This window comes from Gigantopelta aegis, chromosome 3, assembly GCF_016097555.1.
Source record: "Gigantopelta aegis isolate Gae_Host chromosome 3, Gae_host_genome, whole genome shotgun sequence".
NCBI lineage: Eukaryota > Metazoa > Mollusca > Gastropoda > Neomphalida > Peltospiridae > Gigantopelta > Gigantopelta aegis.
In genome coordinates, this window is record NC_054701.1 from 32,869,746 (window position 1) to 32,941,474 (window position 71,729).

Consider the following 71,729-nt stretch of genomic DNA (forward strand, 5'->3'; position numbering starts at 1 on the left):
TATATATATATATATATATATATATATATATATATATATATATATATATATATATATATATATATATATATATATATATATTATATATATAATTGTTGCGGCCCAAGGCCTCTAAATAGTGTTTTTGGTGGGGGGTTTTATACTTAACGGAGTGTGTGTGAGTTGTTTATTATGGTTAAAAGCTGCTGTGTTCTGATGATGGACTATAATGGTGGTTTGAATTGAATTCGGGGCACGATGGAATTTTCTAAAAGTGAGTACTGTTCTCTTTAATAAAATAATAATAAGTGATTGATAATGTTTTATACATAAATAATCATAATTGTTATTTATCTTAATATTTTATTAGTATTATTAAGTCATTTTTGATGTTCTTCGCATTTTTACAAACAGTTTAAAGATTATAAACAAAATAGGCTAATTTATTTGTCGTAGACTATACATTTTTGTTTACACGTTGTTGGCATTATAGTGATGCGAGGATTAAATATTTTTGTATGTATAAATTCAAAGAGAACAGTATCTCTACGTTAAAATGTAGGATTTAAATTAAGAAATATTTATTTTTAATCAGAGGTTATTCTAGAATTATAGTTAAGGTTGGATTTTAATTGTGAATTTAAACCGTTTGTGGGTTTGGTATTTTAACGTCGCCTGCCGACGTGTCTTCGGAGAAACTCGGAAAGAAATGACGTAATGTTCGTTCACGTCATGTTATATGACGTAATCCTCCCGGCTCTTATGGTATAAAAGATGGGACACGAAATTGCTTGGGGTTTTGCGCTTCCAGCAGACCGCGAAGACAGCAACAACAGATTGGAAACCAGGATTACTTCGTGGGAAGCATAGGACGAAGATTGTACTTTGCGTTAGGAAACGCAGTGACCTACATTGCGTCCAGTGCATGTAGAGAACGCAGTAACCCCCCAGGTTGCTGACCATCTATGTAGATTATTTAAATCACTCTGGAGATCTTACCTACTCTCCAGAATGCTGTGTCGTCAGCAAATAAGCCAATACTTAAAGATGTTTTAGTGCTTTTATTGGTTGTGATAAGCGCAGTGTCTAAATCATTGATAAAGATGCCAAACAATGTGGGCGCTATCACTGAGCCTTGTGGGATACCATTTTCCAAATCCAAAATGGGGGAGAAATAACCATTTACATTTACGGGAAATGTTCTGTTTTCAAAAAATTGTGCAATAAAGGTGAATATTGCCCCTTTAATCCCCATTTGGTAAACTTTGAATAACAAACCGCGTCTCCACACCATCACTCCCAGTCTGGAGCTCCACGCGGTAAGACGTGTTTGTTTCGCTTGTGCACACTGCACGTGCTTTCGTGTGCTCGACTTGGGGGTCCTTCATTTCATTGTTTTTGTCAGCGAAATGAAGTTTTCTACTGGCATGTACGCGGCCATTGGAACTGATTGAACGTTGGAACGCTTCTCGTTTCGACAGTCTGCACCACCAGGTTGGATTCTTTTTCAGCGAGATTCCTCGCCTCCACGTCATTTCTCCGTCTGACTATGTTGACTTGTTTTTTCGTGACTCGTATGACGGCCATTCTGCAGAACGCCACGGTTGTTCGCGTTTAGTCTCTACATGTCCGAGCCTGTCCTACCAGCACTAGAAGATTGACCGCCCCACTCTAAGAAGAAATAGGAAGCGGGGTCGGCCCCTACTACTCTTTTTCTAGACTTTACATTCCTTTATAGTGATACCATCTCGTATCCTCCGGAGTCGGGCCCGTCCGCACCACTATACCAACCCATGACGACTGGACTATACCCTAGTCTGATACTCTACTCGTTCAGACGGATCCGGTTTCTCAAGATCTGTATTTCAGCACAGCACTACACCTTCAACGTCTATCGACTGTCAATCTAGGGGTTTTCTTGACGGGATGCAACCCATCTCGTCCCTTTAAGCTGTGCACCCAAACGGACTTAACGAGGCCACTCGCGTGGACATATCGATCGGACTTTAAACGTTTAGATCTGCGTTCAAACTTTTATGTCGAAATTACTTCTTTTTTTTAAATATTATTAAATAGTCCGATCCTCTCTTCTTTCTCTTATTTAATTTTGGACTGTCCTTCTAAAATGCTCCAAATTATATAAATATTCGGCCGAGCAGTCAATTCTTTTTTATTTTTGACTTGTAACCTTTTTCTTTTTTTATTTATTCTATTCACGTTTTTACTAATTGCTATTTTCAAAATTCTGCCCATTTTCACCCCCCCCCCCCCTCCATCCCGAGTCAGGCCACCGATCTTATCGGAGGTCGGACTCGGGATGGGCGTGTTCGAAACCCTAGTGGTATATGGGCACGTTAAACTAGTTATCATCATCATCATCTCCACACCATGTCATAGGCCTTTTCAATGTCCACGAACACACCAACCACTTTGAGGCCATTCCGAAAAGCATCTTTGATTTCGGTTTGAAGCCTAACTAAGTGGTCGGTGGTTGAGTGGTGTCTCCTAAAACCACTCTGGAAAGCCGACAATATATTGTTGGTTTCCAGAAAGTGGATAAGGCGTTGGTTTACCATACTTTCCATGGTCTTGCAGACGATGGATGTTAAAGATATTGGTCGATAGTTGGTTGGGTTGAGGAGATCCTTACCCTGCTTTGGAAGCCCAAAGACTTTCGCATGTTTCCTGTCCAGGGGAAGGACTCCCCCGACCAAACCAAATTAAAGAGCTCCATGGAACAGCTCAAGGGTCCCGGTAGGCATATGTTTAAAAAATAAATAACTAAATCTATCTGGCTCTGGATAACCGGCGCCGCAAATCGTCTTGACGATCCTGTGGATTGTTGAACTGTCCATCTCGTAGAGGAGGATCGCTTGTCGGTAGGTCTGCTGGCGTCGGTGCGTCACAATGAGTCCCGTCGCTGAGCTTTGGAGCCGAATGTTGTGGAGCTCGAAGTGGCTCCCGTCTTGCAGCGGTCTCCAGTCCTGGTTGCAAAACCGGCCCCTCAGCTTCGCCGTATCGGTCGTGTCGCCCTGGACGTAGTCCCGGTACTGAGCCTTTAGTTTCCACAAGGCCAGTTGCCAGGTATCTACGTCCTCCTCCGGGGGTGTCGTCTGTCGGACAGGCTGGCTTGCAGGAGATGTTGCTTTCCTCTTGACGGCCGCCGTCCCCTCAACAACAGCAGGGCGCTTCTCAACGGGAGCGGTCTGTATAGTCGACCGCTTCACCGGAGGCGCTGGAGTAGAAGTGTATCGAGGCGGCGGCGGCTGATTTGTTATTGTTTATTACTACATGTATTGATTCAGCCAAGGCCAAGGACTGGCTAGGGCCGGATCCAAAAGTCTCTATATAACTGTCCATAGAGAGATCATTGCATATGTTTTGGTTGTCCCCCCCCCCCCCACCCCGGTATCAGGGAAGGGCCTGATTTTCATAACTGGTCCAAGGGCAGCGAAAAGGGCGTCACTCTTGGTGCGAATGAAACACGGACCGCCGGGCGAGCAGGAATTAAAAATATACTATTTTTAAATGCCCTGGACGTGGAAACTGCCTGTAATTCATTTATTGTCTGTTGTAAAAAATTGTAGCCCGTAGGGGGTGGGGTCTAAATCTCCAAAATATACCCTCCTCAACCCTGGAATTTCCGGAATTTCTTGTTTGGGTTTTTTTGTTTGTTAATTTAGTACGGGTGAGGATATGGGTGGGGGCCGACAATTCACTGAGGACTGCAAGTGAGTTGGTGGTTGGAATGGGACAACCAATATTAACATTTAACTCATCACTAAGTGACTCACCTTTGTTCTTTTCCGGTATTGTACTCTCATTCTCAGGCCGAGCTGGGGGCGCCTTCCTCTTTCTAGTCTCTCCCACTGGTAGGCCCGAGGGTGGTGACGGTGACCTTGAGGATGCCAGCTCGGCCGAGAGGGTGCGGGAATCAGACAGAGGGGCGCTCACCTCGCCCGTAACAATGACAGAAGACATTGAAAGGTTGCTATCTTTTATTATTGACTTACTACTCTCTTCTGCCTCACCCCCCGAGCAGTTAACAACTACAACTTCTTCTGGTTGGGTGGGGGTGGTTTTGTCATTTCCATCAGAGGCAGCGTTGGAGATATTACTCAGGTCAAAGGTGAGTTCTCTTATTATGTTTTCTTCGTCCGCCGCTAACAACTGCGCCTCCCCCCGGGACGATCGCTCTGTTACATACTTATTGTCACGGGGATCCTATAATACCCGTAACTGAATAAAACACGATTATCCAAATATCTCTCCTAACTGTATATCTCTTAGATCTCTCTGTATCGGGCAGTTCAAAAACCCGAGTGGCTCGTCTAGGTATGATCAGAGATAAGATCTTATATAAATATGTAATATAGCACGTTTAGTTCACTAGAAAACACAACAAAAACACAATACACCTTGGAATCTGTATTAACCTACGCTGACAAATGTACTGCCGCAGTAGTTAATTAACAACAACAAATAATAACAACCCAGAACTGATCACTTAATTAGTTAATCTCTAGGTGTCTAGCTTACACAATATTCTAATCACTTCACCGTGACACAACACCCACACGTGTGATAATTGAGAAACGCTTCCAGGGGAACTTAATTAATAAAGGAATTACAACTCTATTCCTAACTGGTTAATTTTTAATTAACCCTTAACTACTCATTCAGTAACCTTGTAATACAGACTTAATACTGGTACCTATCACAATAAAGACAATAATCTACAGTTTACCTAGGTCCTCTAGGATGACTGGCTAAGCTTTAATAATTAGAACAGTGAAGCCTACAATTTACTTCGTCAGTTTACCGGAAACACTGTCTAAATAATATTGGTATAATACAGTATTAAAATATCAATCACATCAAGGTTATACAACAGAGCAGAAATAATATTTACCAAGTCCAAACGGACGCGTTCCCTGGAAGCCTTCCAATATGTTTCTCCCTGATAATTCTAAATCCTATCTATTTATTACAAACCCGAATATCGCCTGGGGGTACAAGGCGGCACCGAATACCTACAAGTGATATTTCCACAGAGACCAAGTCGGCATATTTTTCTTAGAAGCCTAGACTGGTCGTCGCCTAGTTCGCCAGCACTACCCCGATCGTACCGAACTAGCGGATGTATTACGTAACTACTGGCCACATGGCCTGCGCTTCTGGTCCGGGTGTGTATTAGAGGGTACAGCTCGACCACCGTCGCGCAGAGGTATTACGTAACAAAGTGCCCACCTGGGCTTAAGTGCATATTGAGACTGCACACGGCCCTCTAAAACAATTAATATCGCCACAGGCGAAAAGAAATAAGAGCATGTTCCGTCACACTTATCAATGTAAAGAGACAGACCGCCCCCAGGGAGTGGAGCTTTGCGCCTGGCACGTTTTGATGATGTTGAGGCTCTGGGGGCCACGCGGATATCTGCAGAGGAGTCCCAAGCGAGTTGTTCCGGCCCTAAACTTGGTAAAGACATGTCGCTAGAAATTGACATGGACCGGCTAGAAATGTCGTTAACAATCTCGCTGGCTATACTCTCTAAATTACGTGACATCACGGCAAAGGCCATGTCAACGGAATTACATACGACTCTGAACACACGTGTGAGACAAGGACCCAAGTATCTGGCAATACTGGGACCAAGTTTGAACACGCGGTTGGAACAGTTATAGATAGCCCCGGTAGCTATTAACGTGCGCAAAAAGGCACAACAGACTTACAACTTTCGTTCTTCGTCAGCTTCAGGTTTAGAATGAATTAATTTAATTAAATTAATTAAGAAAGGTGTTTAAACGAGGTTATATAACTATATTATTATATAAAGCCGGAGACTATATCAACACAACCTCGCCCACTGGCTACACGTGGCGAAAAAAGGGTCCAATAACACTCAACAGAATAGCTCATTGTTTAGACGCGTCCGTAACTTCATTAGCTTTGAAGTAAGCCAATAGGCTTTCGGTGTACACGGTCCATGATTCGACATCCTGGTTATAGATGGTGGGCCCACTATACACCCCCCCCCCCCCCCCCCCCCCCCGGGATTTTTCAAGATGAGTATATCTTTGAAGTCTATCCATAGACATATTCAAATCAGCTTGTCTGCAGGCAATCTGGTGGGTGTGCCTGTAGGGCACGTTTGAGTGTAGGCACCCTATTTATTTTTAACAGGGCAAATGTCTTATCACGGTGAATGTTCCACATAATTTTCAAAAATATTTCAAAATAATTCTGGACTATATCACTGCTTTTACTTTAAAGCTGGGTTACTGGTGAATGCATTGCACCAAATACTAATACATTTTTGGCATCTGACTAAGTATAGTGACTCAATTTATTTGAAAAGTCCTGAGTATTACAAACATAGTATATGAAAAAACTGCATGGCAATGTTAAAGTTAACATGCATACATATTTTGAACAGGTTTAAGACCAAATTATGAATGCTATTCATGCTAAATTACATGTTCATAACAAACCACAAAGCAATGCAATATATGTGGTATGGATATAGTACCAGGGGTATACTCACCAGCAAAAGTTACACAGTTCCCGATATACGTTATTCTCTATGTACATGTGTATATATACATACCGTACCTAAAACATTGTGATCCTTTTATTATTGTATTGTATTTAATATCTGAGGGCAGCATTACTTAAATATGGTGCAGTACATGTTGTGTAAACCATTTACATGGATATTTTGAATATTTGTATATTACACACAAGTCTTACAAACATAAAAAGTGAATTTGCATACCATTCTAGGCAAGTCTGCATTACATATACAATTTATTTATCTCACAACAGTTCATCTTACAATAGCTAGTTTTTTTGTTTGTTACTTTTTGTAATATTTTAGAATGCAGTTCTATTTATATTATCCTTAACTTATGTTTGGTGTATATAATTGATATCTACATAGAATATTGTCATCAGGCAAATATCTAGCACTATAAAAATTTAACTTTCATTCCCAATTCTCAATCATTTTATGTGACCCAAATATGATATATGTGAAGTTTACAATTTTCTATTTCTACATTCTTTCTTTTATTCTATAAAGTAGATGTTAATAACAATTACAAAACAATATAATATGAGGTATGAATAATTATATAATTCTCAAAATAAGTTACTAGTAAGCAATGTATTAATTTCTATACACATACTTAGAATTGCCTGAAGCTTTTATTATTAAAAAACCCAAATACACCTGGCTTTTTTTTAACATATTGAGGCTTCATTATTCAAATGTGGTTCAGTATATGGAGTTTATATACAATGTTCACAAATTTATGAAGATGTCTCTGTTCTTATTACCAGCCAATTATAAGTACCTTTCCTCGGCATGTGTGTTAAAACATTTACAATTCATCTATCTCACAGAAGCTTGTACTATTTTTAAAAACATATTTGTATTTAAATTGTGCTTAATTTATGCTTAGGTTTATATAATTGACATCAGATATAGTCATTAGGCATATCTAGCACTTGACTTTCTTTCCTATTTCAGTCTTATCATCTGACTCAAATATAATGTCTATTATGTTCACAATATCTGTAATTTTTTATTTTTCCTCTGGGCCTTTGCTCTTGTTCCTCCCTAAATATGTCAACAGCTCTTGCATTATCAGATCACAAACCATCCAATTCAGCTTCAGTATTTCTTTGGACATTTCTCAGCCATTTCTATGTGGTTGAGGAATACCCTGGACTTTGTGATATGACTAATATGAGACCATGGCAATTTGCTCTCTTCCAATTTGCTCTATTGGTACAGCATATTTTCAGGATGGAAGGTTTGCAATTAATCCACAGTAGGATAATAACAGCATTTGTGGTTTGGCACTAAATTTCTCATGTGAAAGGGGTTCTTCCAAGCCACACTTGATCAAGAAATCCCTACAAAGGTCTTAAGAGACTGGAAGACATTTTAAATGAGAAAAAAGAAAACTCTGCCCTCAGCTTCTTGGGAAGAGGGTTCTATTTGTGAGACAAAGTACATGTTTCAAATGCAAACCATGTCTGGGGGTGTTGTAAAGTACACAAGAAGATGCAGAAACAAAGATTATACTTCAATGTCTGTACATTGCTTCCAGTTCACCATCCCAGATACGACATTTTTTATACATTCAACTTGGCAACAAGAGGCATCTTATAGATGTGCACAGCATCATTAAGGATGCAGGGAAGACACCAACTAGCAATGCCAGCTGTGCTTGCCATTACTGGCTATGATACCAACTGTGCTTTTATGCAGAATGGAAAACTGGAGGTTTTGAATATTCTCAAGCAACACCAAGACTTCCTTAAAATGTTGTTAGCTCATGAAGTTGAGCAAAAATTGATGTTCATATATTTAAGAAGCAGATCATTTCATATACCTTCTCTATAGGAGTGCAGGTGCGAATAACATACAAAAACATCATGACTTGAGAAATATCTGGAAATATTTGTTGCCAAACCAAGGATGATAATATTGAACTACAGTAGAGTGTAAATCAGCCTTCTCCACTCTACTCTACATGTATGTATTCACTGAGAATGCTCTGACAATGCACATAAAGAGAACAAATTGCCAAGTTGTCATTTGCTATCAGTCATGCCAGGCAGTCCAGGCTATTCCTCAACCAAATTGTCATATGGTTGAGACATTTTAGATGGAACACTAGAAATGAAATAGTGATATTATACTATGAGCGCTGATGGACATACTGACGGAGGAACCAGAGTCTGGAGAAGGAGAATACCAGAAATTGTGAGCATGACAGACATATTTTAATTGCATGAAAATGCAAAGGAATATGAAAGGAAGTCAAAACTTTCCTAGACAATATTTGATGTAGAAACTAATTATATACACCTGAGCATAAGTTAAGCACAATGTAAATATAAAGGCAAATCTAAAAATATTACAAACACAGACTAGTATAAGATGAACTTTTGTGAGATAGATGACTACACAAAACTGATGCTTTAAATGTTTAACACTGGTGTTTAGTAAAGAGGGACATATTCATAATACTGATGCACATACATGTATACTCAACAAAATTAATTAAGGGCTAGTAAACTTTCTTATATTATAATATAAATTCTTTGTTACTGTCATATTATTTTAGCATGTTTTGGTCATATATATGGCTTCTATACATTGTTTCAGTAAACTTTTACTGGTTATACACGCAAAAAATACTGGGTATTTCACATACTTATGAAAAATATTGAAATGAGCATTAGGCAAGTATTTGTTACACATTTGTTCAGAATATTTTTTGTTATTGTGTTCCCTCAAAATTGTTATTTAAGACATTAAGTTCAAGAACATGCCACAATGATGACAACTTTCAATGGAAGAAGTTGTATTTTCCCCCATATTTAAAGAAAAATGCTAAAATATCTATTGGACCTTAATTTATTTTGTTGAGTATAGTATAGGCAGATATACTGAACCATATTTGAATAATGCTGCCTCAATATATTAAATACAGTGCAATTTTTAATAGTAAAAGGTTCAAGCAGCCCAAAATATGTGTAAATATAGAAAATAATGCATTTCAGGCATTGCTTAACTTTTGCCGATGAGTATATCATTATTCATACCACATATTGCATTGTTATTTGGTTTGTTACTATTAACATCTAGTATAGGATGAATATAATTCATTTTGGCCTTATATCTGTTAAATATTTATATGGATGACAACTTTATCACTATTTAATTTTTCAATATAGTGTTTTGAAGACACAAAATGTGCAACGGTACCCCCATTCAAATGGCGATATTTTTTTAATCCACCAACATTTTTGCTGCAGACAAGCAGATATTAAATTCATATATAATGAGGTATCTAAAAATACTTGTCACCAAAAATCCCTGGGGGGTGGGGTAGCGTGGGGGTGGGTGGTGGGGTGGGTGGGTGGGTGATTGGGGGTGGGGGGGGGAGGGTTTCGGTATCTGGCCCATGGACTATTAGTACTGAGAACATAGATTTGTCGTCTGCTTGGCCATGCCATATCCCCAGGATACACATCCGGGCTCTGTTATATTAACAACCGGCCTCGGTGGCGTCGTGGCAGGCCATCGGTCTACAGGCTGGTAGGTACTGGGTTCGGATCCCAGTCGAGGCATGGGATTTTTAATCCAGATACCGACTCCAAACCCTGAGTGAGTGCTCCGCAAGGCTCAATGGGTAGGTGTAAACCACTTGCACTGACCAGTGATCCATAACTGGTTCAACAAAGGCCATGGTTTGTGCTATCTTGCCTGTGGGTAGCGCAAATAAAAGATCCCTTGCTGCCAATCGGAAGAGTAGCCCATGTAGTGGCGACTGCGGGTTTCCTCTCAAAATCTATGTGGTCCTTAACCATATGTCTGACGCCATATAACCGTAAATAAAATGTGTTAAGTGCGTCGTTAAATAAAACATTTCTTTCTTTCTTTGTTATATTAACACTTCCGATAATAGTAACGAAACGATAATAGTTTTTATATCGCTATTGGTATTAATACTATATACATTACAAGGGGATTAAATAATTAGGTACTAGAATGTGACCTATAGCTGAAGAAGGATCTCCTGTATGAAATTCGTAAGTATGAGACGGACCTTTACAAAAAAGTTGAATATTGATTGAAACCAAGTTATGTCAACTAACAAATGTATGGAAAATAACGCTTCTTCTGTCTTTAACAAATCGGGTTTTTGGACCCGCTATTTTTACATTAAGATCACCAATAATAACAGTTCCTTTTGTACTATAAGCAATGTACAATTCCTCCAACAGATTTAAATATTCAAGATATAAATCATTAGATAAATTAGATGCAGGAAGATAAGCACAAAATACATAGATGACTGTGAAATCGTTCAGCACAACTTCAATTTCTATAATACATCACTCTCAATGTCTGTTATATTAGTACATCGACTCAAATGGTTCTTAACGAGTAAAGCTACACGTCCTTCGTTAATAATTTGGTATAGCGTGGGGTCTTTTTTTTGTTGCACATTTAGTAACTGCAGTGTAATTAGGGTTAATAGTATTTATGAAATTACTGTTATATTTTCTTAAATGGTGCTCACTAATTCCACAAACATCTATATCCGTTTACCCGTATGTATATATCATTATTCTGTACTGATAAGCTTTTAGCTCAAAGTCAATAAAGAAACTGAATCATGTTCGTTTACATGTAAGTAAATAGGGTGTTCCAGACATAACATCCTGACAGTTCCAACACATAATGTTAATCATCAACTCATCCATTTTCATTGTAATTGTTAAACTGATTTAAAAGCAAAACCTTCACTCTCAATTATGTCCCGGTGTTCGTATAGCACATTAAGACGAGAAAAAACGAAAGCATGTCATTATGAGACTGCAGTGTGTGACAGTATATTTCTCAAACGCTTTGATGTTCTTTCGCCACGAAAATGATGAATAATTGGTGTGTGAAGGGGATGGATATAATTATACAGTCGTGCTAAAAAGCCGGCCTCGGTGGCGTCGTGGTTAGGCCATCGGTCTACAGGCTGGTAGGTACTGGGTTCGGATCCCAGTCGAGGCATGGGATTTTTAATCCAGATACCGACTCCAAATCCTGAGTGAGTGCTCTGCAAGGCTCAATGGGTAGGTGTAAACCACTTGCACCGACCAGTGATCCATAACTGGTTCAACAAAGGCCATGGATTGTGCTATCCTGCCTGTGGGAAGAGCAAATAAAAGATCCCTTGCTGCTAATCGGAAAGAGTAGCCCATGTAGTGGCGACAGCGGGTTTCCTCTCAAAATCTATGTGGTCCTTAACCATATGTTTCACGCCATATAACCGTAAATAAAATGCGTTGAGTGCGTCGTTAAAGAAAACATTTCTTTCTTTCTTTCGTACTAAAAATTAATTGTCGGGGAGGGGGTTCGAACCTCCCCCCCACCCCCACCCCCTCCCCCGTATCCCCTACTGATTAATTCACAATTTGAACGCAAAAATAAATATTTTATGTTATTTCCAAAATGACTTCTTTCTGCGTCAAGTCAAACTGGATATTTAGCAAAAACACTTTAAAATATCGCTGGGACGAGACATATTTCGAGGGATCATTGTGTGATATTGATATGTGTTTTTATATCTTTAAGTTACTGCGACGTTATTCATTTAACTAACTGTATTTCAGTCAATATTGGAGGGGATATTGTATTTATTGCAACCTTTGTTCTCATAGCGCAATGCAATAAGACTTGCAAAGACGATGCGATTTTGCATTTAGAGAGCTTTGTGAATTAGGCTCCTGTGACCCGTTCCATAAAGCGACCTTAGCCCTAAGACCACCTAAGTGCATAACCACCGTATGCACTTAAGATGATCTTAGTGCTAAAGTTGCTTCCTGGAACGATGGCCTGGTACGCTTGTATCTCTCCGAGTAAACACATTGTTCCGTTTGTCAACTGTATGTTTATATTTGTTTCCAGGAATCCAGTGAGGGTATATCTTACACTGTTATTGGAATAATATTTGCCAGTTTTGAAATCCGAATCTTCAATAACATCTCCCGTGTTCGGGTCGCTGATATGTTTAGTTAAAGTGACAGATCCTAGTTTTTGTTGTCACAGTCGGCTATCCTCGTTTCTATTATCGTGTGAAGCAGTCGTTTCGTGTGGCGTCGCCTTTACAGCAGACGCCGTTCAATGTGTACATTAAGCATGGCATTTTGTGATAGATTAAGCCGGTTGTATTCCTTCCCTCCCCTAATCACCGTCAAAGGCCGCCTATCTACGACGGGTGGTGGTCGATGTGCTAAGATCCAACACTTCAATTATGTAATCTTGTGGATTAGACTCACGTCTCTTTACTCGTACGAGCTATTCATGGGTATTGTCGGATTATTACTTTAGAACTGGTGGCGGGACGTAGCCCTGTGGTAAAGCGCTGGCTTGAAGCGCAGTCGGTCTAGGATCGATCTCCGGTGGGTCCATTGGGCGATTTGCCGTTGCAGCCAGTGCACCACGACTGGTATATTAAAGGCCTTGGTACGTGCTATCCTGTCAGTGGGATGGTGTATATAAAATATTCTTTACTACTAATGAAAAAAATGTAGCTTGTTTCATTGCAGTATCATACATTACTTGTGTGAATTTGCATTGACAGCAAGTTCTTATAGATTATAGTGGTGGCAAGGTTCAAACGTTACACCCGTCATTGCAGGATTATACGTTATTTGTGTAAGTTTGTATGAACAACATATTCATACATTGGCCTAGTCATGCTTTTTTGTATTGAGGGGCAACGCCTTTGTGGAGTAGTACTCACACTGTCGATGCACTTGTTAATTCCCGTTTTACACGTGTTATTGTGTGGTAGGCAATTATGAAAATGTGATTGTGGGAGGGGTATGGTGGTGGTGTCACCATTGCCCCCACATATATGATACTGGTGGCAGGGTGCAGAAAAATACACCCTACTGCCGGCCTACCCCAACTATAGCTGGGACGCTTACAACCTCTCAGAGGCGGGACGTAATCCATTGGTAAAGCTCTCGCTCGATGCGCACTCGATTTGGGATAGATCTCCGTCAGTGGGCCCATTGGGCTATTTCTAGCTCCAGCCAGTGCACCACGACTGGTACATAAAAAGCCGTGGTATGTGCTATCCTGTCTGTGGGATGGTGCATATAAAAGATCCCTTGCTGCTAATCGAAAAGAGTAGCTCATGAAGTGGCGACAGCGAGTTTCCTCTCTCAATATCTGTGTGGTCCTTAACCATATGTCCGACGCCATATAACCGTACATAAAATGTGTTAAGTGCGTCGTTGAATAAACCATTACCTTCCTTCCTTACAGCCTCTCAGTAGAGAAGTTTAAGAACGACACCATAAATGTTAAGGATGTCATATCGGTAACAGTTAGTACTAATCGTTTAGATAATTTTGCAGATTGATGCGGTTAGTGAAATAAAGATGGCGGCATTCTTACAAATGTTATTATTTTTTTATTTTTAAAGTTAGATATTAGCCACGAACATTATTATAGAAAAGAATCCGATAAAGAAATTCAAACAAAAACCCCCAGCAAAGATATTCATGAATATCCGCCCACACATTTTGATTGGTTCTTTTAATATAACTGGTGCAATTCTACCCTGTTGCGGTTGCGGTTAATTTACTAGAATTAATGTATTTAATGTCTGCATGTTATGAATCTAGACTGATTCAATGCACATATGCTATATCTGCATGAACAACGGTGCACACATTTTTAGAAATAATATAGAACTTGGTTCACTATTTGTTAGACAACCAACAACCGATGTTTTCTTTGTGCTGGCGTGTGGAAACACAAAAGTGAAAAATTAAAGAAGGATTTTTTACTTGGCAGCTAAAGGTGGAATAGAAAATACATCCAACTGATGCTATTTGAGATTACTTAAATTTAAATAGTAAATCACCTATTTGTTATGTCATGATAATAGGTAGGTCTAGATTAACTAATTAAAATGGATGATAATTAATCTATCAGTAATGCTCTATATAAAATCATAAATGTGTAAATAAAATAGCATAGCATTAAAAACAAAATTAACAAACAGTTAATGATTTATAGTACAACACTACATATGAAATGTATTTATCACAGTGTCCAGTTAATCACGCAATGTCTAGTTTTAAGATATTACTATGGTGCAGGTAGCCTGGCAACGCATGCCAAATGTCTAGAAAGCTGTATGGAGAACAGTCGAATTTCTAGAGAGCCTTATAAAAGATAGTGTTACCATTCTAGTTTTAAGAAATTAAGATAACGCAGGTAGCTTGACAACGCGAGGTAAAAAAATTAGAGTCGTATGGAGAAGAGCTCCGCTATGCACATTCGAATATTTAGAGAGCAGTATGGAGAAGAGGTCAGCTACACACAGTCGAATTTCTAGAGAGCCGTATGGAGAAAAGGTCAGCCGAGCGCAGGTGGAAATTTCGTGTCTGCACTCATGCCTGGTCCTGGAGGGTAAGCCTGATGCGGATACTGCATCCCGTAGCCACTTTGTTGTGGTTGTTGTTGTTGACCTGAAATACACAGTGCGTGTTAATTAAACATGCATTCACTTGACGTGTAGAAATCTTGTCAGATCAGGATGTTAAACTTCAGGCACTGTTAAATAGATAGTTAGATACAATATGTTATGGTCGATGGTCGATTATTAAAGCGTTAACTATGTGAAATGTGAGCTTAACGCATACTATTGGTTGTGTGGACTGTATGCTTGCTCAGTATTGCAGAAAGAAAAGGTAAAGGAGTAACACTTCACTGGGAAAGGGGGAGGGTCAAGAGATTCTCTCTCTCTCTCTCTCTCTCTCTCTCTCTCTCTCTCTCTCTCTCTCTCTCTCTCTCTCTCTCTCTGTGTGTATGTGTATGCATTTGTGTGTATCTATCTCTCTCTCTCTCTCTCTCTCTCTCTCTCTCTCTCTCTCTCTCTCTCTCTCTCTCTCTCTCTCTCTCTCTCTCTCTCTCTCTCTCTCTCTCTCTCTCTCTCTCTCTCTCTCTCTCTCTCTCTCTCTCTCTCTCTCTCTCTCTCTGTGTGTGTGTTTGACTGTGATAGTTTGTGTGTATGTCTATGTGTGTATATGTGTGTGTGACTTGGACAGTGTGTATGGGTGGGTGTGGGTAATGTGGGTGTGGGTGTGGGTGTGGGTGTGGAAGTGCAGCACTACTCCTAACCCATTCGTCTGATACTCCTATGTCTAAGAATCACCAATGACAGTCCAAGAAGTAAACAATAATTGTTTACTTCTTGTAATTATTACTTGACGTAATGACGCTGACGTCAGGTTGAGCCTGCACTTGAATAACACGGTTAGCTCGGTTGCTATGGACGCAGCACGTCCGGATGATCCCAGCAACAACACTTAACGCAGCAAGAACGCCAAAGACGATGCCAGCAATTGCCCATTCACTGAAACAACCAGTAAAAACACGTTATAACGTTATGATATAAATGCATAGCTGTCGAGGTTCATTACATTTATACGTAACTTTTAAAACCTTAGGCACTGATAGCGAAGTCGGGATCCTATGGACAGGGGGTGTACCACCCATGTCTGAATATTATGCATCGCGCTGTCGAACGGCAAAGTAATTTAATTATAGTCTCCTTACGCCTCCTCAATTGTTGGCATCTTGCAACGCTCATGTATACGCACATCCCTCACAACCACCCCCGACCCACCACCATACATACAGAAGCACAAACGCAAACACACACACACACACACACACACACACGCATATATGTATTTTAAAACAAAAATTAAGAAATAATATCCTTTTACATGTTTCAGTTATTTATTTTCAGAAAGATAATCAAAAACATGATATTTTTCAGATCACATACTTTCAGAATTTGATAACTTTACAAATTAGATGTAAATATTAATGGAGGTCACGGCAATACGTTTATTGACATTTAAACAAACGTACTACAGTGGCACTTCGTAACTGATGTATGCATTCAGTCATCAAACAAAAACATTTCAATTGCAACTCTACAATGAAAGCTGTCCAGCGTTCAGAAACCCCCCCCCCCCCCAAAAAAAAAAAAAAAAAAAAAAAACAACCCCCGTTAATCACTAGTTTAGTTTTATGTAAGGGTGTCCAAGATGACGTCATTAGAGTTTGAATTCATTTCCATTCAAAAACACGCGTCACATATTCTTACGTCATTTGAATATCGCTGACTTGAATTAAAGTTGCGTATACAGTTTACAAAAACACGTTGTGTTATGTTTGAGATCATATGATAAAGATATTATTACCCTCGTGTGTTTCGGTATCGTCAATATCATAAATTAGGAATAAAAATATAGTTATATAGTGGCTCTCATAATACAATTTTTATTCCTAATGTATTATATTAACGATACCGAAATACACTCTGATAATAACCTTTTTCGGTATTTAGGTATCACCAATATCATATATTAGGAATAAAAACATACTAATATAGATATAGATATATTATTACACAGACAGACAGACACGCACACACATGCGTGCATACGTACCTCAGATGTACATAACTCAAACGGAAAGTTTTGCTACAACAATAGTTTCCACAACAACCGTATAGACAATAACGACTCGAAGAGAGAAAGTTGCTGTACTGTCTATTGTTAAAACAGGAAGTAGCCCGAGCAGCTAAAATGAAATAAAATAAATAAATAAAAACAAAACAAATCAATTAAAATTACAAATAGTTAATAATTCAATCAATATATAAATCAATAAAACAATTTAACCTTTTCGTTTAGTATTTAATAAGTTAATCATTATTTTGAAATAAATAAACAAAAATGAATGAATCAATGATTAAATAAATAAATACATTAATAACTATTACTTTTAACTATTAATTAATTAATTAGTTAATTAATTAATTAATTAATTAATTAATTAATTAAATTAATTAATTAAACAAAGCGAACTGCAAATTTTAACTATTAATTAATTAATAGTTAAAATTTGCAGTTTGGTTTGTTTAACGATACCACTAGAGTACATTGATTTATTAATCATCGGCATCTGGATATCAAACATTTAGTAATTTTGACGTGTAGTCTTCTGAAAACCCCCGAGACATATTTCCATTAGCAGCAAGATATCTTTCGTATGCACTTTCCCAAAGACAGGATAGCACATACCAGACGTGGTATACTGGTCTACCGACGGGGATCCATCCTAAACCAACCGCACATTAGCAGAGCTTTAACACTGGCTACGTCCCGCCCTCGCTGAATAGTATATAAATAGATATAGAGGTTACAACCACTGTGTTTTTCGGTATCGCCAATATTATATATTAGGAATAATATAATATATTATTTTTATTCCTAATATATGACACTGACGATACCGAAACACACGAGGGTAATAATATAGTTACCATATAATCCCAAGCTTAATACAACGTGTTTTTGTAAACTGTACACGCAACTTTAATTCCAGTGCGCCATTACTAGATATTCAAATGTGATGCGATGTATTTTTGACTGAAATAACATCAAACTTGTACAACGTCATTTTTGAATAAACTAGTGATTAACGTTTTTTTCTAGTTTTCTGAACGCTGGACACCCTTCAGTATAGGATTCCCATTGAAATGTTTTTGGATGATGACTATGAATGCATAAATCAATAATAGTGTCACCGCATAAGTCAATAATAGTGTACATTTGCTTAAATAGAGAATAACTAGTTAATGACGTCGGATTTCTGCTTTATCCCGTGAAGGTAAAAATGGGAAATTCCGCGAGGCTCTGCTAAGCAAAATTTCTCATTCGGCCTGAATAGGATAACGCAGATATCCGACGTCATTAACTAGTTATTATCTTTATCCTGCAGACCATAAAATTTAAGAGGGAAAGCTGTTATTTCTGTTATTTCAGCCACATTGTACGATGACCTAGAGGTCAAATGAGCGATTTTGTAATGTAGGCTATGCGTATGACATCAAAAGTCATATCCTGCTAGCAGCAGGATATGACTTTGCTTTATCCGTCATCATATTCTGTCAATACAAACGGTGGTTGCCGGATAAATGCCAATAAACGTAGTGTCGTAACCTCGATTAACTTACATCTAATTTGCAAAGTTTACAAATTCTGAAAGTGTGTGATCTGAAAAAATATCACTTACTTTGATTACACTGGATATGCTAGCTAATATATGATAAAAATAATTATTCATGTTCTATAGAGGTTACTAAATAATAAATAAATAGATAAATAGTTATTAATCAATGGCTATTGGATGTAAATTTTAAAATAATTTTGACTTGTAGTCTTCAGAAGAAACCCGCTGCAATTTCCCATTAGCACCAAGTAATTGTTTATATTCACTTTCCCACAGACAGGACAGCATACACCAGACGAGGTGCACTGGCTGGATTAAGAAATAACCCAATGGGTCCACCAACGGGGATCTATCCTAGACCGACCTCGCATCAGGCAAACGCTTTACCAACTGAACAATTTCCCGACAGTGCTGAATAATAAATAAATAGATAAATAATTATTACTAATGTTCTTTAGAGGTTACAGTATTTTGTAAAAGTTGCCTGTTTTCAGCACTGGATAAATTGTCAGGCGAATAAGAACAAAGATTGTGTACTTTGTGATAGAATTGTACCACTTTGCATTCATGTGTAACGTTTCTGAGTTTCATCTGATCTATCTTTTCATATTTCTTTGGTTTTTATATTTTCCTTGGTTTTCTCTCTAATTATTTTTTATTATTAATTTTACTAGTTATAAATTAATGTCACTAATATAAGTAATTAAGGAACGTTATTGAGTTAGAGATTTATAATTTATTAAGTGTGGTCTGAGACCGTTATAAGTTTTGTGAGTATGGAAAATTATTCGGGTTATGTCGGGAATAACGGAGATTGCCGAGTGTTCTACCAATCAGGATTTTTAATTAGTTATAATTGACCAATGACAGATGCATGAGCTAAGGGGCGGGCTAGTCATATGTGATCTTGGCTTTTTTTATTTATTTACTTCTGGGTTGGCTACGAATAACAGGTGAGAATGTGTATTTTCGGGGTTTTGTGTAATTTGTGTTTCATTTCTGTGCTTGCTTCTAACAGAATATAGCTACATCTGTACTAGACATTATCTAAATCTAGAGTATTAGGATAAATATGGAAATATAAGTAGTATCAATTGGTAAAATGTAATGACGTGTCAGGGAGTTAATTAACTGAAAGTAAATAGAGATAGTCGCCTTCCGAACGAACTTAAGGTATCGATTAAAAAGGGTACTGATATGTTTTAATAGGGAGTGTATGATAGGTGAGGTTACCGGAAGGAAAGTGACTAGAACTGACACATGTTGTTAAACTAGTTAGATTTATAAGCTATTAAATAATTGTATTTATATGTTATACATTTTACTGTAATTGGAGGATAAATAAAGAGATTGTTAAGGCTTATTCTCGTGTTCTTGTTTTGTTTAGTGCCATTGCGAGTCTTTAAATTAAGCCATAAAGTATGGTCATAATGGAGTCTACGGCCGAAAGGAGTAGCTGAACCTGGATCAATCTAAACTTAACGTTTGTAGTGGAGTATGCTTGCCCGCAAAAATAACTTCTAACTTGATAGTCACAGGGTACTGTACATTTGATTTAGTCCGTACTGTCAAATTCACTACACATTTAGTACTTGGGTCTCTGAATATTTTCAGATATAGTGTCAATTGAAAAGCACACCATGGATGTCTGTAGCACCATCTGGTGATAAAAGGTTTTGGCATAATGGCAACATTAACGTTTTTGACGAAGTGTCCCCACAATTGCTTACATTGATCCATGATTATACATAATTATACTATATTCATGATTAACTAGATTTAAGAATTTAAGATTTAAAACATTGCGCAAAATGGGCACAAATGTTTACAATTTGACTTTCGATCACATTTAACACATGCAGTTTGATTTAAATGGTCTTTTTAGAATTTAAACGACCAAAAAACAGCACACTCAGTGTTACATATTTACTTCAGGTTTTGTTTTTATGTGTACAAAAGTTTATAAATAGACTTAAAAAAACCCATATTTATTTTATTACATACTTAATACGGCATACAATTAATACACAATGCAACAAGGTGCAAACGGTGGTCTGTATACTATATATGTATATATTTCACACTCCATAATGATGAACAAATGTGTAAAACGTCTGAATTGTCTTGTGGTACATTTAAGGTAGCTTTTCAATCATAGGCCTACTTAGGTAGACAAAGGTGGAGAGTCCAGGGCCACCTTCTATAACCAGACGGCCCTGCTATTTATATACATGTATAGACTGATAGTGAGATATATGCACACTTATATCCTGCATACATGCTGCAATTTAATCAATCTCCAGTTTTTAGTGTCGGTATGTTTCACAAAATCTGCACCCTAACACCATAACAGATGTACTAGGACCTATATATTCAACCATTTGCTAGGTTGTTTACTATCCAGTATGTTTAACAAATTGAAAATCTACAACTTAACATTCTAAGAAGCGTCAGTTTTTAATCTTCAGTATGTTTAACAAAATCCACAACCTAACATCATAACAAATGTAGTATTTAACCAATCGTCAGTTTTTAATATTCATTATGTTTTTCGAAACCTACAACATAAAATCGTAAATGATATACTGTGTGATTTATAATATTATAAGCTACATACGAAATATATACATGAAGTATAGTAGAAAATACAGATTTGCTTTGTTTGTGGGCGTCCATTTCTACGTTTATGTCATATGTATGTGTGTATAAGTTCAAATGATTGAGGAAACAAAGTCTGCTTGAAAGCCTGCAAATGAACCCAATCTCAACTGATGTATAAACAAGCAAGATACTATTTTATTAAACTGATAGCAGGTATATATATATAGATAGGTAGGTAGGTAGGTAGGTAGAACTACTTTTAGATGCTTGCATCCAATTAAGTTTAACAAAGCCAGAGTTCGTACCCAAAACGAGAAGCATTAATGGCGAACTATTTCGAATAATATTTAGTGAAAAAGAATGTAAAAGTAAAAAAGACAAAAAGAAGGGAGTATCAGACTATTTAACAATGCCGGAGGGGGCGGGGGGGGGGGGGGGGGGGGTAGAAGTTTGACATAAACTGTTGCACGAAGGTATAAAGTTTGATCTATATGTCCACGTGTATTGCCTCGTTAAAGTCATTATGATGCACAACCAGTAGAGACCAGATGAGATCCATCCTGTCCAAAAGAAAACCCCAAACAACAACAAACAAAAAAACCCTCCTAGCGTGACCTCCTGGAGAGAATCAGACTAGGCTATAACCAAGTCGCTATGGTGGATATAATGTGGATTGGCCCAGCCCCACAGGTTACGAGATGGTAACAATATTTCATTGTAAAGAAACAACAAAATGGAGGACTCCCAAGTTGAGCACGAGAAACGTACAAAATGTGTGTGCAGGAAATTGTGCAGAGTGGTCTTTACTGTGTTGAGCGAAGTTTTTTGGAAATCGGGTTGTGCTACCCTAGAAACTACATTGAAAGAAACATCACTTGCAGCAGGAGGTGGTTTCGACCCCTGACCCCCCTCCCGCACACCCCTGAGCACGTGCAGTGGCAGAGGTGAAGCAGAATATCTCACTGAGGCAAGCTCCAGACTGGGACTTAATTTAGGACAAATACTATTGAATATATGGTCAAAACCTCTTAAATATGTATGGTAATATATCTGATCAACCTTGGGGGGGAGGGGGGGAGGAGGCTGTAGGCTACTTAGGGATGCTCTTCAACTGGCACTATATCAAACAATCTCCAGTTACCCACGTAGTATGTACATGCAAAGTATCACAATTCTATCACAAAATGCACAATCCTGTCTCTTTTTTATATCTGTATATAACGCCCGTAGTTTTTCTAGTGTTAAGTTTTCTTTAAACATTAAGTACGTTTTCCCTTTAGACGAAGTTGAAATATTATTGTTTCACGTTTGAAGATACTGGTTAAATGCTGTCTTAATTTGATTTGATCAAGACGGTATAAGACGGAAGTGTAATTATCCGCACTTGCGCAAGTCCTGTTTGCTTAACAACTTTAATGAGCCCCCCCCCCCCCCCCCCCCCCCCTCAAACACTCATGCACACATTCCCCGTAAGCAATACACAAACACACTTCATCAGAAATATTCATCTCACGCCAAGGCTTAACCTACGTTTTGACATTGCGGATATATTATATCAACCACTGCAGGACGATTGGCTTATTTATCACGAGGCCCTGATATTTTGATATCATGGGAACATACAAATATGAAAGACTCCCACGTTAAATTGACAGACCCAAGTTTTTAAACACTATGGCATATTTTTCACAATTAAAGCTTTTTTTATAAAAGAAGTCAAACATTACTTTAATGTTATTGTTTAGATTACCCATCTCTGTATATCCGAAGTGTTTTTGGTCATCCTGGTGTTTCTAATACCAGGAAATGCATTTTCATATTTAAACGGACAGACCCTAGTTTCAACCCGTGAACATTAACACTAGGTTTAGTTAATCTACAGACCTGTAACACATTTGGATAACGTTACAACTGAGTGAAACATTAATCTGTGACTTTGAAATGGAGAAATACCCTCTATAAATAGACTAAAACTCGACTCCATAACTGTTACTTCTCAGATGCACGTGTGTTTTTAAAAATATGAGAACTGCATTTTGTGATATTAAAAACACCAGAATGACCAAAAACACTTCAAATGTACGGAAATTGATAATCTAAACAATAAAATCTAAGTAAAGTATGATTTAAGTTATCAAAAACGGCAGTAATAGTCCAAAATATACTCCAGTGTTTAAAAACTAGGCTATGTCCCTTTAAAAAACGCACGTAACAGTTATGGAGACTAGCTCTAATCTATTTTTATAGTGTATTTCCCCGTTTCAATGTCACATACTTTTGTTTCACTCTGTTATATATATTTGGGGCGGGACGTAGCTCAGTGGTACAGCGCTCGCTTGCTGCGCGGTCAGTCTGGGATCGATCCCCGTCGGTGGGCCCATTGGGCTATTTCTCAGTGCACCACGACTGATATATCAAAAGCCGTGGTATGTACTATCCTGTCTGTGGGATGGTGAATATAAAAGATCCCTTGCTGCTAATCAGAAAGAGTAGCCCATGAAGTGGCGACAGCGGGTTTCCTCTCAATATCTGTGTGGTCCTTAACCATATGTCCGACGCCATATAACCGTAAAGAAAATGTGTTGAGTGCGTCGTTAAATAAAACATTTCCTTTCCTATTATATATTTAATCAAATATTCACTGGATGAAACTAGGGTCTGCGACTTTAAAGAGTAACACAAATGGTAACAGAGGGTTTATTTGTTATTCTCGAAACCAAGTGTCGTTTTGCATGTATATTTTACTTTTTCTTTTCACAAATTGCATGTATAAAAATAACAACTTATTTTATTTACAAAACAGTTTTCCTTTCTTCGAATATAAACTCCAAGTCAAACTGAAATAATTAACAATAACAACAGCAAAAGAAAACGGAAGACAACAAAAAAAACCCTCGCCAATTAGAATCTGGTGTATACTTGGTATAGGTAACCGGCTACAAAGAGAGAGAAAAAACCCCGAAAGAAATGTTTTATTTAACGACGCACTCAACACATTTTATTTACGGTTATATGGCGTCAGACATATGGTTACGGACCACACAGATTTTGAGAGGAAACCCGCTGTCGCCACTACATGGGCTACTCTTCCGATTAGCAGCAAGGAATCTTTTATTTGCACTTCCCACAGGCAGGATAGCACAAACCATGGCCTTTGTTGAACCAGTTATGGATCACTGGTCGGTGCAAGTGGTTTACACCTACCCATTGAGCCTTGCGGAGCACTCACTCAGGGTTTGGAGTCGGTATCTGGATTAAAAATCCCATGCCTCGACTGGGATCCGAACCCAGTACCTACCGGCCTGTAGACCGATGACCTACTACGACGCCACCGAGGCCGGTTCACAAAGAGAGAGAGAGAGAGAGAGAGAGAGAGAGAGAGAGAGAGAGAGAGAGAGAGAGAGAGAGAGAGAGAGAGAGAAGAAACTCTATATCGCGACATTGGCTATTTGTAACAGCAAATTATCTATTTTACTGACACTTCGACAGACAATATAGCACATACGATGACCATAATACGAATACGACAAAAACTGTCTATCATGGCGTATTGATCTTACGACCTATAGTATTTCAGGCGAGCGCTATATCACCGGGTTTGATCTCACCCCTTGAAGGGTATCGTCCCATTTGTTCGAAAAAATAAGAGTGGTCATTTAAGATGATAACCTGGCATTACCTAGCTAATTAGTAAATATCAGAGGTCGTGGTATTGCTGTGCTGTCAGCTAGAAACTGTATATAAAAGTTCTAGATTGCCGAACGTAGGGGTTTTGACAAAAATCTAGGTGTAGAATTTACCCAATGTCAGACATCCAATAGCCGATGATTAATGAATCAATGCGCTCTAGAGGTGTTGCTAAAGAAAACAATTTAACATTCTGAATAGAAAACCTAACGTCGATGGTGAAACGATGATTTTTTGTTGTTGTTGTTGTAAAACACTTTTTACATTTAAGGAATAATAACTAACCTTTAAAGTTATTGGATTTGAAAGAAAGATAGGAAAAAAGAAACATACAAATAAGACAGAAAAACCTACAAAAGTAAAATAAGGATTTTAGAATTTAGATCTTATTCACGAAAAATATGTGTATTTTTTGTTTTCATTAGAAATTTAAAACGATTTATAGAATTACTTTTTAAATATAATATGCGTTTCAAGTCAACGAAACACTTACCAGTCAAACAAATCGAAATTAATACGAAATGGGCAACAAGAGAATACGCCTTCTTGTTCATCGTGTTGGTAACAACTAGACTAACAAACAGTAAACAGTTTCTTTTTGACAGATATGTTGGTACATGTATATTGGTTGCTAGGGTCGCTAAATGTTTGATACGATTAGCGACAACTATGGTACACCAAGCAAGCCAACAACTGGCCGATAGCCTGCCCAAGACGTCACAATTAGCATTTTACAATGTTTAAATACTTTTAAAGTGTGTTTTGCGAAGTAATATATCTTGCGAAGTTTTAGTATATCTTAATATTGGATAAATGCAAATTCTAGAATTCTACTGAAACGATATATAGGATTCCAAGTTTAAACAGGATACTGACTTACCTGGTGTGCCACAGAAACTGTCTTAATATCGTTATCAGAATGTCGTGTTTAAGACTAACTGTCATACCAAACAACTACTCAAGATGTAGACAGTACACATTACAGGTATTAGTGTCATACCGTATCTATTGTAAATAAAATGATCGTTACGTTGTGTATGCACTGGAAATAATATTCTGTAAACATGTGAAAAGAAATAAAGATGGTTATACAACAACATACAAACAAAACAAAACAACACTTAAAATGGAAGCTGATGCAGGACATAAGATCGCTTCCTGGAACGACCTCCCCCCCCCCCCAAAAAAAAAAGAAGCCCATAAAAAAAACAAAAAACAAACAAAAACGTTCACATGCGCAGTGAATGATCAAACGAATGATGGTTTGTGACAACTGTAAGGATAAAGATTAAATAGTCTATAGAGAATGGCGATTAAACCAATGCATTCGAAACTTTCAGACTGTAAATCAAGAAAAATAACTATGCGACAAGATCATCCTAAAAGTACCATCCAAAGCAGATTGAAAAAAAACAGTTATACGTAGCCCAAGACCGCACTTGCTGATTTAAAAAAAAATCTTTCTTTCCTTCTTTCTTTTTTTTGTTTTGTTTTGCTTTGTTTTGTTTTGTTTTGTTTTGTTTACATAGTTAAGTACAATGCTTTAAAAATAAGAAGAAAAAAAAGAAGGCAAAAAATTCTTATTTCCATTACAAGACATATATTAATTCGAATTTTGTTTGCATTATAATAACATCATTCATAAGCTATCTAGCAACCATTCTTAAGCTGACGAGTGGTTCAAATCCCGTCAAAGCTGGTTCACACGTTCACCCTCTGCCTATCAGTATCATTATTTAGCTTATACTAGTGATTGTAATATATTCTGGCGGAACACAGCGAAGATTGTCGGAAACTAAATCAGAATTCAGATATTACACGTTTAGCACGTGCATCACACTTAATGCCAACCACCCACTGCTAAGGATTTCCTGACTGAATCATTCAGGTTAGGTACGAAAGGATCCTATCGTTTTGAGTTATTAGTTTTGTGAATATTCTTTGCCATTTTAACAAATATTTCCATTAAAAAAGATAAAATAGAGATAAGTTAGCAATCACGTAATTTATTTTAATGAATAATGAATTAAGTTGGAGAATCTGACCATAATGCTATTAATATAATGTGTTTTCCTTCGGACCAAGTATGCGGTAGAGGATATTGGAAATTTACCAACTCCCTATTAAAGGACCCATCTTATTGTACTCAAATTAAAGATATAATAAAAGAAACTAAAAATGAATATGGTCTACCAATTCAAAATGAAGATATCCAAATGATAAGTATTGCTGACATAAATTTTAAGATACCAGTAGCATTATTTTTAGAAACATTGTTAATGAAAATTAGAGGTAAAACGATATTTTATGCTACTTGGAAAAAACGCCAGGAGTTAAAGGAAGAAACCGATTTAGAAGCAAAAATATGTAATATTCAAAAAGAAAGAAATACTAATTTTCAGAACATAAATGAAAATATTTTAGATGAAGTGCCAGACACAACGGATATTAGAATCTATTCGAGATAAGAAATCAGAAGGCGCCTATATACGGTCAAGACCATTGTCATATCAATTAGGCGACAAGCCAAGTGCATATATTTATAGTTTAGAAACTAGAAATTATGTTTCAAAGACAATTTTACAGAAACTATTACTTCAACAGGCGAAATATTCAACGAGCCGAGGTGTGTTTACCAATCATTATATAGCTTTAAAAGTGTTTGACTGAAACTATTAACGACTTGATTAACATGGATATTCCAAAACTTAACAAAGAAACTTCAAATAAGTTAGAAGGTAAAATATTTATGCAAGAATTAGTATCGACTTTATAAGAAGAAGAACAATAAAAGTCCTGGACTAGATGGGTTTACGATTGAGTTTTTAAAGGGTTTTTTTCTGGATAAACTTAGCTGATTTTGTTTTAAGAAATAATTGTCTGTATCACTTAGAATTGCATGATATTTTATTCCAAAGTAAGACAAATAACTTACCAGAACTAATACTTTTAATTGATTACGAAAAAGCGTTTGATTCTATATCAATGCAATCCATACACAAAACCTTTAAATATTTTGGTTTCGGTCCATCAGTTTCAAGATGGGTATCTACTTTGTTTTTACAATAATGCAACGGCACACATTTTTACAAAACACGGACATCTCTTGGAACCTTTCAACATCGAAAGAGGCTGTCGGCAAAGAAATCCCCTTTCGCCATATTTATTTATATTAGGTGTAAAAATTATTGGAATTCTTGTCTGCACAAATCCTCTTATTAAAGGAATTGATATGTGGTGGTGGTGGTGGTGGTGGGGGGGGGGGGGGTTGAAATTAAAAAACTGGACAATTTACCAATGACAACACTGTTGTATGTAGCTGGATCTCCGTACTCTCTTAGAAATGCAATTCATATTTTAAATATTTTAGAGACATATTGGGCCTCAAAATAAATAAACAAAAAACAACAACGACCTTGTAGAAGTCCGACGCACTTTATTTTGGCAGCCCGTCTAAATAGCTAAAATCAACTTAAAACCTTTTCGGCCGAGCTTTTTAAATTTTATGTTTGGACTTAAGGTTTTTTTCAGACATGAGTAGAGTGAGTGAGTCGGCTGCATTTGGTCTTAGGTCTCTGACCTAACTTCTAAATGTTTATTCCAAACTCTGCCCATTTCAAACTTACCCCCCCCCCCCCCCCCCCCTCCTGGCCCGGACATAGTCACTGGCAATGTCAGATGTTAAGCCCGTGCCAGGCGTGCTCGAAACGTTAAAAGAGTTTGTAATACAACAACAGAGCAGAATGCAGACGTGCTCATGGATATATCGTTCGCTCGATGTGCGACGAATCGTAAGGTCAACTCACATTAATGGACGTTTGATATATCTCTAGTTCTAAGCAATACTTGACGACTGCTATATAAAATGTCTTGGTATGTAGTACCATGTGTGTGAGAAAGTATACAAACATTCTTGTTTATACCTATTTGTAATGGTTAACATGGGGAGTGCCATGATAATACGTAGCTTTAGGTTAACTAATTAAAAATGATGTTAATAAACTATATTAATAACGCTATACAATCATAAATGTGTAAACAAAATAGCATATCATTAAAATTGTGTTAACAAACAGTTGATATGTTATACTACAACACAGTACATATGGAATGTATTTACCACAGTATCAAGTTAATCACGCATCGCACTTTTAGAGAGCTGTACAGAGTTCAGCTACTCGCAGCAAAATGTCTGGAGAGCCTTATAAAGGATAGTATTACCAGTCTATATAATGTTAAGAAATTAATAATATGGTGCAGGTAACTTGTTAACGTGCGGTAAAATTTCTAGAGAGTCGTGTGGAGAAGATCTTAGCTACACACAGTCGAATTTCTAGAGATCCGTATGGATTAAGAGTTCAGCTAAGCGCAGTCGAATTTCTAAAGATTAGTACGGTGGAGGTGGACCTTTCGAGTCCTGATACCCTCGGTACCCAACACTAATGTCTGGATTTCAGGAAGATAAGCCCGAGGCGGTTATAGCATCTCAATCATTTTGTTGTCGTGGTTGTTGCTGCTTACCTGAAACATAAAATGCATGTTGTTTAAACATTTATCTACTTTGTGTGTTAACATATTGTCAAATCAGGATGTTTAACTTCAAATCTGTGTGGTGTGTGTGTATGCTCATTTATTTCACTGTGGGTGTGTTTGTAATTGTGCGTGCATGTACATGTATGTGTGTTTTGTTTGGGTTTTTTTATTTGTGTGTGTGTGTGTGTGTGTGTGTGTGTGTCTGTGTGTGTGTATTTGTGCCTGTGGTGTGTGTATGCATGAGTGTATTTCAATGTATGTGTGTAATTGTGCATGTGTGTGCGTATATAATTGAATCAGACAAGTGATTCGGAAGCCCCCCCCCCCCCTCCCACCCCGACACACTCGTGTGATACACCTATGTCTGTGAATCCTAATGCTAGTCGAAGAAGTAAACTATTACTTGTGGTAACAACGTTGACATTAGGTTGTACCTGGGGCTCAAAGACACGGCCAGATCGGTTGCTATGGACGCTCCGTCCATAACAGGAAAGGTGGGGGGGGGGGGGGAGAGGAGGGACCGCCTGCACTGGCAGGTGCAAGGGAGCACCAGCAGCCCGATCAAAGTTTGATTGAGGGGAGGGAATTTGGCGCAATTTTGAACGGTCGGTCGAAAGGTAAATGGCCGAGCTAATATAGGTTTTGATATTAGTGAATCGAAAGTAGCTCGTTAATTTTAGACCTTTACGATGCTGTGGTGTCTCCCTAGGTTGCCCATAGGGCCCTTATAAAGGGCCTGACCGCTTCTGGTCAAGGCATCACCAAGTACCAAGCTTAGCTATCGAATGTACTTAAATTTATACCTTAAAACGCAGGTGTGTGAAATTTGCTTACATCTCTTGGACGTCAAATGGAAAGTGGAGGGGTGGGGTGAGGTGTGTGTGTGTGTGTGTGGGGGGGGTTATGGTAAAGGGACACTGCCCCACCCAACTCTGAATATTGTGCAACCCCCTGTTGAAAAGCGAATTAATTTATACCGAACGCAGTGAGACCCGGCAAGTATTCAATGCAGGCTTCTCTTTGGTATTACAGACAAAAGTTTCTAATACAGCATTGCTGTAAAGTCACCTTCTTGTAAGGTTCAAAACTGTGGAAACCTCTTACTTCACTGAAACATGGAAATTCCGTTTCCTTTTTTGTTGTTCATGCCACGGAATTGACGAGTATAACCGCAATTGCAGAAACAGGCGTTTATATAAAGGGAGAGGAAGAGGGTTTGTTTGTTTGTTATCCCTCTCCCTAAGAATGTTCAAAAAATAAAAACCTAAATACATTGTATTCGGCTGAAAAGCAGTTATATTTTGAATATCTCAACGGTCAATTTAAAATCAAATCAAATACGAATCCCTAGGGCAAAATTAGAAAATAATAATGTTTTAGTTTTAAAATATTCCATTCTTCAATGCATACATACATACGTACATACATATATACACCTTGCTAATACATACATACATATCGTAATAGTCAACCTCGACATGCATACAATATATACTAGTAAATATTCATACATCAATACATACTAGCCAGTGTCAGATCTGCACGTAATGCACGTAAGCGGGATCGACCGCGTAGATTGTAGGTTACATGCAAGTGGTTGAGTTAAATAGCATCCTTTTTTTTTTTAGGGATGTCTGGATAGCTCAGAACGTATCGTGATTAGTCTGCAATTTGCGGGCGATTTGGTGCCACAGATTCGAGTCCCAGCAACGGCATGGGACACTTTGTGAGGCCAGAAAGGATTTAATTATCCCCTGCGCCAGGGCGTTAATATATCTATGTATGTAGCAGTCAACCTCGACATGCATACAATATATAAATACTCGCATACGTATATGCATTCAATTCATGCATACATGCATATATACATGCATTTATAACCTTTTAGATAAATATCGTGCGTTTTGATTGGTCAATAGTCAATGCATACCACAAGTACACCGTCTCATTTGCGAAAAAAAACAGGATTTGCGGGAAATACAGAATTTGCCGGAGTGTACGAAATGTAACGTGACTTGTACAAAAATACAAACTGCGCATAAGACCGACGAAATTTCCTCCAACACGCCTCACTGATTAAAATTTTTAAAAAGACTTGAATTAATTATGAATGGGAATACCACAATTCACCTATTTTTACAGTTTATTTGATGATTGAGCACGTTTGGCCACAAAATGGGCTAGATTGTAATTTGTCGCGTATTAAAATCTAATGCTAGAATATAGCATTGCGTAATCAGTTACCGTGCTAGAATTTGGGGTAATTATCACGAACATATTTTAAAGTAATAACTCGACATGCTTTTTTTTTTTACAGGTTTTACAAGTTAGTACAAGCCGACAAATATTTTTGTTCGGCTGCGGGTGTTCAATTTTGTTTTCCCGATACGATTACAACATAATCGTAAACGTTTTAAACACGCAAGATAATAAGGCGCTAAGAGTTGTCTCCCTTTGCAAAACACAGGTCGCGAAATCATTTCAGGGTCAAACTACCGGGAATCCTTGTTGACACTCTTAATACCCAAACAGCTAACAAAAAATGTTGTAAATACCTTGTATAGTAACTAAGTTATTTGTTTACATAAAAATCCAATATATTTTGAGGAATTTGATGTTATGTTATGCTATTATTAAATTCAAACTCAAAATGTGTGTCTAATTTATTTAAAAGTTTGACTGTTAGTGTAATTTTAGTTTAATATAAAACAAAGATCTAAAAAGTAATAAATTCGTACGGGATTGTACGCCCCGCCAAAATCGTACATCCCCGTACGCCTGCCAAAACACCGCGTAACTAATAATATACATAGATAGACGCATATATAGATACATACGTAGACAGGCAGAGAGACAGACATGCACGTACCCACGCGTGCCCAGACGTACATGATTACATACAACACGTGTACATACCTTAGATAGTAGTATACACAACAGTAGTTTCTACAGCAACCGTATTTATAAGGACGACGCCAAAAGATTGCGCTTAGACACTGTACTCTGTATTGCTAATACAGTAAGTAGCTCGAGCAGCTGAAAAGCAAAATAAATAAAATAAATAAATAAATAAATAGTCAAATTAATTAAATTTAAAATAATTATTTCAAAAATACATATAAAATAAATGGATTGAAAATGTGTGAAAATTTAAAGGTGTAATGACAATTTTAACCGAATTTTATAATTTCCCCTTAACACGCTGTTACACATTTGAATCATGAGGCACTCTATAACGTAGATTTACAGGCCTTTATACTATAGTGGTTTAGCCATCGCAGTTAAGACTAGTAAATACTGGGTTCGCTTCCCAGTACCGGCACCACGCAAGGCGAGTTTAACTACTCAATAGGTACATGGAATTGTAACTACACCGGCTTCTCTCTATACTAACCACTAACCCTCTGTACTTGTCCGGCAGTCCAAATAGCTGAAGTGTGTGCCCATGACAGCGTGTTTGAACCTTCATTGGATATAAGCACGAAACAAATGAATGAAAGAAAGAAAAGAAATGTTTTATTTAACGACGCACTCAACACATTTTATTTACGGTTATATGGCGTCAGACATATGGTTAAGGACCACACAGATTTTGAGAGGAAACCCGCTGTCGCCACTACATGGGCTACTCTTCTGATTAGCAGCAAGGGATCTTTTATTTGCACTTCCCACAAGCAGAACAGCACAAACCATGGCCTTTGTTGAACCAGTTATGGATCACTGGTCGGTGCAAGTGGTTTACACCTACCCATTGAGCCTTGCGGAGCACTCACTCAGGGTTTGGAGTCGGTATCTGGATTAAAAATCCCATGCCTCGACTGGGATCCGAACCCAGTACCTACCAGCCTGTAGACCGATGGCCTGCCACGACGCCACCGAGGCCGGTACAAATGAATGAATTAAACAATTTGTCTGTCTGCACTAGGGCGAGTTCCACCAGACCGAGCAGAAAAAATCCAAAACATTCGCTAGCGAAACGTTTGCTGACTGAAACTGGGGCAGGATACGAAATGTCGTTGGCTCATATTATATTTATAAACAGAGACCTAAACTGGGTTATACACACCTCTCGAGCATGAGACTGACCACCTCATTACAGGTCTTGCCCGTGCTGCTGCTCATAGTGCAAAAATTCAAATTCCCGTCCTGACGTCTTCAGGAACGGATGTTGTCGTCGCCGCCGCACCCTGACGTAATACCGGACGATGGCCGCAATAACACACACCACGATTATCCAGAAACCAACAATGGCTACAACTGTCCAGTTTCTACAACGACAGTTAAAAGCACGCCACATATCTTTGTTTTCAAATAATAACCGTAGGACGGAAAGTGGTGAGTGTTTCTGCAGTGCAGTGAAATCCTTTATTTTCAAAGCCCAACAATTTCGTGGTTCTGCTGGGAAAACACATTTCGCTGGGTACTTAAATCGCGTATCAAGAAGGCAGTGTTATTAATTCTTATTATGAAAATGTATACGTGTGTAATATTTTCGTTGTGTTCTTAAATTCATTGACTGCACTAGTCTTCAAATTACTCGACAATTAGATCATTACAAATAAATGAGATTTCGCAGTACCTTTTTTTTTTTTTTTTTTTTTTTTTTTTTAAATATCAAGCCCGTGCTTATAAAACTTTTAGAGTCCAGACTCGATCTCTTGACGTCACACGCATACAATTTGTCTGGCGTTGTCGTGACATTAGTGTCTCAGACTCTATTTGAGTCTCGAGACTAGGCTCTAAACGTTTTATAAGCACCAGACCTGTTCTCCTTTACTTGAAATGTCTGGCCTCGAATTATTATCAGTAAAGCAATGGGTTGCTCGTTTTGGTATTTCCAAATAGAGAAGCTTGAGTAGTTAATATAGGTTAAAAAAGGCACTCCTAAAGTCAAAGAGCATCTTTTAATATTGTTTTGGAATAACAGCTTCCTTTGCCAGTTCTACCGCTTGATAATGCCTTGAATCTGGGTCCACGGGTATAAACTTTAACATAGTCTATAGGTAGCTGTTCACCAAATATATAGTATCCCAGCGGGTAAAAAGTTTCATTCCTCTAAGTTAACGTTACCAGTTCTGTCATTGATGATAAATTTGACAGTGTTTGTTGTCACAAAATTTTGTTTCATCTGTCTAGTAAATTCCTGTAAATTAATGTGAAATTTGAACTAGTGTTAATTTTTTATGTACCAGCTATTAATGTGCTTCAAACATGTGCGGGGTCGTACTAAAAAACATCATGTGGCAATGTTTGTGCGGAACTAAGGTAGAAACATGCAGAGATACAAGATTGTATATATTACTCTCTCTCTCTCTCTCTCTCTCTCTCTCTCTCTCTCTCTCTCTCTCTCTCTCTCTCTCTCTCTCGATCTCTCTCTCTCTCTCGATCATACAGACTGGCTTTGAACAATTATTTTCATCTACAGTCCAATGAAGGCGACTGATCCCGTAACCCATTGCACTCCGGACGCGTACTGGCAAAGCCACCAGAGCAAAACCCGCGTCTTAACGTATAAGGCTTGACTTAAATAATATTGTTTTGTGAAAACCTCGTACTGTGAAATCAAGTTTGTTTGTGCTGTTCTAATAGTGCTGGCCACGAATTTAAAGGGACAGACCCTAGTTTCAGCCCATGAAAATGCACACTAAGTTTAGTTAATCTACAAACCTGTAACACATTTGGATAAAGTTACAACTGAGTGAAACATGAGTCTCTGACTTTGAAATGGTGAAATACCCTCTAAAAATAGACTAAAACTCGACTCCATAACTGTTACTTCTCAGACGCACGTGCGTTTTTAAGAATACGAGAAATACATTTTGTAATATTAAATACACCAGGATGACCAAAAACACTTCGAATGTACGGAAATGGATAATCTAAACAATAAAATCTAAGTAAAGTATGATTTTAGTTATCAAAAAAACGGCTCTAATAGTAAAAAATATGCCTTAGTGTTTAAAAACTAGGGTATGTCCCTTTAAGAACACAACGTAAATATTATATATGTATATATAATACGAATTTATGATACTACCTTTTCGATCCACGAATTTAAGTACCCGACGAAGTGAGTTTTTCTAGCAGAACCACGACAAGTTAAGCCTTATGAAAATAAAGATTTTCACAGTAATATTTTCCACTGAGGTCGGTGAAGGGTGGAGACTTTGTATTTGTTATATTTGCGGTGTTCGGATAGTTGTTTTTTGTTTGTTTTTTTAGCAGGAATTAAATTAGCGGCTATTGAAAAGACAAACTGATCTTGTAAATGCTGGTTTCCACGCAATCTGTAAAATGTCGGCGATCGACGCAGTGCAAAAGGTTTTGTTGTTGTTTTTTCGAACACAATTGCACACGGCCTGCGTCTGAGCTGTCTGTAACTGTGTTCCAATACCAACACCACCCCACTTCAACCCCCCCCCCCCCCCAAAAACACCCCCCCCAAAAAAAAACCAAAACCCACCAACAACAATAAACAAACCCACCAAAAAAGAAGAAAAAAAAAAAAAGAAGAAGAAGAAGATGATGTAGAAAACGAAAAGAAAGAAAGAAGAAGAAGAAAACAGAAGAAAAGTAAAGAAAAGTAAAATACTTTTCGTAGATCAACGTTATTTTATGGGAACCAGACTATCTGTTTTCATATACAAACCCCATATGTGTTCGCTTTGACCAAATAGCGCAGCAACTGGTATCACAGCACTCGTATTCACAAACACGTGTCCTGCCGCCACTTCTGTATTCTTTGCTGTCAACACACCGTGTGGCTAAAACAATAAACAACGTAATCCATAGGTGTCGGAAGCGAAGGAGGAAGGACGGGGGCATTGGCATCTGACGCACGTGCATACATTTAAGCAGTTGTGTGTGTGTGTGTGTGTGTGTGTGTGTGTGAATATATATATATGTGTGTGTGTGTGTGTGTGTGCATGCGTGCGTGCGTGTGTGTGTGTATATGTGTGTGTAGGGGGGTGGGGGTGGGGGGGGGTGGGGGGGGTGTCTAAACTGGCGAGCGAAGGTGATAAGAGGGAAAATACATTGGAAATAAAAAATAAAATAAAAATGTGCTTCCTTGGCGGCCATCTTGAATATTATATTAACTATTTCTACTAATTGCTTCAGACTTCATTGTCTTTTAAAACATGCATAAAGAAAAATTATTCATGTTTTTTATTTTTATTTTATTTTTTATTATATCTGGTTACAGATATATAGCGCTTTATTGATTTTCAGGCTAACCCACCTAGATCTATGTCACAACATACACCGCAAATATTATAACTTCACAAATATTATAATCGAACATTTTAGGTGATGCCCAATGGGCCCACTGACGGGGATCGATCCCAGACCGACCGCGCATAAAGCCCCCCTCCCCCCTAAAAAAACCCACCAAAAAAATAACAAACAAACAAAAACCAAAGGAACAAACAAACAAAAACAAAGAAAAGAAAAGAAAAAAGGGAAGAAACAAAAGACAGAAAAAAGAAGAAGAAAGAATATTAAGAAAAACCAGCCACGCATCGCTACATTAGTTATGGATGTTTGATCTGACCAGACCCAACTTTTATTTCTTTATTCATTTTCTGTTCTTTTCTTTTTTCTTTTATAGGGGGTGGGGAGAGCTAATGAATGTCAAAATTATGTAAAGTGGGCTATTTCTCGTCACAGCCAGTGCACCACGACTGGTATATCAAAGGCCGTGGTATGTGCTCTCCTGTCTGTGGGTTGGTGCATATAAAAGATCCCTTGCTACAAATCGGAAAATGTAACGGGTTTCCTCTTTATGAGCGTGTCAAAATGACTATATGTTTGACATCCAACAGCCTTGGATCCTCGTCATTGATCATGGCGTCTAGGACCAACTTGTGGTAGTGGTGGTAGTGGTGGTGATGGTGGTGGTGGTGGTGGTGGTGGTGGTGTGTGTATGTGTGTGTGCGCGCTCGCTCGCGTTTGGGGAGGGGGTCGAATATCAACCTAGCGACCCATTTTGTCTACATTATACCTAGACACCTATATAATGAACCTAATAGGACTATTGCACCTAAAACATGTTTTAGCCTCATCAGCGCTGAGACCGGATGTTCGTTCGAAACCCCATCCTATGCCCCTAGTATCCGCTCATGTTCCTGACCAGAAACCAGCAAAAATATGTTTTGGCTTTAGACTAGTGGTGTCGTTAAATGGCAGTGAAGCAATCTTACCGCTAAGATCACTATAAGAGTATACTGTAGTTATGTACTTAAGATACTCTTAGCGCTAATATTGTTTCTTGGAACGGGGACTGGTGAACATACGGCGGTATTGTAATTACATAATATATATATATATATATATATATATATATATATGTTTTTTTGACAACCCAGGGGTGAATTCATGCCTTTTGGGTCAAACAATACTGGCCTAAAAAGTAATCTGCTAACGATTTCCACTTCCTTTAACTCTCTAAACTCAAGAGTCTACTTACAAATTTAATTCTTTGTGCTTTAATTTTAGCCGAATATTTAGGCCTACGACACCTAACCCGCCTAACTCCTTAGGTAGTTGAATTTGCTCTTTTGATATAAAATGTTTCCTATATCTCCAGGGGCGAGGCATAGCCCAGTGGTACAGCTTGCTTGATGCGCGGTCGGTTTGGGATCGATCCTCGTCAGTGGGCCCATTGCGCTATTTCTCGCTCCAGCCAGTGCACCACGACTGGTACACCAAAGACCGTGGTATGTGCTATCCTGTCTATGGGATGGTGCATATAAAAGATCCCTTGCTGCTAATCGAAAACAGTAGCCCATGTAGTGGCGACAGCGGGTTTCCTCTCTCAATATCTGTGTGGACCTTAACATATGTCTGACGCCATATAAACGTAAATAAAATGTGTTGAGTGCGTCGTTAAATAAAACATTTTCTTCCTTCCTTCCTATAACTCCAAATAAAATATAAAAAAATCATTGTGTCAATGTGTTTAGCATATTTTTCCATAAGTTCTAAAGCGTTTGATAAATACCAAATGACACTAGTGGCGAGCGAATTTACAGTGACTAATTTACCAGGGTAATGTTAATTTTTTATCACTCCATATATTTAGAATTGGTTTAATTTTTCGAATTTTGTGTTCCCAATTATCTGCCGAAATATCAATATTACCTGGGATATCAGTTTCCGTCAATTCTTCTGTAGTCTCGTTCGGAACACGTGCTGTAATGTCCATGTGATTTTCTATTATAATTTGTAGGTCTAGGCCTAAAGGGTTATAAGTACGGTCAGTGTTGAATGTCTATAGGCCTATTAGTATACATATCAATATATGTATACAGGATACCACCTAGTTTCTTCTTACGTAGTCTGCTTTCAGAGTAGGCCTATATTCGAACAGGCATTCGACGGAAAGGTAAAAGAGTGATTCATACATCGTAATTAAATTTGTTGTAGACAGCTGTTCAATCGTAATGCAAAACGCATGACGTCATATATACTTTCAGGTCACGGCTTGGTATGAATGACGTCATAAGATAGCAATTCAACTGATTTATTTCTGTAGTGAATGATACAGACATGAATAATAATAACAAGTGACAATGTCACAATAATACTTAATTATTATATCTACTATTAACAGTTTTCGATCGTTCTGATCACTTCTCCTCTTTTCGTCTGCACTGCCGATAGCCTTTGTACTTACCCGATGCCGCATTTCGCAAGGATCAATTTGCGTCCAGTCGACTCGAGTGTGAGGGTTCGACTAGGTATTTGCTGGGGCCTTTTGGATATGAAGTTGTTTGAGGTACGAAACGCCCGAACTTTATATGAGGTTCCAGGGGCATGCCTCTCCGAAATATTTTAAATCTCTGAAAGACTAAAAACGCGTTTTACTGGCATCTGGAACTTAACAATTTATATTTAAAAAATAAGATTTTCGACTATTTCGTAGATTGCATTTTTGTTATTAATGTTATTTAAAAAAATAAAATAATCCAACATAACTAAATTTGAGAACAGAACAGGAGTTAATGGTATTGACTCGGGGTATTGACTCGAGTTACATGTTAAATATTTTCTGCAAGTACGTATTGTAACCTTAGTAACAGAAAAAGGTACGTGTACCTCAGAACTATGATCAATTCCTTTAATAATGCACATCTTTAGGAAAAACGAAACACATTACGTTCATAAAGATTGTATTATTACCAATCACCGCCAACACGTGCAGCCCCTGTTAAGAGTACAGGTGTAGTCCTCAAACGTTTTCAACAAAGGATATTGCATCCCATTTCATTGTTGTCACTGATACGTCATATGATCAAAATGGCATTTACATGTTGGCCATAAAGCATTTTTAAATACTTTGAAATTACCTACAAAAAAGTACGCAACATTTTCTAATTGGGCTTAATCCTACGGGACATTTGTAAATTCAAAAGCACCAAAACCAACCCTCGTCCGCTACTGACCCTGGTCGGGCTGCTTGTGCTCCAATACACATACCAGCGCAGGCGATCCCCTCTGCCACCCAATTCAGACCTTTTCCTGTCCTGGACGGAGGAGCCGACGAATGTCGTCACCTGAGTCCGTAACAGCCGAGTGCTACAACAGCTTGTTCTGAATGTGCACGTTAAAACCTATGGCCTGACCTGACCTAACAGGATTACTTTACCTTTTATTTCTAACTTTGGTTGATAAATCAATAGAAAATAAACTGTTGTCATTGTCATGTGATTATCGAATGCTACGAGGTCATCAATATGGCAGAAATTAAAATTAAACATGTTTGCTGCAATCATGTAGGTTTTTTTTGTTGTTTTTTTGTGTTTTTTTTGGCCAGATTAGTTCGAAATTCTTAATCATGTACACTGGTGCTTTGTCAAGGGGATGCGGGAGGGTTCGAACGAACCCCCCGACCCCCCACCCCTCAATACGGGCCTGTATACACGGCGGTCGCATGCGCGTGTGAGGGGTGGGGGAGGGGGTCTAGACTGCGGCGACCGAAGTTTATGGAGTGGTCGAGTCATGTTCCACCGGAAATTATATCGAGTTTTTTTTTTCTTTTTCTTTTGCTAGAACATGGAGGGGTTCCGATCCCCTCCCCCCCCCCATACCGGTGACTTTTTTCAATATGCCCCTGCCCCCCCCCCCCCAACAACTCGGACGCTTCGCGCCCTCGTGTGGTACCACGTGCCTCACCATAAGCCTAAACGACCGCCCCCCTCTCAAAATCCTGGCTAAGGGCCTGTGAACACGCGTCATGGTCGTATTTTATTATTTATTTATTTATTTTATTTAAAAAAAATAATAATTGGAGGGGGTTGGGGTGGGGGCGGGCGCTGGCGCTGGCGGTAGCCCAGTTTAAGGTCACCACACCACATGCAAACTTACCCGTGCTAATCATGGGTTACATCTAATGTATATATAATTGCTTTACAATAAGGGGAAGTGTCGTCATTATATTAGCACTTAACTTCAGTAAGAAAATGTTTATTTGTCCAAATAACATGTTTGGTGTTTCCCAGAAGGAATCGAAATAGTTTTTCGTAATTTCTGTTTACAAAACTACACAATTCTGATATGCCTTTTTAAATCTCTCTTTGATGATGATTGCAAGTAGGTTGACCTCTATAGCATTTAAATATCCAATTGAAGTTACATGTACTTGTTATATTTAGTACTAATTCCAACTGTGTAAGTGTTATGATGACACTTGTATAACGGCAACATGATACGGTGCTCTAGTACGAGGGTGGCTGACTGAAAAAATTTCCTCGTCGACCTGTATTCATTTTTTTTTTTTTTTTTTTTGTGGCAATGTACATGAGTTGTCAAGGGAGAGCACTCCATAAAGCTAATCGTCACATGACCCTTTCAATATTATTTTATTTTTACGAGAAATAAATTGCATTGCACTGCATGAAGTAACTGATGGTGGCCAGTGGCGTAGCGAGGGGCGGGGGGTGTTGGGCGCACGGGAGCCATGTCTCCCCCAATCAGACCTTCTTTTTTTACTGTATTAAATTTTGTAAAATCATATATACATACATAGTGTGGGTTGCCCCCCCCCCCCCCCAATAGTGGGTTGCCCCACCTCCAATCTAAATCCTGGCAACGCCAGTGATGGTGCGACACTGGCGCAGCTACTGTGAACTTTGCCTATCTTGTGCAAACACTGTTCAGGGCCGTAGCTAGGATTTTTTGTTGGGGGGGGGGGGGGGCAACTGAGTAGTTAATAGTCTAAAACTCCTTAAACAGTCAAGAAGAGAATTTTCTTTCAGTTTCTATAATGCTTTCCGGATTTTCGGGGGGGGGACTGTCCCCCTTGCCCCCCCCCCCCCCCCCCCCCCCCCCAGCTACGGCCGTGCTGTTACTCATATGCATAGAAAATTACTAATGCTCTGCCCTCTTCACAATGTATGCATTATTCTCCACTATATCAAGAAATGTTCAGATATTTACTTCGTTTCGTTTCAGACCCAAATGTGGTAACAATTTTGAAATCACGGTGTTATATATTATATTGAAATAGATCAACAACAAGACCAGTATTAACAATATTTTTGTAAATGTATTGTAAAAATAACACACACTATATAAATTATAATATATCAGATTAAAGCCAAGACAGAATCAGCGAAACAGTTTGCACATAATTAGATTAAATCAATTTAGTATCAAACTAGGGATAAAACAACTAACCATCCAATAAACAAATACAAAATTCGACAGTTACAACTTCCCAAAAAACCCCCACAAAACCAATATAGTGTTTTAGTAGAGGAATGTTATAAAGGCTGTAAAGTAAATATTTAGAAATATATCTAGATATAGGCTAATTCATTTTCAGAAAGATTCGCACGTACAGTTTTAAAAAAGAGGATTTATTACGGCAAACGTCAAATGCAGCGATTTAATTTCAAAATTTTGTAAACAACTCTCAATAACGTACGAATGTTATAATGGCAATACGCACAATACACTAATAAATTATATATCCATTACATGTTTGTGTATAGTTTTGTATATATTTCCATAATAATTTAATAAATAATTGTTTTACTCAAGATTTATAATCATAATTGTGCAAATAATAAGCATATGCCTTAAACACAGTGCGCATTCTGGCTTAATGTAACCATTTTATTTTTTTAAATTAAAACAATATTCTTATTATGCAAGCGTATTCTCAACTCTGCTTTTCACTATATTGTAAATAATAATAATAATAATAATAATAATAATAATAATAATAATAATAATAATAATAATAATAATAATAATAATAATAGAGAACGAGAATTTAAAACAAAATCAAAATAGTCGTCGTACACAGTAGTCAGTACATGTATATACATAGCCGAATTTTTTTTATAGATACCGGTATTATTGAAGGCACGTGTCTGCATGCATAAATAAAGGCCGGGTATTAAGACCACGTGTGTGTATCTATAATTAAAGAAGGGATGGGATAGTGGGAAAGTATACTATCTACAAAACCATTACTGATAAGGGACTGTTTCACAGTTACGTAACACTCGAGTTGGGGGGGGGGGGGTATGTATACATGACACTGTACATGAATTCGTCTTCAGAAGAAACTGTGTATATCGTTTTCCCATTAGCAGCAAGAGATAGTTTATGTTGGGAGGGTCATGCCATATGCTACGGTAGGATTCAAAATATAAGTTAAATCCCCCCCCCCCCCAAAAAAAAAAAACCCCAAAAAAACACAAAAAAAACCACACCATTATTTGAGGAAACAGTCGCCTGATTTTGCGTTACGTAATTGTTACCGCACCTGATCACCATAATGAATTTTAAATATGTTTTTATCCTAACACAGGATCGTCCAATATGCTATGTACAGAGGTTATACGTTTTCATTTATCACAGAAAAAAAACTATATACATACTAATTATATCAATGATTTTTATTTTTATTTTTTGTTTGTTGGGGGGACGGGGGTGTCATTACAGTTCATCATTTAATAACATTCTACCCTTTTGATGTAGGATATATTATTTTTGTTTGTTTCGGGTTTTTTGTTTGTTTGGTGGGGTTGGGTTTTTTTTTTTTTTTTTTTTTTTTTGGGGGGGGGGGGGGGGGGGGTGGTACTTTTCTTCTTACGTCAAACCAAACTGAAATTAGTTGCAAAAAAGTATTTTTGTAGGAGGATGGGACGGACTATAAACACTGTAAGTTATTCACATGATCTGCACCAAGTTGGTAAATGTTCAGTTATAAAATACTTGAGACTGTATATACCCACCATGTACAAAATAAGACTTTTAAGAAATAAAGTATGTACAGAGAAAATATTACAGCAGACACACCAGGCATAAAATAAAACTTACTTACCCACCCAACCCCCACCCCCCCCTTCCATCCTTGATCGGTTCTAGACCAGCCCTTGCATTATCAACCAGTTACCTTATTCACAAAGATTTCTTAAACTCTCTTAAAGGCATACTGTCACAGATTTAAGAACCTTATTTATCTAAAAATGGATAATAAATGATATTACATTAATGTTTGGAAACCAAAACTAGCTATCACATCACGCTAACTGAACCACAATGAAATGAAATCCATGTCAACCCTCTTTGTAATATTATGTTTTGAATTATGGACCATTGCCAAAATTCAATTATTTTTATGAAATATCATTAATAAGTGGAATATGGTGGTAAAATATATGGTTGAATAAAGTACTTTTAGGGACAAATCAAATTTTCCCCCAGGTAATGCTTTGTTAGGCCATTTAATAGGTCAGTGGTCTGTGACACTATGCATTTAAAGGGACAGTCCTGAGTTTGTTGCCATTGTTAAGATGTTGCGGACTACCAGAGACGTTTTAAGGACAACAAATTGGAAATAAATACATTTTCCTGCATAAAATATCAGTGGCTCTATATTTAAATATGTTTCTGATCGTCCCAGTATTGTACTAGCTGAAACTCTACTTCGTTTCGCAATACTATATATATTTTTCGTACGTACGAAATTGTTGGGAGACCAAATCCAGTTTGGGATACATACCATCAATAGGACAACAAGAAACACATAATATACAGACACCTATATTCTAAAGAAGAAACAATATTATGATTATTTAAAAATGAAAATATAAAAAACATTCCTGAAAAATATTTCCATTAGGTAACTGTTTGATCTCCCTGATGTAGAAAATATACACTTTAAAAACTTAATGTCTACTGTTACATATACGTGTTTATAACCTGCACGTAGCTAAATCATAAACGTCCACGTTCAGTTTTAATCAAGTATAGACATAAACCAATGACATGCATATATATATATATATATATATATATATATATATATATATATATATATATATATATATATATATATATATATATATTGTATATAGTCCAGGTGGTTGATATGGTCACCAAAACATGCTCAAGATCGGTTTTCATTGGTTGATGGCGGCGGTTGTGGGTGTGGCGCCGTAGCCGGTGTTGTCAATCTTGATGATACAGAGCTGGCGGCTTGGGGCGGATCCGTTGTGCCGGGCACCACTGAACTAAAAGGGGGCGGGGCTGTACTTGGGATTTGGGCGGAATTAGGGGGTGGGGCTGTACCGGGTGGAGGGGCAGTACCAGGTGGCGGAGCTGTACCAGGTGGATAAGCGGTACCAGGGGGCGGAGCTGTACCAGGTGGATAAGCGGTACCAGGGGGTGGAGCTGTACCAGGTGGATAAGCGGTACCAGGGGGTGGGTATGCAGGGTCGTTAGGATTAGGCATTGGAGGTGCTGGAGCAGGGTGCACCCCCGGTGACATCATGGACGTGTTATAAACCTGAGTGTTCATCAATGTGCCTGGTGGGTACGCCGGGTTAATGTAGCCGTATGGGGGCGGCGGATCGTTTGATTTATAAGGTGGGGGCATCCGCGGCTGCTGGTAACCCGGTTGCATTGGATACTGTCCAGTCTGACCACCTGAAAGAAAAAACTGTATTACAATACAATACTCTATTACAAAATGTTATTACAAACTGCAGTTCACTTTTAAACTAAAAAAAAACCCAACAACAACAACAACAACAACAACAACACACACACACACACACACACACACACACACACACACACGATGTATATCATGACGGGGTGCGAACCCATTGAACTGAATCGCATAGTATCTGACACTGGCAGATCCAGGTCATGTAGAAAGATGGGGAGGGGTTAGTGGGGAGAAAAATACATTCCTCATTTTGTTGGAGCCCTCACTCTTTTAGCTTTGGATATAATATGTTCATTACCTTTTACCAGAATGAGGGTACTCATTGCACTATGACTGTAATGTAACATATGTTATGATTACTTCAACACTTGGCATACATAGACACGAAAACCGCAGCCGGCATATATATTGACTGCATATAAAGGTGATACGACTGACCGACACAAAGAGAACGACACACAGACGAAAATAGACAGAGAGACAAGCACAAATAGAAAGTGAGAGAGAGAGAGAGAGAGAGAGAGAGAGAGAGAGAGAGAGAGAGAGAGAGAGAGAGAGAGAGAGAGAGAGAGAGAGAGAGAGAGAGAGAGAGAGAGAGAGAGAGAGAGAGAGAGAGAGAAGGAGGGAGAGGGGAGAGAACGGGGGGGGGGGGGTGCAGGGAGCGACAGAAAGACAAAGACCAATACATTCAGAACCTGCTGCCGCACATACGCTACTCCTACAGAAATAAATAAGCAAGATATCTTTAGCTAATTTCTATAGACATAACAGTACATACCACTGAAATTGATGTATTTGTCGTAGGGAATTACTAAGGAGTTTGGGACAAGAACAGAACCGAGTCCATTGAGTGCGATCTATCCCTGTTATCTATCGCACAATAGGCGAGTAGTCTATCAGTGTCTCGCACAATGACAAAACGTTTATTTTGTTTAACGACACCACTAGAGCACACTGACTTATCAATCATAGGCTATTGGATGTCAAGCGTGTGGTAAGTTTGATATATAGTCTTAGAGAGGAAACCCGCTACATTTTCCCCTTTGTAGCAATGGATATTTAATATGCGCTATCGCACAGACAGGGTAGCATATACCATGGCTTTTGATAGACCAGTCGTAGCTGCAACGAGAAATAGTCCAACAGGCCCACCGACGGGGATCGATTCCAAACTGATCGCGCATCAAGCGAGATCTTTACCACTGGGCTACGCCTCGCCCCTCGCACAATAACAAATACATTAATAATGTTACGTCTATAAGCAGCAACATACTCTCCTTTGTTTAACGCCCATTAGACGATATATATTGTTCGTGCATTCATTCATTCTCCCCTGCGCATGCTGTAACCTCACCGTGGTGCAGGGGTCTAACATTCTCTTTGAGAATGGCCAATACAGAACAAAATTGAAGTTTTGAGTAAAAGTCAGTATCTATTTGTGATATTTGTATTTTTACACAGTTCTTTACACTGTGTTTTTGTTTAAATCTTGAATTTTTATATTGATGTTGATCATCACTTAATTTGGTTGCATTACCATAGTTTGACACCCAATAGCCGATGTATTTTTCGTGCTGGGGTGTCGTTAAACATTCATTCATTCATTCATTCAACATTTAATGTTTTGCTTTTACCATAGTATGACACCCAATAGCCAATGTGCTTTTCGTGCTGGGGTGTCGTTAAACATTCATTCATTCATTCATTCATTCATTCATTCAACATTTAATGTTTTGCTTTTACCATAGTGTGACACCCAATAGCCGATATGTTTTTCGTGCTGGGGTGTCGTTAAACATTCATTCATTCATTCATTCATTCATTCATTCATTCATTCATTCATCCATTCATCCATCCATCCACTCATTCATTCATTCATTCATTAATTCATCATTCCATCTACTCATTCATTTATTCATGTGTTCCATAAACAGATACAAACAAACCGCCATAGAAATCAATAAGAGCACTATGTTTTAGTTAAGTATTTATAGATCTATTTGGATGAAAGAATGCATGCTTGACCACACGCCAACGACTAAGCAAAACATCCACTACTGACGAAGGGCGATGAAGTAAGCCATAGATTACATTAAGAGAAAAAGGTTTTGGAATTTGATAAATTTACTTACATAAAATTTAAAAAAGAAAAAGATAAATATGCTTAAAGGGACAGACCCTAGTTTCAGCCCATGAAAGTGCACACTAAGTTTGGTTAAACTACAAACCTGTAACATATTTGGATAAAGTTACAATTGAGTGAAACGTGAGTCTGTGACTTTGAAATGGTGAAATACCCTCTAAAAATAAAATAAAACTCGACTCCATAACGTGCGTTTTTTTAAAAATATGAAAAATGCATTTTGTGATATTAAAAACACCAAGATGACCAGAAGCACTTCGAATGTACGGAAATGGATTATATAAACAATAAAATCTAAGTAAAGTATGATTTCAGTTGTCAAAAATGGCTCTAATAGTAAAAAATATGCCTTAGTGTTTAAAAACTAGGATATGTCCCTTTAAATAAAAGAAAACTCGTGACTTTGAAAGTGCAATCCGACACTGGATTTAACTGATGCAACATTTGTCAAGGTAAGTAATAGGAGATTTTCAATGCAAAGTGACATGCATAACTAAATAATTGAACATAGCTTAATTTTGAAGTACTTTTCAGTAATGATAAAATTACTAAACTGTTTTGTCAGACTACCAACTGCTAGAACAAAGTTGGCCAACTTTCTGCTGTCACGACTTCTACGACTGTCTCGTCGTATAACCCATTCGTTGTTAATCTGAGCGCACCCGTCTAAGTCGGGAGTTGGTGAAATTACAAAGCAACCCTCGAGTTGACCAACTTCGTCGTGACAGCTGACAGTCTGATACTAGCTTCAAGATATATTAGAGGCTTCGAGAAAGTAACAACCTGAATACACGACCGTCACGTTGCCTGGATGCTGCTGTGTCGTCCTCATGGTTGTTGGGCCGACAACACGGCCACTGTAGCCCTTCTTCTTCAAACACATACAGATGACGACGACGAGGATAGCCAGCCCGGCGAGACAAGCAAACACTATCCCAGATATCAAACCACCTCTGTAAAAGTGAAAGTGAAACTGAAAGTTAGATATGTGTTTAACGACCAGGGCTCCGTTTTACGAAGCGATCTTAACGCTAAGATCATCTTAAGTGCATAGCCACCTTTTGCACTTACGGTCATCTTAACGCTAAAATCGCTTCGTAAAACGAGGCCCGGAACTTATTGATTAATTAATCCTACGCTGTTTGATGCCAAACCATTTGATAATTATAATACGTAATGCTCAGATGAGAGTTTTGTTGTTGTTTAACGACATCACTAGTAATTAATCATCGGCTGTTCAATGCCAAACATTTGATAATTCTGACACGAGGTCATCTGGGGAAACCACAACATGGTTTTTTTTTCATTAGCAGCAAAACTTTAAGATATCTTTCTACAGACAGGCCAGCAAATAATACGGCCTTTAATGTGCCAGTCTTGGAGCACTGGGGCTTGTAACTGGAAGCAGTCGGAAGGGCCAACTAAACTTACGGTAGTCGGAAAGCAATACTAAAATGTTAAGCGTGTAGCCCAAACCACTCGTAATTTTACTCCTCTCCTAGCACAGGCGTAAATTTCCAGATTTACGATAAAATTTTAGTTCTACCCAAAACTAGTCGTAGCATGGGCGTAACATTAGTTTGTGTTATTAAAAAGGCGAAAGGCGATATGATTCTAAACCTAATGTTAACTAGATCATTATATTACATAGGCCAAGCATTACTGAATTATGTGCGATGTTAGAAGTTGATTTTAGAAAACAAAGTTAAACTTTGTTTTGTTTAACGACACCACTAGAGCACATCATCGGCTATTGGATGTCAAACATTTGTTAATTCTGACTTGTAGTCATCAGAGGAAACCCGCTACATTTTCCATTAGCAGCAAGGGATCTTTTATATGCACTTTCCCACAGACAGGAAATAATATATCATGGTGGTTGACCAGTTGTGGTGCACTGGTTGGAAAGAGAATAAACCCAGTCGGCTGGATAGATTTAACGATGTGGTTCGATCCTGCGACGCAAACACCTCAGATGAGCGCTCAACCGACTGAGTGAAATTCCACTCCCTTAGAAAACAAATGCACTGGTCGCAATTGCTGATGCTTTTACATTTGCATCTGCAATTACAGTCTTGCTTTAATTATTCGATCGGTAGTTTGTTTAACGACACCTCAGCACACTTGATACACGACGATAATTTGATGCGTAAAATGGTTATTTCGACACTTAGGGGAAGAAGGGTGTGGCCAGAGAGAGAAAGAGAGAGGAACCCGCTGCTGCCACACAGGCTATTCCTTTCAAAACTACGCAAACGATTTCTACATGCACTCGTAAGTGTATAAGTATTTCGAGTTGTCCTTCTTGTTCTCTTACCGCCAGAGTACTCGGGCTAGATTCTGCGGTAGTAACATTAGCTAACATTGGCTATTTAAAGCTGCAGTCTCGGGTATATACTTGTTATCTAATCATTTATAGTAGATTATCTACAAAACTGTTCTTACGGTTTTACTTTGCTCCAATCTACGTCACATAAAATAATCTGTTCTTGATTTTAACACAGACTAGGTCATGAATACGTACCCCATGCAGCAGTATCTATTGTAATATGAACCGCAGCATCCCGTGCTGCACGTGATGTAGGACGTGTACGAGTAGTAGTAGTATCCATACGACCTCCTAGTGCAGATGTAGCCATCAGCTCCTGTAGACCAATACAAAACAACAGTATTATCATAATGAAGAAACACACACACTCATATAGACGACCTCTTAGTGCAGATGTAGCCATCAGCTCCTATAGGCCAATACAAAACAACAGTATTATCATAACGAAGAAACACACACACTTATATAGACGACCTCTTAGTGCAGATGTAGCCATCAGCTCCTATAGACCAATACAAAACAACAATATTATCATAATGAAGAAACACACACACAAACACACACACACACACACACACACACACACACACACACGCACGCACTCGCACGCACACACATATAGACGACCTCTTAGTGCAGATGTAGCCATCAGCTTCCACAGACCAATTAAAAAACAACAATATTATCATAATAAAGAAACACACACACACACATAGACGACCTCCTAGTGCAGGTGTAATCATCAGTTCCTATAGACCAATACAAAACAACAATATTATCATAATCAATAAACATACACACACGCACGCACGCACACACACATATAGACAACCTCCTAGTGCAGATGTAACCATCAGCAACTATAGACCAATACAAAATACAATATTATTATAATGAAGAGAAACGCACTCACGCACGCAAACGCACACACATAATTAAAAAAAATAATAATAAAATAAAATAAACCAAAATATAAATAAATAAGTAAATAAAATAAATAAGTAAATAAAATAAATAAAATAAATAAAATAAATAAAATAAATAAATAAAATAAATAAATAAATACTCCCATAACAATAAAAAAAAGAGAGCACAAAATACAAAAAAAAAAAAAAAAAAAAAACCCCACCAAAAACAAATACATGCATGATGTAATAAAGAGCAGAAGTACTTGTAGAAGTTCAAGTACAGATGTGGTCATCAATTTAAAATAAAACAATAATAAAAAACAGAAGTCTGTTTATTTTATAAGACAATAACAAAAGGCTGTAATAACTGCACATTTCTGGCACAGGTACCGTACAGCACTCAGTAACAAAACATGGATTGTAATACTGAAGCAAAATAATTATATACAAATAACTGCATGATCAATAGTTTGTAGATGTGTTAGAATTTAAAATTAGGGTAATAATATTATAGGTAACTGTGGTGAGGTCACTAAATACAAACAATAATCGCCAGACTCGCTGGGACATACTCAAATATTAATGCACAATTAGTGCACAGTTAATTACTTTTGTGATCAATATATTATATATATATATATATATATATATATATATATATATATATATATATATATATATATATATATATATTGTTACAAATACATTAATTCTATTGTTGTTGTTTTTTTCTGTAGTTATAATTTTCAAATTATGAAAATTAAACATATCCTAACCCATGCATTTGATGGAGCGAACAAGCGGAAGAGAGAGAGAGAGAGAGAGAGAGAGAGAGAGAGAGAGAGAGAGAGAGAGAGAGAGAGAGAGAGAGAGAGAGAGAGAGAGAGAGAGAGAGAGAGAGAGAGAGAGAGAGAGAGAGACAGAGACAGAGAGTCACCGGTTTTTACAATCTTACTATGACGTATATAATGGGTAATGTGTTTATTCTCTATAGGTATTCTATGTATTAATGTGAATTTGTTTATGTTAGCCAGGTACGGCGGAGTAGGAGAGCCACGTCTCCTTACTCAGGGGCGTAGGCTAGGGGGTTCGGGGGGGGGGGGGGGTCGGAAGCAAATGGTCCGCTTTCAGAACTAAAACATACAGGTTTATACATATGGAGTTTCTGGTGGTGCAAAAACAAAATAGAAAAAGGTCCACTTGGTTCATATTCGAACCCCAGATCACGCTACGCCCCTATTACTCCCACCCAACAAATGTCTACTTGCTTCCGCCATGCCTGTGTTAATGTATATATTGTATCATAACTTTAAAAAGTATAGCTTATGTGTGTGTGTGTGTGTGTATGTGTGTGTGTGTGTGTGTGCATATATATATATATATATATCTTTATGATTTTGTATTTTGTTTTTATACAGTGAGACTTAAAATATTTGTTTTCATTGAACGATTTTGTTTGTGTATTTGTTTATTTGTTGTTTTGTTTGTTTGTTTCTCTTTTTTATTGTTTTTGTTTTGTTTTTGTTTGTTTGTTTTTGTTTTGTTTTTATTTTTTTGGGGGGATGGAGAGATACAATGTTGTTACGGAATGACGTCAAACCCTGCATTAATATTTATTTATTATATTTACTACGACACACTATAAAAGAACCCGGATGTGTACAGTACAATGTGTTATGGCAAACGTCCAACATATTGAGTCATGTATTTTTTTTTTACCACTTTTCTTACGTGTGTTTGTATTTAGCCCATGTTAGATGTTTCTTTTCTTATTCTATAACCAGATATGGACTACATATTATTGTGATTAAAATTCACTTAGAACTAATATAATACTACTACTACTACTACTACTACTACTACTAATAATAATAATAATAATAATAATAATTGGATGATCTTCTAGATTAGACAACAATAATTTACCACGCCCTGAAACCCCTCCCAACCCCTCTCCCCAACCCCCTCCCCAAATGGTTGAGTTTAATAAAGCGACAATAACACCATTAACGTCAGTAATAACAATAACAACAACAACAACGAAAAGAAGAAATAAATACAATTTTTAAAAAGACATTTAGTTTTTAACAACATTCGAACGTATAGTACTTTTAAATTTTTTTTACATAAGTAATTGAATGAAACATAACACATAGAAAATCTATAAGGCTGTTTACTACCAGTTAATTTGTTTTATCTTTCTATTTAGAAAAAGAAGTATATCTGTATTATATCCTCCCCTATACTTACTACACTATTGGACGTACTGGTAGCAACAAGTGAAACAAGTCGAAACACACGAAACGTGCCTACCATAGGATACATGGCTTACCAATCGCATTCGGTTTAACAGCACAGTTTAATCATAATAATTAAATAACAACAACAACAACAACAACAACAACAACATTAACATACCTAGAATGAAGGAAATCAGGATAAGTATGTACAAAACCACACTCGCCATTTTGCTCCTGCTAATGTATGCCGTAATCATACGGGTACTTTAATATCCATAAATATTCTTTCTGAAAGAAACCATGAATTTGTATACCCGTCGTCCTAGTGAACCTATCAATAAATCGATCAGGTTTTGCTATAGCCTGACACCTTAGCTTGCGTAAATCAGAACGCGTGTTTTGGACAAAGGGCGGATTTAACCCAGGATAAATACCCGTGACTTTGACGTTACTGAACAGCGATATATACGCAGCGACATAAATACCCGATTATTCTACGATACAAACAGAGGTAATTGTTTCTGACAATTGTAACAACGAGCACGCGACTACAAAAAAAACACAAAAACCCCCACAAAAAAACAACCACCCCGCAAAAAAACCCCCAAAACCCCCCAAAAAAACAACAACAAAGCAAACAAACAAAAGAACGAAAGAAGAAAGAAAGAAAAACACCTACGAGACAGAATACGCATACGTAAAGCGGAACTTAATGAATGGCTCACAGCCTGCCTCACTACAAAAATGGGAGCCCGTACGCCTATGGGCTGGACATAGTCCAGAGGCAAAGCGCTCGCCTGATACGCGGTCGGTGTGGGATCGATCCCCGTTGGTGGGACCATTAAGCTATGTTTCGTTCCCGCCAGTGCACCACGACTGGTATATCAAAGGCCGTGATATGTGCTGTCCTGTCTGTCGGATGGTGCACATAAAAGATCCCTTGCTACTAATGGAAAAATGTAGCGAGTTTTTTCCCCAGTACAGATTGTACATTCGATGGAAGTCTGTTAATGATTAAAAACATAAATAATAGAGCACCTATACACGCTAATACAAAAGGATAACGAATAAATGGATATAATTTTAATTGTTATTATGTGAAACTTTACTGAATGCATCCTAAAATATAGAAAAAAAAGTTTCTAGAAAACAGGTGGTGTACCATTTTAGAACAGAAACAGGCACGGCGGAAACAAATATACATGGGGGGGGGGGGGGGGGGGGGTAGGGGTTTCGGGGTATGCTCGCCCCTAACATTTTGAAAACTAAATGTCCTGGAATGCAATTTCCTGCATTCTACAAACAAAATTAATATCATTAAGGTTTACTGCCAATAATATTTTTGAATCGGATTTTAAAAAATTATTTAAAAAAAACAAAATATAAAATTAAAAAAATTAGGGGTGTGTGGAGCTTTGGGTTATTCCAGATGTGATTCTTTTCTTTTTATTATGGTGTTAAATGTGTACGAAAACAAAAGTTAATAAATAAATTACTGACGTAAAGCAAGCCATACTAGTAAGAAATCGCACCCCACCCCTTTCGTCGACTTATTATTATTGTTGTTGTTGTTGATGTTTTTATTATTATTATTTAAAATTACTAGGTTTTTTTAGTTCCTTGCTTGGAAAAATTAAATTAAATTAATCATCCACAATATTCAACACTGAAAACTATTCTGATTAGGCATAAAACGTACTATATACAATACAATACAATACAATACAATGCAATACAGTATAGTACAATACAGTACACTACACTAGGCTACACTACACTACACTACAATGCAATACAATACAATGGAACATTGTAGAAGGTTTGCTGTCTAAAACAATATGTCAGAATTACCAAATGTTTGACATCTAATAGTCGATGGTTACTAAAGTAATGTGCTCTAGTGGTGTCGTCAAACAAAACATTCTTTTACATAAAAGGTCGAGCTGTCTAACTGAACATTTCGATAGTTTCGTCCTTCCCGACTGAAACATTAATTAGGCACCCAAAAGAATTATGTATTTCTTGAAAGAATAGATAAAAACAGATTTATTGATGTGGAAGTTTAATAATAGATTATATTGTACGAATTTAATTGACGATAAATAAACACAAAGCTTGGAATGTAAGTAATATTATTGCGTAATGACAACCATGGGCCCGTGTAGAAAATGTGGAATCTTTACTGAATATAAAATAAAACAATGCCATTAACGAGTCTAACACCATGACTACTAATATCATTGAACAATCACCAACATGACCACCACTACTACTATTACCATAACCACCACTACTATTAAATCACCATGGCCACCACTACCTGTCCGCCACTACCACCACGACCACGGCACTACTAGTCCACCACCATAAATACCACTACCATTTCACCACAACAACCATGAACACAACTACCATTCTAATGTCACTATTACTCCACCTCGATCACTACTACCACCATGTACCATCATGACCACCACTGCCATGCCACCATGACCAGTAACCAATGATCCACTAAAGCCATAAACACCACGTAAACTACCACAACGACGTCAACATGACCATCACTACCACTCTCAATATGACCAAACTACCATTACCACCCATGACCAGCACAGCCACTACCACAATGCCCAGCACTACCACCATGACCAGCACTACCACTATCGCCATGGCTACCACTAATACTACCACCATGACCAGCACTGCCACTACCACCATGTCTACCACTGCTACTACCACCATGACCAGCACTATCACTGCCACCATGACCAGCACTACCACGAACACCATGTCTACCACTAACATCATGGCCAGCACTACCACTACGATCATGTCTACCACTGCCATGCCACCATGTCCAGCACTACCACTACCACCATGACCAGCACTACCATGCCACCATGACCAGCACTACCACTACCACCATGACCAGCACTACCACTACCACCATGACCAGCACTACAATTGCCACTATGATCAGCACTACCACTGCCACCATGTCTACCGCTAACACTACCACCATAACCAGCACTACCACTACCACCATAACCAGCACTACCACTACCACCATGACCAGCAAAACCAGGACCACCATGTCTACCACTAATACCATGGACAGCACTACCACTACGATCATGTCTACCACTGCGATGCCACCATGTCAAGCACTACCACTACCACCATGACCAGCACTACCATGCCCCCATGACCAGCACTACCTCTACCACCATGACCAGCACTACTACTACCACTATGACCAGCACTACTATTACCACCATGATCAGCACTACCACTGCCACATGTCTACCGCTAACACTACCACCATAACCAGCACTACCACTACCACCATGACCAGCACTACCACGACCACCATGTCTACCACTAACACCATGGCCAGCACTACCACTTCGATCATGTCTACCACTGCCATGCCACAATGTCCAGCACTACCACTACCACCATGACCAGCACTACCATGCTACCATGACCAGCACTACCACTACCACCATGACCAGCACTACCACTACCACCATGACCAGCACTACCACTACCACCATGTCTACCACTACCACCATGACCAGCACTACCACTACCACCATGACCAGTAACCAATGATCCACTAAAGCCATAGCCACCACGTAAACTACCACAACGACGTCAACATGACCATCACTACCACTCTCAATATGACCAAACTACCATTACCACCCATGACCAGCACAGCCACTACCACCATGCCCAGCACTACCACCATGACCAGCACTACCACTATCGCCATGGCTACCACTAATACTACCACCATGACCAGCACTGCCACTACCACCATGTCTACCACTGCTACTACCACCATGACCAGCACTATCACTGCCACCATGACCAGCACTACCACGAACACCATGTCTACCACTAACATCATGGCCAGCACTACCACTACGATCATGTCTACCACTGCCATGCCACCATGTCCAGCACTACCACTACCACCATGACCAGCACTACCATGCCACCATGACCAGCACTACCACTACCACCATGACCAGCACTACCACTACCACCATGACCAGCACTACAATTACCACTATGATCAGCACTACCACTGCCACCATGTCTACCGCTAACACTACCACCATAACCAGCACTACCACTACCACCATAACCAGCACTACCACTACCACCATGACCAGCAAAACCAGGACCACCATGTCTACCACTAACACCATGGACAGCACTACCACTACGATCATGTCTACCACTGCGATGCCACCATGTCAAGCACTACCACTACCACCATGACCAGCACTACCATGCCACCATGACCAGCACTACCTCTACCACCATGACCAGCACTACTACTACCACTATGACCAGCACTACTATTACCACCATGATCAGCACTACCACTGCCATATGTCTACCGCTAACACTACCACCATAACCAGCACTACCACTACCACCATGACCAGCACTACCACGACCACCATGTCTACCATTAACACCATGGCCAGCACTACCACTTCGATCATGTCTACCACTGCCATGCCACAATGTCCAGCACTACCACTACCACCATGACCAGCACTACCATGCAACCATGACCAGCACTACCACTACCACCATGACCAGCACTACCACTACCACCATGACCAGCACTACCACTATCACCATGTCTACCACTACCACCATGACCAGCACTACCACTACCACCATGACCAGCACTACCATTACCACCATGTCTACCACTGCTACTACCACCATGACCAGCACTATCACTGCCACCATGACCAGCACTACCACGAACACCATGTCTACCACTAACATCATGGCCAGCACTACCACTACGATCATGTCTACCACTGCCATGCCACCATGTCCAGCACTACCACTACCACCATGACCAGCACTACCATGCCCCCATGACCAGCACTACCTCTACCACCATGATCAGCACTACTACTACCACTATGACCAGCACTACTATTACCACCATGATCAGCACTACCACTGCCACATGTCTACCGCTAACACTACCACCATAACCAGCACTACCACTACCACCATGACCAGCACTACCACGACCACCATGTCTACCACTAACACCATGGCCAGCACTATCACTTCGATCATGTCTACCACTGCCATGCCACAATGTCCAGCACTACCACTACCACCATGACCAGCACTACCATGCAACCATGACCAGCACTACCATGCAACCATGACCAGCACTACCACCATGACCAGCACTACCACTACCACCATGACCAGCACTACCACTATCACCATGTCTACCACTACCACCATGACCAGCACTACCACTACCACCATGACCAGCACTACCATTACCACCATGTCCAGCACTACCACTACCACGATGTCTACCACTAACACTACCACGACGTCTACCACTAACACTACCACCATGACCAGCACTAACACAACCACCATGACCAGCACTAACACTACCACCATGACAGCTCTATCACTACCACCATGAACTGGCACTACCACCATGACCAGCACTACCACTACCACCATAACCAGCACTACCACTACCACCATGACTAGCACTACCACTACCACCATGACCAGCACTACCATTACCACCATGATCAGCACTACCATTACCACCATGATCAGCACTACCACTGCCACCATGTCTACCGCTAACACTACCACCATAACCAGCACTACCATTACCACCATGACCAGCACTACCACTACCGCCATGACCAGCACTACCACTATCACCATGACCAGCACTATCACCATGACCAGCACTACCACTACCACCTTGACCAGCACTACCGCTACCACCATGACCAGCCTACCACCATGACCACCATGTACCACTACCACTACCCACGATGTCCACTAACACTACCACGTTCAGCACTACCGCTACCACCATGACCAGCACTAACACTAACCACCATGACCAGCACTACCACTCTACCACTATGAGCAGCACTACCATCTCTACCACCAGGACTCAGCACTATCACTACCACCATGAACCATGACCAGCACTACTACCATGACCAGCACTACCACTATCACCATGACCAGCACTACCACTACCACCTTGACCAGCACTACCGCTACCACCATGACCAGCCTACCACCATGACCAACACTACCATTACCGCCATGTTCAGCACTACCGCTACCACCATGACCAGCACTAACACAACCACCATGACCAGCACTACCTCTACCACTATGAGCAGCACTATCTCTACCACCAGGATCAGCACTATCACTACCACCATGAACTGGCACTACTACCATGACCAGCACTACCACTATCACCATGACCAGCACTACCACAACCACCATGTTTACCACTAACACTACCACTATGACCAGTACTAACACTACCACCATGACTAGCACTACCTCTACCACCCAGAGCAGCACTACCTCTACCACAATGTCTACCACTACCACAACCACCATGCCTACCACTAACACTACCACCATGACCAGCACTAACACTACCACCATGACCAGCACTACTACTACCACCATGTCTAAAACTAACACTACTACCATGACCAGCACTACCACTACCACCATGTCTACCACTACCACCATGGTCAGCTCTATAACTACCACCATGACCAGCACTATCACTATCATCATGACCACCACTATCACTACAACTACAAGGTTGGTAGTACGAGACAGGGGGCAGGGTGGCCCCCTAGTTCTAGAGCGAAACCTTAAATTCGGACAAAGGTTATACAGATATTCGGGGGGAAATGTGCTAACCTTAGACGTTTTTACCATGTATTTCCATAATTCTACCCTCAAAATTAATTGTAATCCATTTTAAAATGCGTAGTGATCACCGGCGCCATTTGCTAAAGAAAAGTGTGTGGCGTGGGGTGAGGTGCAGTGGGGTGGGTGGGTGGGGGGTGTTTGGGCATTTATGACAAATGTATTTGTTGAGCAACCGCCGTTCACCCAGAACAAACAGATGTCTTTAATACATCCTAGCCGCATGTATGGGATACAATACATTACTATGTGATATGTTATCAAAACTAAAATACATTGTAAACTGCTGAAAATTAACATTTGACTAACTTTTATAATTTGCACGGGTTCATGTATACGAAGATTATCATTTAATTTTCAACTTAAATGTAGCATTAGATACTATTATAATTATGACGCAAACGATCTTTCATTTGTAACGATCAACCGATATTTTTGAATACATGGGCTCAATATCGGTTTTGAAGTAAAATATTTCATTTGTATAGTAAAGTATAGTAAAGGATTAAAAATCACATGCTTCGACTGGGATCCGAACCAAGTACCTGTAGACCGATGGCCTAACCACGACGCCACCGAGGCCGTTTCATTCATTTGTATAGATTACAGTGGTTAAAGACTACGGCGGAAGACAGCCATATTAAATAAACAACATAATTATAATAACTGCTATCATGTCACCGTTAATTAGACCAACTCGTGTTATAGGCATATAAGAACATAATGAACATAATAAACCCTAACATTAGTGGTTAAACATCCTGGTTATGCGGCATGCCGGTTCAAGAACAGCGTTACGAACAGTTCCGGACCAGCAAATATAGAGCATCCAATGAACAGCACTTTAAAATCAATGAAGGCTTATTTTCACCATGCAAATTTAAATATAATTTTCCGTTACTTATCAACCGTTTTATTGGACAAACCATATTTATGTCTAAATTATTTATATGCATTTTAGAAGAAAATGACATGTTAACTGAAGAATGCAGAGCAGACCCTGCAGAACTAAAACTGGTATACGAATGAAAATGTTACATATAAAGTACAGTAAAGTTTGTTTGTTAAACGAAACTTTCGGGGCACATTGATCATTAATCATCTGCTATTGGATGTCAAACATATGATCATTACAGTTTAATTTCCAGTTTTCAACATTAACGAATTATAATGTCGGTCTGTATAACAACTCACAAAAAGTAGAACATATGTTCTTATAACACGTTATTTCAACACTAGTTTGACTTTGTTCAGTCTCGTTATAAACTATTTCAACGACATTAAATTACGAGCTGTGGAGGATGGGGTGATTTTAATATTTAATTACAGGGCATTAGACACAGACCTATTTAGGATACGAACTCAGCACTTACCAGTCCGATGGCATAACCACTACACACCGAGGTAATTGTCCTTTTACACTATTTTGTTTGCTAGTTTTGTCTATTGTATGTATTGCTGTAAATGTTAAAATTTTAAAACCAATGTTTTGTAATATAAATTGAGGTTGTTGGTGATGTATTTTGTTGTTGTTTTGTTTTTGATATATAAATTTATTGTTATCATCTAATCAAGTGAAATTTATTTCCAAGAGTTTAATTACCTACAAATCCGTCTGGTAGTCCACAAAAATATAGAAATATAATAATAATAATAATAATAATAATAATAATAATAATAAAAAATAAAATGAAATAAAATCTGACATGGAGACAAGCAGCTGGTAATGTTCACAAACTGTTGAATTCTCATACATCGACACTATTCAATAGGATGCATTAAGTTTCTGAACTATACATATAAAAATGAGGTATCATTCAAATTCTCAGGCACGTGTGCAGGGATTTTAGCGGGGGTGAGGTGGGGTCTTGACTCGCCCCCTCCCCTCCAAGAAAAAAAAGAATCCTCCCCTGCACACGCGCCTGATTCTGGCACGTGTCAAGCGGTCACATCGAAAAACTGTCTTGAGTTTCTATAGATATTAGATCAATCATATTGCAAAGCCATATATTTTTATTTTTAGGCTAGCTGTAACTAATTTTACACACTCACACGCACTCGCACACGCATACACAAATACACATGCACGCACGCACACACACAAATTAAATCGTAACTTTGTTTACCAGTGGCGTGACGTAGGCCAGTGGTAAAGCGCCCGCTCGATGCGCGGACGGTCTGGGATCGATCCCCGACGGTGGGCCCATTGGGCTATTTCTCGCTCCAGCCAGTGCACCACGAATGGTATAGCAAAGGTCGTAGTATGTGTTATCCTGTCTGTGGGATGATGCATTTAAAAGATCCCTTGCTGCTAATCGAAAAAGAGTAGCCCATGAAGTGGCGACAGCGGGTTTCCCCTCTCAATATCTGTGTGGTCCTTAACCATATAACCGTAAATAAAATGTGTTGAGTGCGTCGTTAAATAAATAACTATTTTATGCAGAACGAATGAAAGTGATTTATTTATGTTTCATACTGTATTATTTGCACTGTTTTAATTTAATATAACATAATTTTTCATTTCGATTATAAAATAATTATCATGACGGCAACGAATTCAAAATAGGCAAAAATAATTTCGAAACGACTGTTAGGATTCTTGTATTACGAGGTTTTTGTTTTTGTTTTATAAAATCAGTTCGATTCACACGCGAGTGTAATTATTTCGTTATTATCCTCATTATCCATATTATTTTTATTAATAACAAGGACCATGTCAAAACGTTTGAAACGTAACTAGAAGGAAACGACTAAATGATGTAATTTTGGTAAGAGATTACCCAGAGCTAAGACTGGGGAAGACACACTACGCTATGATGTTACTTCCTAAAATTACGTCATTAGATGTGCACGTGAAATCATTATGACACACGTGTGTCATACTGGTTATATTTTCCTGTGTATCTTGAACTAAGTCTTATGTGGATAATAATTGTAACTTTTCGTTTACGGTTAACAACCGTAAACGTATGGATAACCTTAATAGGCAGAATTTACTAAGCATGTATATATGACCAGGGGATGAATTAGCTGTCCCATTCCCCTGAGGTGGGTGGTTGAACATCAAATGAATTGTCGTTCTGTGTCCTTTGAAATGCGGTGGGGTCCAATGAGCCACCTGCCCATATATATATATATATATATATATATACTAGCGAAAAAAGTTCTTGTGCACCAAATAATTGCATATAGAATATAATTTACGTGAAATCAAGTTATAAACATTTCCGTAAACGAACGTGTAAACACTCCCTTCGATATTCCAGCGGTGTCCTGTCAATTGCACGGGCTATTCATGTTTTGTGATCACAAGTTGCATTACTAGCATTCTTGGTCACGTGCTCTTGTTTGCCGTAATTTTTCTTATCGTTGGACTCTAAAACTATTATATGGATACTCATGATTCAGAAAAAAACATTTAATGATTGAGGTTAGAATGGCACAAGCGTGTTCATTTCGGTGTTCATTAGTGTTCATCAGAACAGTATACAGTTTCTGCGCAGATGTTCTCGACAGTTTAGGGATACTAGGGATCTTCCAAGTTTAGGGAGTTGACACCCAACTTTACATTAACAAATCGTCCATCGTCAAGCGGGTACACATATGGAATTATTTGGAAATGACAAGTATAACACCCCAAGAGTTAAGGTCAATCAGTGGAAGAAATGTACGCAACCGATTACGTGATCACAAGTACGACATTGACCGTATACATCAATACGTTATTTTGTTACATCGTCACCGACGGCGTACTAAGCATTGTGTAGACCGTTCTTCAGGTTCAGAAGGCAGGAGCGGATCACTGTACTTTTAACAGATAAATAAATGGTACATTTATGTAAAACACAATATGTTTACATTTTAAAAATGTAAGTCGCAATTAAATTTTAATGATGCGCAGGGTCTTTCTGTTTTTTCGTGAGTATATATTTAATTTAACATTTTCTCACCGAACTATATTCGGACGAATTTATGAAGCGAGTACTAATTAGCTAATTTTGCATTCTTAGAAATGTTCTTTCTTTCTTTCTTATTATTTATCCACGGAATTTATTACATGCAACAGGTCTTTTAATCATAAAGAGCGGGAAGCAAATTGCTGTGACGTAACCATATACATTCAAAGTGGTGGCCTGTCACTATCCATAACAGTAACAGTGTAGTTGGAAAATCTCGCTAATGTTTTGTTAAAGTGGCCCCTGACCCAAGTTCAGTCAGCCCTTTTTTCTAACATTTTCAAATGATTGTAAATGGTTTCCAAAGTTGTAATTTAATTCGGTTTACTGTGAAGCGTAAAAACCAGTGTACGAACGTTAGCGACAATCGGTCGACTTAACTTACCCTTGATGCATTGTATGTCTTCAAATGCAACTATGAATCCATAGATATACACTTGTTTTATCTGATGTACATTATTATGACGAATGTGCCATCTTGTCATGTATTTATTTATTTATTTATATTTTACAATGTACCTCATATGCCGTTGAATTACGGCCAGAGTGTAAATAAAGTTCAGCTCAGTTCAGATCAGATAAGTTAAATAAACATTCCTTTTCTTTATGCGAACTCACATCATATCATGTGACACATATCATAATGACATTATATCATATGATTAAAATTAGTATTTACAATTTAAACATTTATTTTATTTTATTTTATTTATTTTAAAGCGAAGAAGACTGGTTTATGGTCACGTTAAGGAACAACCGTCTGGAAGCAAAGCCAGACATCTATATTTCGTGCCAGCAAGACATATATACTTTATACGTGCAAGACACCTATACGTTCGTACCAGCAAGACATATATACCTCGTACCAGAAAGACATCTATACCTCGTACCAGCAAAACATCTATACCGTATACCAGCAAGACATCTATACGTTCGTACCAGCAAGACATCTATACGTTCGTACCAGCAAGTTATCTATACCTCGTACAATCAAGACATCTATATCTCGTACCAGCAAGATATCTATACCTCATACCAGCAAGACATCTATACGTTCGTACCAGCAAGACATCTATACGTTCGTACCAGCAAGACATCTATACCTCGTACTAGCAAGACACATATACTTCATACCAGCAAGACATCTATAAGTTCGTATCAGCAAGACATCTATACCCCGTACCAGCCAGACATCTATACCTCGTACCAGCAAAACGTTTTAAGTGTTTTGTTCAATAATTCCAATATCGCTAGACTCAAGAAGACAACGACAACTTTTTTTCGAAATAACAACAATGTTCTATGTATATATGCAGAGCCCGTGCTTATAAAACTTTAGTGCCAATCTGCCATTCGTTATTTGCTGAAATAGACCAGCGGCCAATTTCACGAAACATCGGGTGCTGAATTTACAAAGCCTGTCTGTGTCTTACACGCGTGTAACTACATGTACATGTAAATATATATTACAGCTAATATTATTAGTAGAATGATGGAACTACATTATGTACATCGATTTTGTCCGAATGTGTATGCTACAGTACTTTTAACACTGGTAAGTGGATGAGAAAAACAGTCGTGTAATGATTTTAATCGATTTACAAAAAGACAAACAAATACAATTTAACGAAATGTTCGCAGCGCATACATTTGTTTTTAATGAAATCAACATTAGATACCTTTGAAGTTTATACCACATCCTTCCGAATTCTGAATTTTTATGAGTATTTATTATTTGATAGATCATACGGTGGTTGTCGTATTACAGTTGTTGTTTATATTATTATTATTCTAAACTGTTATCCTTTTGTTTTTGATATTGTCGAAATGTAGGAGTCACAAATGGGCTATAAATTGACCATCCGAACGTCGATAACAATTCCAGGCAGGCCTGGTAGATTTCGTAGTTCGATTAGGGTTAATTAATAGCCCTACACGTGATTCAAATTCGTGAAGTCTCCATGCACATTGGCGTTCATTTTACTTTCATATCCTTAGGTGTCTGTTGAGGTGAGTGGCCAGTCGCCGCAGCTCGATAGTTAGGTCTGAGTCTTTGGATTATTGTGAGAGACCAACTGTGTAGAAAGACCAGTTGTGCTGTGGATCACAATGTGTCAAACAACATGCATGAAGACAACAACTTCTAGATTTCAAGACTTATTTATCTGGAAGGAGTGTGATAGATGTATTCCAATAGTATTGGTTCATCCGAAAAAGACTGTTGGTAATCTGCCCATGGCTAACACAAATTGTGTAACATAGGGTCGTTTTTTAAATCTTGTCGGAGCTTGTCAGCAATAAACGTTTGGCCACTGCACTCCAGTGCTGTCAAAAAGTGACCAAACGCTTCTGGTCCTGACCGGATCAGTCTTGATAAGAATTCCCTTGTTTGTTGCTGCGTTGTTGTCTGGTTTTCAATCATTTGAACGGCTTCGTCGAGAAATATTTTTTCTTGAAAGAAATAGTCCAGTAAAGGACCATCTGCTTTTAGATTATCTATTAAATACTGGTGTTCATTTCTCAAGATCTCTTTGTGTTTCTCATCCATATCTAAAAGAAAAAGTAAAAAAAAAAAAAAAAAAAGATTACTAAATTCATTTATAAACTCAACATGTTAATTTTTTACGTTCATGCAAGCTGTTAAGTCCCATTTTGTAATAAACTACCCATTTTGTAATAAAATTGGGCTATTTTCTAATAATTATAAGTGTCCATTTTATAATTAAACAATTTTCATTCTGTAATAAATACTTAAAGCATATGGCAAATGTATTATATAACTACTAATGTAAAGACGTTTAAACACTGGATTTAGATTGAATTTTTAAATAAATATATGAATCGATTGTGGTTTAATGCATTTTTAGTCAAATTAATAATTAAGATTTTATAGACAATTTAGTAATGGCTGAAGTAGCTCATACTATAACATAAGGAATGGTTCACAAATAATTAGTACGATATATCTTTTTCTATTTGTGCATGTGTATTAAATTAAAATTACAAAATTATCGAGTCTCAATTATTCGTATCACTGACATGTTTAACTGAAAATTCGGTAGTAATTAAAGATGACTTGTTAGTTTGACTCGGTATCTTATAATCACAATTTAGTACTTGAAAGTGTTCAGCCATGTATGAATATAACGAAAAATGCATTCAAAGTATTATATTTGTAAGAAAGTACAAAAAAGGGACAAACGATTGGAATTATACAAAAATAGTGAATAGGAAATGAAAGCATATAGCTTAATTAATGGATTCTGTATTACTATCAGGGATGTTAAACAAGTCAGATAACAAGAAGTCAACACAAATGCATAGTTAACATATTTGACAAGAACAGGAATCAACTTATAACTATCTATAGTGAAATTAACATCAAACACTGGGTACGTAATTAACATATCTAAAAAGTGCGAAGGAGAAAATTTAATATCAATTTACAAGATTAAATAATTTGTTTAATAAATAGGCCTATAGCAAGGGTTTTAAAAATATTTCTTTTGTGTTCAATACTTTGATTTTGTGTAATTAAATAAATAATGTTATTCATCTTCAATATCGGTAATACAAAGTGTACACCGCCTATTTTCTTTAGAATTATTACCTGTTACCGTCTACCAGTTTCGATCGTAATTTTAAACTTGACGTACACAATTTAGAAGTCCAGTATTTATTTTGATACGAATGTCTCGTCGAATGTACTGGTATCGATGTAAAATTCCATTTTGAAAAATGATTAAAATTATCGCCTTAAGGAGTTTGTAATATCTGAAGAAAAGTACAGGAGTCTATTTCACTAAATATCGTAAATTTACGTTTACGTGTAAAACTTACACCTGCCCTACGTCTACCTCTACGTGTACGTTTACTCCATTTCACGAAGCCGGTCGTAGAAATACTACTAACTTACTTTGCACGTAAATCTACGTATATTTTCTTTTGCAACTCATTTAGCAGAAATTTAACATCTAAAGTCGAATATTAATAAAAACAATGTGCTCTAATACGGTCGTTAAATAAAACAAATCTATAACTTTTAAAAGAAAGAAAGAATAAACTTAATAAAGTTTGGAAACCACTGTTTCTGGTATACCAATACATGGTTGTACTGTAGGCTACAAAATAAAATCCTATAGGCGACAATGTTAACCTATGTATACTAAAAGGCAAAGTTATTGTGACATGGATTATTTGGAGTAATAAATTTGAGAATGGATTTATGGAAGTAAACCAGAGAAACCCTGCGTTTAATGGGAGCTGGTACAGGAAATGGGTACTTGGGGAAAAAATATCGTCTGGTTTTTTACTGCATACATTTGCATAAATAAAAAAATATGCAGACTCGTCTTAATTAAACGCTATCAGCCTATTTGAAAAATGAAAATAAAAAATTGAGTGGATTAAATAAAAGTTGTTCTTGTTTAACGACACCACTAAAACACATTGATTTATTATTCATCGGCTATTAGATGTCAAACATTTAGTAATTTTGACAAGTACTTGTTAGAAGAACCCGCTACATTTTTGTCCTAATGCAGCAAGGGATCTCTTATATTTGTTTAATTGCTTGTTTGTTTATTAATTTATTGATTATTTTATTGATTATTATTGTTTTTGTTTTGTATTGTTTTATTATTATCATCATCATCATCATCATCATCGTCATTGTTATTATTATTATTATTATTGCTATCATTCTGACTTGAATTAATCTCATTTTATTCCGGGGGTGATGGTAAACTGTCCTGAAAACGCGTCTCTTCTCGTCTTCATTACGAATATATCTTGATCCCTTTCGGACCTCGGCTCATTTACCTTGCACAAACTCAAATCGCCCCTTTTACAATTCTGTATGTATTAATCATCGTCTATCGGATGTCAAACATTTGGTCATTTCGACATTAAGTCTTAGAAAGGAAACCCGCTACATTTGTCCATTAGTAACATGAGATATTTTATATGCACCATCCCACAGACAGGATAGAACATACCACAGCCATTGATATACCAGTCGTGGTGCACTGGCTTTGAACAAGAAATAGCTCAATGGGTCCACCGACGGGAATCGATCTCAGACCGACCGCGCAGCAAGCGAGCATTTTACCACTGGGCTACGTCGCCCCGTCCCTACCCTGCACTGCTAGTAATTAATGCTCACGATTTGCAAAAAAATCCATAAATGCCTTTATGGAATATCAAAAAAAAAAAAAAAGGAATCTTCAAGTAAACTAAACCAAATAATAGTTAATGGAAATAGAAATGCAAATGACCATAAGAAAAAGTTTACCCTCGGAGATAAGCCTCTTGGAAATGTTAAATAATAAAAATATTTAGGTTTAATGTTCGCCAAGCAAACCAAATTTAAAATAACAAAATTATGTTCAAGTCAGTGTGCGTCTAAAGCAATATATTTTGTTTTATCTAAGGATAACAATTTACCACTAGACTGCAAACTTAAACTATTTGACTCAGTGGTCTTTCTAATACTTTTGTTTGACAGTGCAATCTGGGGTAACGAAAATGTGGACAAAATAGAAAATATTCATATACATTTTCTTAGACTATTATTGCCGGTACAAAAGGTACACCTCTCTTTATGTTATATTATGTGGAGAACTTGGTAGAATGCCGCTAAAACTTAATTATTGATAAAATAATTATAAGATAATGATTCTGGGCACGTATAGTTAAAGGTAAATCCACATAAATCTCTCATTTACTTCTTAATTATATGATAAACGACTACTGCTAATGGGCAGTTACAACTGGCTATAAAACTTAATACGCTTGTTAAACAACCTAGGCATGTCCGATATTTATATGTCGAAAAATCTCCCATCCATAAAAATACAAACTGAACATGTTAAACGAAGGCAATTAGACAATTTTTACAACCATGGCATAACATCGAGTCTACATCCAAAGGAAAAACATATTTTAGTTTTAAACAAACTTTAAATTTGGAAAATTACTTTACTAAATTACTCGAAAAATTGTGGACTATCCATCTGAAATTCAGAACATGTAATTCATATTTTCCCAAAGAAACAGGACGCTGGGATAGCTACTCAGTCGAAAAAAGATTATGTACATTGTGCAAAGAAAATGATATTGGAGAATATCACTACTTATTTAAACGTAATTATTTCACGAACACAAGAACCCCCCCCCCCCAAAAAAAAAAACCCCATATTATTATTTAACAAAAAAATAAAAAAAAGCACACTTAAATTCAGAGAACTGTTTAATTGTAATAGCATAAACACCCTCCGTAAAATGTGAACATTCACTTCTGAAATTTCAAGTAAATTCAGTAAACCACAAACAGACATAGCCAATATCATTTGATACTTTAACAAATACGGACTTGTAATTTGTTTTCTGCCATATATGATTATCTTGTCACCATGTGTCTTCATTTTAAAATGTGTATATACAGTGGCGTAGGAAGGTGCCAAAAAGTCTGTTGGGGCACGCTTTTATATTTACACACTTTTACACTATTATAAAGAAAATATAAACCAAAATATCTGAAAAGAGGGGGGCACATGTCCCCCCCCCCCCTTGTGCCCCCCCCCCGCTTCCTACGCCTATGATATAGCTATTTTGAATTATGTTTGTATATTATATTCTACGAAGAAATCCTTTTGTCATCTTGTCACTGTAAATACCCATTGTATAATAAATCCTCATATGCTGTCATTTGATGGCCTGAGTGTACCGAAATAACGTTTCAAAGTTTCGAAGTTAAAAGACAATCCTACAATATTGATGGGTGCACTAAATTAAAGTACACCCGTAGTGGAAGTTGTGACAGGTAGATTAGGTTGTGTACAGCTCAGTCGTCAATAGTCCGATGAAACTGACAGAACAAGCGTATGGCCAGTACTGGCCTCGGTAGTGTAGTGGTTAACCCATCAGACTTAAGACTGGTAGGTACTGGGTTCGCATCCCAAAGCGTGTTTAGCGACTCCATGTGTAGGTGTAAGGTTAATAAACTGGCTTTCTTGCGCTATTTACTAACAACTAACCACTAACCCACTATTCCGGACAGTACAGATAGTTGAAGTGTGTGCTCATGACAGCGTGTTTGAACCTTAATTGGATATAAACATGAAATTAAGTATAAACAAACATAAGGCCAAATCAGACTTAAATTGCAGTGAACCTAGGGAAATTAGTGTGTGTATGTGTGTATCTATGAGAGAGAGAGAGAGAGAGAGAGAGAGAGAGAGAGAGAGAGAGAGAGAGAGAGAGAGAGAGAGAGAGAGAGAGAGAGAGAGAGAGAGAGACAGACAGACAGACAGACAGACAGACAGACATATACAGAGAGGGGTAGAAACAGAAGAGAGATGGGGTGAGAGAGGGGTAGGAGAAGAAAGGAGAGAGAGAGAGAGACAGAGAGAGAGAGAGAGAGAGAGAGAGAGAGAGAGAGAGAGAGAGATATTTTATTTACGGATATATGGCATATGGCATCAGACATATGGTTAAGGACTACACAGATATTGAGAGAGGAAACCTGCTGTCGCCACTTCATGGGCTACTCTTTTCGATTAGCAGCAAGGGATCTTTTATATTACCACGGCCTTTGATAAACCAGTCGTTGTGCACTAGCTGGAACGAGAAATAGCCCAATGGGTCCACCGACGGGGATCGATCCCAGACCAACCGCGCATGTAGCGAGCGCTTTACCACTGGGCTTGTCCCGCCCCGAGAGAGAGAGAGAGAAAGAAAGAAAGAAATGCTTTATTTAACGACGCACTCAACACATTTTATTTACGGTTATATGGCGTCAGACATATGGTTAAGGACCACACAGATTTTGAGAGGAAACCCGCTGTCGCCACTACATGGGCTACTCTTCTGATTAGCAGCAAGGGATCTTTTATTTGCGCTTCCCACAGGCAGGATAGCACAAACCATGGCCTTTGTTGAACCAGTTATGGATCACTGGTCGGTGCAAGT

The 71,729-nt window shown here is 38.1% G+C and overlaps 2 protein-coding genes and 1 long non-coding RNA gene across 10 annotated transcripts in view; all 3 read right to left on the minus strand.

Annotated features, from left to right (window-relative positions):
* Positions 1–14,343: 14,343 nt before the first annotated feature.
* Positions 14,344–38,869, minus strand: LOC121367904 (cysteine and tyrosine-rich protein 1-like). 8 transcript variants are annotated; one of them, XR_005957447.1, is made up of 6 exons: positions 38,574–38,869; positions 36,082–36,196; positions 33,499–33,700; positions 32,834–32,895; positions 32,349–32,468; positions 28,322–29,420 (listed from the first exon to the last, which is right to left on the minus strand). XR_005957447.1 is itself a non-coding variant. In XM_041492354.1 (4 exons), the coding sequence occupies exons 1-4, from the start codon at positions 38,635–38,637 to the stop codon at positions 14,937–14,939; spliced, it is 441 nt and encodes a 146-aa protein (XP_041348288.1). In that variant the 5' UTR covers positions 38,638–38,869; the 3' UTR covers positions 14,344–14,936. The 8 variants fall into 8 exon arrangements, 1 of the variants encoding a protein (XP_041348288.1); XR_005957448.1 differs by having other exon boundaries at positions 32,827–32,895; XR_005957449.1 differs by lacking the exons at positions 28,322–29,420; positions 32,349–32,468; positions 32,834–32,895; positions 33,499–33,700 and adding exons at positions 14,344–15,049; positions 15,788–15,936; positions 17,045–17,177.
* A 5,252-nt stretch (positions 38,870–44,121) lies between these two features.
* LOC121367906 (basic proline-rich protein-like) lies at positions 44,122–53,882 on the minus strand. Its single transcript, XM_041492355.1, has 4 exons — positions 53,201–53,882; positions 50,070–50,190; positions 48,329–48,498; positions 44,122–45,377 (listed from the first exon to the last, which is right to left on the minus strand). Exons 1-4 carry the CDS (start codon positions 53,277–53,279, stop codon positions 44,839–44,841), a joined length of 909 nt encoding a protein of 302 aa, XP_041348289.1. The 5' UTR covers positions 53,280–53,882; the 3' UTR covers positions 44,122–44,838.
* A 16,920-nt stretch (positions 53,883–70,802) lies between these two features.
* The window catches only part of LOC121367908, a 9,575-nt gene continuing 8,648 nt past the window's right edge, over positions 70,803–71,729 (minus strand). The window contains exon 3 of the long non-coding RNA XR_005957453.1: positions 70,803–70,860. This is a non-coding gene — a long non-coding RNA (uncharacterized LOC121367908). The remainder of the gene's footprint in view (positions 70,861–71,729) is intronic.

Bases quoted from the DNA above. Each gene is read 5' to 3' on its own strand.
- LOC121367904 (XM_041492354.1), bottom strand. From the start codon at position 38,637: ATGGACATTACAGCACGTGTTCCGAACGAGACTACAGAAGAATTGACG. The intron at 36,197-38,573 runs GTAATATTGATA...TTATTGTTTTAG, and splicing joins GACGGAAACTGATATCCCAG to CCACACGGTGTGTTGACAGC. The intron at 15,937-36,081 runs GTTTGTATATGA...TGGTTGTTTCAG, and splicing joins TCAAAGCGAACACATATGGG to TGAATGGGCAATTGCTGGCA.
- LOC121367906 (XM_041492355.1), bottom strand. From the start codon at position 53,279: ATGATTACGGCATACATTAGCAGGAGCAAAATGGCGAGTGTGGTTTTG. The intron at 50,191-53,200 runs GTATGTTAATGT...ATTGGTCTACAG, and splicing joins CCTGATTTCCTTCATTCTAG to GAGCTGATGGCTACATCTGC. The intron at 45,378-48,328 runs GTTGTTACTTTC...TTTTTCTTTCAG, and splicing joins CGTGACGGTCGTGTATTCAG to GTGGTCAGACTGGACAGTAT.